General features: G+C 34.6%; 4 protein-coding genes across 4 annotated transcripts in view; 2 read left to right on the top strand and 2 right to left on the bottom strand.

Annotated features, from left to right (window-relative positions):
- Nucleotides 1–19, top strand: part of LOC109702508 (olfactory receptor 4A16-like) — a 945-nt gene extending 926 nt beyond the window's left edge. The window contains exon 1 of the mRNA XM_020187826.2: nucleotides 1–19. This exon is cut by the window's left edge and continues 926 nt beyond it. Within this exon, the coding sequence (XP_020043415.2) occupies nucleotides 1–19 (19 nt within the window).
- A 17,103-nt stretch (nucleotides 20–17,122) lies between these two features.
- Nucleotides 17,123–22,982, top strand: LOC109702514 (olfactory receptor 4A5-like). Its single transcript, XM_020187834.1, has 2 exons — nucleotides 17,123–17,948; nucleotides 22,957–22,982. The coding sequence occupies exons 1-2, from the start codon at nucleotides 17,123–17,125 to the stop codon at nucleotides 22,980–22,982; spliced, it is 852 nt and encodes a 283-aa protein (XP_020043423.1).
- Nucleotides 22,983–36,473: 13,491 nt separating this feature from the next.
- LOC109702515 (olfactory receptor 4A47-like) lies at nucleotides 36,474–37,430 on the bottom strand. Its single transcript, XM_020187835.2, has one exon. It carries the CDS (start codon nucleotides 37,428–37,430, stop codon nucleotides 36,474–36,476), a length of 957 nt encoding a protein of 318 aa, XP_020043424.1.
- Nucleotides 37,431–52,629: 15,199 nt separating this feature from the next.
- LOC109702507 (olfactory receptor 4A5-like) lies at nucleotides 52,630–53,574 on the bottom strand. Its single transcript, XM_020187823.1, has one exon. The coding sequence runs from the start codon at nucleotides 53,572–53,574 to the stop codon at nucleotides 52,630–52,632; it is 945 nt and encodes a 314-aa protein (XP_020043412.1).
- Between the last annotated feature and the right edge of the window lie 18,515 nt (nucleotides 53,575–72,089).

Raw genomic sequence — 72,089 nt, 5'->3', positions numbered from 1 at the left:
AAGAATGTCTTCATACTGAAAAGGTGAAAAGGTTTCCAACTTTAACACAAAGACCAGAGAGCAAATTTTAGGAAAGGATGATGTAATCTAGTCAATGAATTCTTAAGGAAACATCTCCTTATTCAAAGAATCAAAATAAATGATCTCTTGAGATTAGAATCAATGTCATGCATAACTTCTGGTAGAAGAATAAAAGGCATAAGGTTTTGTCCATCATAAGTAAAAATGGAGCTGAGTTCACCTAGTAACTTTATCTTTCTCAGTTAAGATTGATATGAGTTAGAAATAAAAAGTTGTCTACTCTGTTCAACCAAAGAGAAAAAAATAATTTTGGAAATTTCTGATCCACAATATTTGCAAAAATGGATATGGCTAGTAGGCAATTTTCTGGGATTAGAAGGGAGATTTTAAATTGTAATTCTCAGTACAACAAATTTAGATACCTGCATTATTACATTATTTAAGTTACTTCTATTTCTCTGCATAATATCAAAACATTCAGTATACTTGGATGGCATATGATATTGTGTTTAGCTAACAACACTATCACAGAACAGTTTTATTAGATGTGATGTGGTGAACATTGAAACCAGATTCTATATCTTGATGGCAGGATAGATACTTGTTTCCAGAATGCCATTCTAAGATAGGCTGTAAACATATATTATGCTACTTCTCAGTAGTTAAAATGTGCAGATTTGCATTTTCAAAGATTAAGTATTTCAGCCTCATGATGCTGAAAACATAGCTAAAGTGTTGTTTTACCTAAGCTGCATGTTCCCTAAAAGTTGTATTTAACTTTTTGTTGTTTGATTTTATGTAAAATAGCAAGTTTTCTCAGTCTTCAGCCATCTTGGAACATCCCAGTTCAGGAATAACATAGAACTGCTTTCATTGCTGTATGGAAACAGTACCTATGCTTTGTAGTTGTTTGCTTTGTACTATTTTTCTTTTAAATAAATTTTATCATGAATATTTAAGGTTACATATCACTATGGTGAAACACAAAATTTTTGCCTAGGTAAGCACATAGTTATACATATTTTTTCCTTGTTGTGAGAGCAGCTAAAACATGTTTATCATCAGTTCCCAATACACTGGAATGTTCATGCTTGTAAGTGCTAATGTTGTCTGTTATCCAGAGGATATAAAGTAGCAAATGCTGATGTGTCAGATGAGTAAGTCTAGAGATCTCATATACAATAAGTTTACTTTTCTGATTAAACATATATTTTATATATATATTGTAGCAGCACTGTTCACAACAGCAAAACTGGAATCTGCCTAGGTGTTCATCAACTGATGAAGAAAATGTGGTACATATACAGAATGGGTTATTATTCATCTTTAAAGAAGAATGAAATTATGTGGTTTACAGGAAAATGAATGGAAGTAGAAACCATGTGTTAAAAGAAATAAGCCAGACTGGAAAAGACAAATATTACATGTTTTCTCTCCCATGTGGAATCTAGACCCAAAAATGACATGAGTATAAACCAGGAGAATTCTTCAGGGTGGAAAAAGTATTGAGGGAAGGAGGATGAATGGAGAAGGTGTAGGAGGAGTTAATATGATTGATTTACTTCATACACATGCATTAAAAAACATGAAATTAAAGTTGTTTAAAAAGTAGGGGCGGAAAAATGAGACAGAGCATTAAGATGGAGTGAATTTGATCAAATTGCATACATGTAAAGAAATGTCATAAAAGACCATTTTGTACTATTAATATATACTAATTAAAAAAGAAAGTAAAATACTATTTCAAGGAAGGTTGAAAGGAGGATGGGAGGAAGAAAAGAGCAATAGAGGGTGAATATGATCAAAGCATATTATATGCATGTGTATATGCATGTAATATCACAATGATATTTCCACAATTATTTTTCCACAATTGGATATTGTAGAAATATTCAATATATAATCAATATGTTCTGAAAATATGTGGGGTAAAGGCAAAGATAATACTAAAAGCAGCAAGGGAAAAATGTTTTGCCACATCTAAGGAACACTCACTGGACTAACAGCAGATTTCAGGAGAGAAACATATAGGCCTACATACAATTTTAAAATGTATTTTAAAAAATACTGCCTTTCAGTAATACTACATAAAAAATAAATCTCTTTCAGAAACAAAAGACAAATAGTCATTTTCAAACAAGTGACATTAAGAAAATTCATTAATACTAATAATTGGTGAAGCAATTATTTTATCCAGAAGTAAATGACAACCACTATCATAAAAATGAATGAAAGTATAAACCTCACCAGCAAATGAGATACAAATAGAAAATAGTAAATAATCTTATGTTTTCTGTATAAAAAGCCACCAAAATATAATACTTTAATAAGAGGGAAAAGAAGGAAAGGAGGATATATTAAACAAGTAGAAAATAATCAACAAAATGATAATTAAAAGATATGGACTAGGTGAGTGGAAAAAAAATTTAAATCATATTGTGTATCATCTTTGACCATAACTGATTAATATTACAACTCAAACACAGTGGAAGAGTGAAAATTAAACAAACACATGGAAATTCAGCAAACATGTTCTGGAATAAACAATTGATAAATTCAGAAATTAATTGAGAATTTAACAACTTTCTTACAAATTTAAAACTGAAACACAGCAAACTAAAGATTATAGGATAGAGGGAAAGCTGCACTAAGAACATGTAATCCAAATTATTCAGAAGGCAGATGTAGGAGAATCTCAGACTCTACAGCATGAGACTCAATCTGAAAACAAACTAAAACAGAAAGTCTGGGACATGGCTTAAGTGGTAGTCTGCTTGCCTAGCAAGTTCAAGTCCCTGAGTTTAATTATAATTACAAAATTGTAACAAAATAAAATATTGTTTTTTTCAAAAGGACAACCAAAAGTGATAAATTACAAAGAAAAAAAAGCAAAGAAGACCTAAAAAATAATATTCAAGGTGAAAAAGAATTTACTACAGCTAGCACCACAGGAAAACAAAGAATCATAAAGTATTCTTATGAACAGGTACACGCTAACATGTTGCAAACCTAAAATAAATAGATGAATTCATGCACATATATAGCTTTATAAGATTGAGATGTGTAGAGATACTACCTTAAATAAACAAATGATAAGAAACCTGAATCAGTAAATAAATATTTCCTAAGAAAAAAATCCCAGTTCTGCAATGCTTTAATAGAATTCTAACAAAATTTTAAAGGAGAACTAATGCCCATTTTTCTCTGTTCCAAAAATTAAGAGGTTGGTAATTCTGAACTAATTCCATGAGACCACCTATACCCTGATTCCAAAGCCACACAAAGACATGACTGCTGACAAGTATCCCTTTTGGACACAAATATAAAAGTTCTCAATAAAATACTACAGATCAAACCCAATATCTCAAAAATATATAACATGACTAAATGGAATTTGTTCCATTGATATAAAGATGATTTAATATACACCAATTAGCAAATGAGGTACATCATAGCAACTGAATGAGCCTTTCAAAAAAAATCCCCCATATGATCATATGAAAAGATCCAGTGAAAGTATTCAAAAATTCACTGTTATTACTAAACATCTCAACATGAAAAAGACACATTCCTCAACACAATTAAGGTTATAAGGACAGACTCAAAGCTGACATTACACTGAATGAGGAAATATTGAAAGCCCTTTCTTCTAAAGTTTGTAATATCTTCTTCCAGCCTTTCACACTAAGCCAGTGCTTGTTTCTATTGATGAGGTGGGTCTCCTGTAAGCAACAGATTGTTGGATCTTCTTTAATCCAGTTTGCCAAACAGTGTTTTTTAATGGGTGAATTAAGTCCATTAACCTTAAGTGTTAGTATTGATAGGTATGTGGTGACTCCTGTCATTTAGTTGTTTTGTTGTTTAAGGGTTTAATTGTGTGCAGCTGAATCAATGTTACTCTCTACTTTCTTGCCTTTTCTTCTCCTGTGGTTTGGTACTGCCTGCCCTTTCATGGTTTTGTGTGCTTTCATGTGCTGTGTGCAGAATTACTTGAAGAATCTTTTGTAGTGGTGGCTTGGTGATCATATATTGTTTTAGTTTCTGCTTATCATGGAAAACTTTTATTGCTTCATCTATTTTGAATGATAGCTTTGCTGGGTAGAGGAAACTACAGTTGAAATTATCATTCAGTACCCAGAATACCTCACTCCATACTCTTCTTGCTTTTAATGTTTCCATTGAGAAATTTGCTGTGATTTTGATGGGTTTACCTTTGTATGTTATTTGTTTTTTCTCCCTTACAGACTTCAATATTCTTTCTCTATTCTTTGTGCTTGTTGTTTTAATGATAACATGCCATGGGGTAGTTCTTTTTTGGTCAAGTCTGTTTGGTGTCCTGGAGGCTTCCTGTACCTGAATGGTCATAGTTTTCTCTAGATTTGGGAAATTTTCTGTTATCATTTTGTTGAATATATTACAAATTCCTTTTGCTTGCACTTCTCCTTCTTCAATGCCTATGATTCTCAATTTGGTATTTTGATGGAGTCAGTGAGTTCTTGCATATTCCTTTCACAGGTCTTGAGTTGTTTGACTAATAGATCTTCACTTTTCACTTTTTCCTTTAATTTCCATTTCCTCTTCAAGTTCTGAGATTCTGTCTTCTGCTTGTTCTAGTCTGCTGGAATGGCCTTCCATTGTATTTTGTATTTCTGTTTCATTCTTTTTGCTGAGATTTTCTATATCATGGGTCACTTCCTCCTTAATATTGTCAATTATCGACCTTAATTCATTTATCTCTTTGTTTATGGTGTTCTCTGTTTTACTTTAGTATTTACTTAGGGCTTCTATGAGTTCATTTGTTTGTTTTTGTGTTTTCTCATATTCTTTATTTTTGTTGCCTTGAAATTTCTTAAGTGCCTCCTGTACATTTTCATTGAACATGTCTAATAGCATCTCCATGAAATTCTAAGTGTTTACTTGCAGGGTTTCTTCTTTCAGAATGTTCTTGTGTGTTTGTTGGGTTCCTTAGCATTGTTTATCTTAGTTTTGTTGGAGTCTGGAACTGAGTAGCCATTTTCTTCATTTCCCTCTGAATCCTGTATTGATTTATTTTTGGGGGGAGAATGGTTTCCATACCTTTTTCATCTGCCCATCATTCCTCTTGGAGCTGTTCCTATCACTGGTCTGTGTGTAATTTAGTATTAGCTAACTTAATAATAGTAAAGCTAACAAAACCAAGTAAGAAAGAAAAAAAAGACAAAAAAAATACAGAACCAAAGAAATCAATAGGGGGATGTGGTGAACAAACAAACAGGGAACAAGACAAACAAACACATGAAGGAAAAAAAATTCTATGTTCAAGAACAACAGAATTTCATTCTTAGTAGTTCTAGTGTTACTCTTTCAGCATCCAGTCTTGGTATTGGTATTGAACCAGAAGCTCTGTCTTAGTCTCACCAGGTGGTTTGGAAGACTGGCCATTTTTTTTCCTGTCTTTCAGTGGCAGCTGCTTAGTCAGCTCCTCCCTCAATAAGGAAAACAGGCAAGAGTAGCAATACTTATCTTAGACAAAGTAGACTTCAAACTTACATGGATCAAATGACACAAAGAAGAACACTCCATACAAATAAAAGGGAAATACACCAAAAGAAAATAACGATCACCAACCAAAAAGCACCCAACATCAATGCAGACAATTTCATCAAACATACTCTGAAGGACCTAAAAACATATACAGACTCCAACACAGTGGTGGTGAAAGACTTTAATACCCACCTATCACCAATAGATAGGACATCCAAACAAAAAATCAATAAATAAATTCTAGGACTAAAACATACCATAAATCAAATGGACCTAGCTGATGTCTACAGAATATTTCGTCCAACTGCTGCACAATATACATTCTTCTCAGCAGCCCATGGGACCTTCTCCAACATGATCATATCTTAGGATACAAAGCAAGCCTCAGCAAATACAAGAAAATAGAAACAATCCCATGCATTCTATCTGATCACAATGCATTAAAACTAGAACTCAATGACAAAAACAACAGTGAAAAACAAGCAAACAATTGGAAGATGAACAACACATTGTTCAATGATCAATGGGCAATTGGTAAAATAAAAGGGGAAATTAAAAGGCTCCTGGAAGTTGATGAAAATGAAAACACTACCAAAACCTATGGGACACACCAAAGGCAGTCCTAAGAGGAAAGTGTATAGTCATGAGTGCATATATTAAAAAGACAGAAAGATCTCAAATCAATGACCTAATGCTACATCTCAAACTCCTAAAAAACAAGAACAAGGAAATCTCCAAACAAGCAGGAGAGAAATAAAAATAAGGTCCAACATCAATGAAATAGAAACAAAAAAACACCATACAAAGAATCAATGAAACAAAAAGTTTTTTCTTTGAAAAAATAAATAAAATTGACTCAAAATGGGTCAAGAACCTTAGTATCAGACCCAAAACTCTGCAGTTAGTACAGAAAAGAGCAGGAAACACTCTGAAAGTAACACATATAGGCAAAGACCTCCTCAATGGAACCTCAGCAGCTCAGCAACTAACAGAAAGGATGGACAAATGGGACTTCATAAAGCTAAAAAGATTCTGCACAACAAAAGAAATGGTCTAGTTTAAACTGAAGAGACCACCCACAGAGTGGGAGAAAATATTTGCCAGCTATACATCAGATAATGGACCGATAACCAGAATATACAGGGAACTTAAAAAAACTAAGATCTCCCAACATCAATGAACCAATAACTTGATCAAACAGAACTTTTCAAAAGAAGAAATTCAAATGGCCAAAAACCAAATGAAAAAATGCTCACCATCTCTAGCCATAAAGGAAACGCAAATCAAAACCACATTAAGATTCCTCCTAACCCAAGTTAGAATAGCCATCATCAAAAACACCACCAACAACAGGTATTGGTGAGGATGTGAGGAAAAAGGAACCCTTGTACACTGGTGAGAATACAAGCTAGTGCAACCACTCTAGAAAAATATTTGGAGGCTTCTTAAAAATCTAAACATAGATCTGCCATATGATCCAGAAATCCCACTCCTGGGGCTATATCCAAAGGAATGTGACGCAGGTTACTCCAAAGGCACCTGCACACCCATGTTTATTGTAACGCTATTCACAATAGCCAAGTTTTGAAAACAGCCAAGATGCCCCACTACTGATGAATGGATTAAGAAAATGTGGCATTTATACACAATGGAATTTTACTCAGCAGTGAAGAAAAATTAAATCTAATCATTTGCAAGTAAGTAGATGGAACTAGAGAACATCATTCTGAGTGAGGTTAGCCAGGCTCAGAAGACCAAAAATCATATATTCTCCCTCACATGTGGACTTTAGATCTAGGGCAAATACAGCAATGTTGTTGGACTTGGGTGACATGCTAATGGGAGAGCACATATGGAAGGAATGGGGATAGGTAGGAAACCCAAAACATGAAAGTGTTTGATGTCCCCACTGTAGAGGAGCTAACACAGAAACCTTAAAGTGACATAGGTCAATATGAGAAGGGGATCTGGAAAAGATCAGTTACAGATGAATCAACTTGGGTTGTAACACATTTGTACATGGAAGCAATGCTAGGAATCTCTCTGTATAGCTTTCCTTATCTCAACTAGCAAAAACAATTTGTCTTTCTTATTATTCTGCCTGGAAGAGAGGGGGTTGGAGGGAGAGGCAGGGGCAGGGGGCATGTGGGACAAATGGCCCAAACAATGTATTCACATGTGAACAAATGAATAAAAATTAAAAAAAATAAAGTTTGTAATAGGCAAGGATGCTTACTTTCATTACTCTTATTCAACACAGCTCTGAAAGTTCTACAAAAAGTAATTAAGCAAGAAGGAGAAATAAAGGACATCCGAATTAAAAAGCAGGAAGTCATGACCTCCTTAGACATAAGATCTTTTTACAGAAAAATCTCAAGTTATCACCAAAACCTTTTAGAAGTGATAAGTGAATTAAATAAAATTGAAAGATACAAATCAATACACAAAATCAGTAGTATTTCTCTACAACTTTATCAAAATAAAATAAGGAAGGAACTAATCCCATTTACAATAGATACAGCAACAACAACCACCAAAACAATATTGGTACCAACCACCAGCAATTACCAAATGTTAAACTTAACCAAGCAGATGAAAGAACTCTACAGTGGAAAACATGAAACACTAATGACATGTTTTGAAAATGACATATAAAAAGGTAAAAATTCCCTATGTTTATAGATTGAAAGAATGAATATTGTTAAAATATCCATATGACCCAACATAGTTCATAGATTCAATGCAGTCTCTGTCAAGATATCACTGGCATTTTTTACATCAATGGTAGGAAACAATCTTAAAATATATATGGAAACCACAAAAAATTCAAATGGTCAAAGTATTACTGGAGAAAATAGAAGTCTGCACAATACCTGACTTCAGAACATACTGAAAAACTATAGTAAACAAAATAGCATGACACTGGAATGGAAACATAAATTTAGGGTAATGGACAGAATACAAAACCCCAAAATAAATCACCATATTTACAAACAATTGATTTTCAATGAATGCAACAAGAATTTACAGTGTGGAAAGGAAACTATATTCAACAAATGGTGATGGGAAAGGTCCTAGCCACATATGGAAGGATGACACTAGATCCCACATATCTCATCATATTCATACAAAAAAAGTATGTGACACTGTGAAGATAATAGAAGAAAATGGACTGGGAAGGCTTCAAGATACTGGAATAGGCAAATATTTTTGAGTGAATTTTTTAAAAAGGAACAATAGGAAATTTTATCAAACTAAAAAGCATCCGTACACCAGATGAAATAATCAATGAAGTGAACAGGCAACAAATAGAATGGGAGAAAACATTTGGAGACTATTTATCTCACAAGAAGTTAATACACAGACTATGTAAGCAACTAAAACAAAAGTATACCAAAAAAAAAAAAACCTAAGTAATTCATTAAAATGGGTGAATGACCAAAAAGGCATTTCTCAAAAGGGGATCATGTGGATGACCAAAAAGTATATAAAAATACTTGCATGTCACTTCATCACAATCATCATGGAAATTCAAGTGAAAACCACAAATGCAATATGATTCTTATTTAAAAAGTCATTTTTAAACAAATGCTGGTGAGAATATAGAGAAGGGAACTCCCACACCCTGTAGATGAGAACATAAATTACTACACAACCTATGGAAAACATATGGGGGTTCTTCAAAAAAGTAGAAATGCACCTACCATATGATCTGTGAACCTCCTGTTGAGTACACATCCAAAAGAGTATTTAATGAGTATCGTACAAAGAGACTTCTGCATGCACATGCTTAATGCAGCCCTTTTCACAAAAGCTAAGATACCTAAGAATCATCACAAGATACTGGACAGAGAATATATGGCATGTATATAAAATATGCTTCATTCATGAAAAAAAGAACAAATTTTGTTCTTTGTAGCAACATAAATGGAATTGGTAGACATTATTAAAAAATAAATCAGAGAATATATTATTGCATGAATTCCCTTGTATGTGGAACCTAAAATACCAGTCTCAGAAGAGAGTAAAGAGTACTTATCAGTGCCTGAGCAGGGAGTAAGGAGAGGAGGAATGGAGAGATGATAGTTAATGTGAAGAGCAGTGCTGTTAGGCGGGAATGATCACTTCAAATGATGGAAAGCACAGCCATGTAACTACAGTTGACAGCATCTTGTAAATTTCAAAATAACTACTAAATTATATTTTGAATATTCCCAACCCAAAGACATGATAAATGTATGATGTGATGGAATACCAATAACACTGTTTGATCATTACACACTGTATGTATGCTTTTTAAATGACATGTCATGCACCGTAAGTACGTACAATGCATTTCAATGAAAATTTTAAAAACTTTATAGAATTTCAATGCTTTTTATTGTCATTTACTTTATAAGATCCACTCCCACATGCATTTTTTTGAATATATCCCTTCTCAGGTTTAAGGTCAATGTCCATGTGAAGTGAGAAAATATCCTTAAGGTCCTTGGAAATATTTTTTGCTTGGTTGTATGGGCTTGCATGACACACTTTAATCTTTCAGAAAGTCTGACAAATTGTGTTGCATCAACAGATTGAGGTAATATTTACTTGTATGCCATTTTTTACTTTGATATTCTTTTGTTGGAGAGGTTAGATAAGAGAACAAATTTTATATCTGAAGCTAGCAAATGTTGGCTCCCATATTTTCTCCTGTATTCTTGAAAACTACAGCATATCTTTTCAATTATCTTTCTTTCTTTTTGTGGTACTGGGGACTGATGTAATTAATTATAACAGCACTTTGAAATTGTTTCACATATTTTACTGCTACATTTATATCCCCCGAATAAATTGCTATTAATTTCTCTTTAAACAATTTTAAAAGATTTTAAGGTATGCAAGAAAATGGCATCTTTAATCAAATGATACAATTTCCACTTTATTCACACCTTTTTTTAAGAATTCCAATTTCCCTATGTTATTGTTTTCCATTACTTATGATACATATATGTTGGCTATGACTTTTCCACTCCTCAAATGCATAATTGACACCTAAATTTCATAAAGGAACATTGAAACTCTGCTCTGCGCTTCCAAAAAGAGAAAATAAGAACAATCTGTGAGAGGTCTGTTAAGACTTTGAAGTTCCCTTTCTGCCAGAACAGAGTGATTTGCAGTTGCATCAGTTTTTAATTTTAACTTTTTTATTGTCTTAGCAATATCTACATCCCAGGATTAAGATGTATCACATAGGATTATTCTTCATTGCTTTAGTAATTCAATGTTTCCTTTACCTATTTCTCCTTTATAATATGTAACTATTTACAGTTACAATTTTTCATATTTCATTGGGTCATTGAATCACGGGTTTCCTACAAATCAAGTATTGTCCTGACGAGTAATACAAAACTTTCAGTTGTAGAACTATATTAGTAGGTTTTAAATACATATGGACAGAATATAGAGAATATATCTATATATTTGTGTATGCTTAGCATTTGAGTGATTGTGTAAACCACAGAGTATTGATAACATTAGATAGTTCTTCTGAAATAAAACTGTGTTTGTTCTATTTTAGCACTTACCAATAAAAGAGACCAATGATTATACCTGGTCTTTATCTTACATATAACATTTAAGGTAGCTGGATTTAAAATATTTGTTAGGTAAGTTGAAAACTGCCAACTGGAGACCATCACCTAATAAAGATCTTCAGGTGATTCAGAGAGGTATGAATGTAATCCTGTATCCAGTCCTTGTGTCATACAAGATCCAATAGGCAACAAAACCTAACTTGATACATGCTGTGGGCAGCCAATGGCCAGCTCACTTAAGAGAGAAACAGTGAAAGCTCTTGAACATTGTTAACTGCTTGGAAAACAATTCTTTCTTGAGTTGAAATTAAGGAATTAAATTAAGTAAATGAAGAACATTACAGTTCTATCTCACACAGATTCAGGCCTTGATCCAAATCCTCCACTCCCACTTAAAGTGCAGAACTTTTCACCTTGTACAAGTATGAACTCAAAGTGGATTAAGAACCTTGATATAAGACCTGAAACTTTGAAGCTAATGCAGGAAAGAACAGGGAATATGTTATAAGTAATATGCATAGGCAATGACTTCCTCATAGACTTCAAATGGCTCAGCAACTAAGAGAAAGGATGGATAAATGGGACTACAAGAAATCAAAAAGCTTCTATATAACAAAAGAAATGGTCTCTAAATTGAAGACGCTTCCTGTAGAAAATTTTTGGAGGCTATACATCTGATAAGGGATTAATTACTAGGATATACATGTAGCTCAAACAACTAAACTCCCCAAAATTCAACTCCTGTTAGAATAGCTACCATCAAGAAGACAAACAGTAAGAAATGTTGGCAAGGATGTGGGGAAAAAGGAACCCCCTTACACTACTGGTGGGACTATCAATTACTACAACCACTATGGAAAAACTAAAAAGAGAACTGCCATATGATCCAGCAATTTAATTTCTAGGAATATACCTGAAGGAATGTAAGTAAGGTTACAACATAGGTACCTGCACACCCATGTTTATTGCAGCACTATTCACAATAGCTATACTATGGAAACAGCCAAGTTGCCCCACTAGCTATGAATGAATTAGGAAAATGTGGTATTTACATACAACGGAATTTTACTCAACCACAAAGAATGAAATCTTGTTGTTTGCAGGTAAATGGATGGAACTGGTGAACATTGTCTTATGTGAAGTTAGCCAAATTCAGAAGATCAAAAGCTGCATGTTTTCTATCATGTGTAAAATATAGAACTGTTACAAATACAGCAATATTATGAAAAACAGATCATGTCAAGAAAGGTCACATACAAGGGGGAGGGTAAAAGAAGGAAGTAAAGAAGGTAAATATGACTGATGCACTGTCTATAGAAGAATGAATGTAGTATTTTTAAACCTGTTGAAATGACCATAAGAAAGGGACTAAGGTAGAAAGAAGAAAAATAAAGGAGGTGAGCCAATTTGGATTACAATACATACATACATGGAAATGTCACAAGGAAACTCCCCTTATAGTTGTCTTAAACAAACAAAAATGTCATTTTGTTTTTCTTCTACAAAAATTGCAGAACAGGAGAGTATAATAGGTCCTGCCTGGGAGGTTGACACCAGTAGGTGGGGGGAGAGGTGGAAAAAGGGCTTGGGAGGGTGAATGTAGTGCAAATACTATATACACATATTGCATATTGCATATGTGTATATGCAATGGGCAAATTATATCTGTTGAAACTATTTTAGGAATGCAGGTCGGGTGGGCTAAAGGAGAATGGTGGTGAGGATGAGTTGAAGTATGGTATATTTGACATGTGTATGAACTTTTATAAAATGCCATAATCTACAATAAAAATAAATAAACAAAAAGTGCACAACTGGAATTACCTGTCTATTCAAGTATTAGAACATCAACTACAATAGTCACTACAGGTCCAGACTGTCTGCCTCAGAGCTCCTTGGGCATTGCCTCTTTCATACAGTGGCTGTCATTTCCTGTGTGTTTAGGAAAGGTGACTGGGGCTGCTCCCTCCAGCAGGTTCATTAAGATATTAGATGCATTACTTACATACTTTGTAATTTGTGAATCATCGTCTGTTACTCATTACATTTTAGAATTTTTCTTTTCACCTTGTAGGTTTTTCATATCACTTGGCACTTAGCTTTTCATTCTTGGCAAGATTCAAGTCTGCAATCTCTAGAGATTATTTAAGGCAAGAAAATCATTAAAGAAAGCCTGCTTCATTTGAATTTGTTTCAAATATTCTAAAAAAAGTGATTAATTAAAGCATAATGTGATGCAAAATGTCATTGAATGTTTCTTCACAAACAAATGTAGAAGCTGTATTCTTGATACATGACCCATAAGATTTCTGAAAACTCAAATTCTGCCCAAGCTGAATGTCTTAAGCTGGCATTTATTTCTTGGTGTGTCGTATTTTCTCTGTGTATTCATCATTGCTTGTAAAAGTTTGCAGAAGGTCTTAGTGTCAGGGAATACGATTGTGTAGATTTAGGGACATGTTTTTAATTAGAAAGGAATAAGTCATACTTAGGAAAATTTTATGTGAGTGGCTGAAAGACTGAAGATTTCTGCTTCTACTTGTGAAAAACTTCCATCTTCATCTTTTAAAAAAATTAAATCCCAGCTTCTGCTTGGAAAGGTGCATGGCTTAATGTCTAGACACAAGAATGTATTAGGAATACTTAAAGCAAAGCCCTTTTTGTTGCTTTACTTCAAATGACTGAAAATAGAAAAAAGTCACATAACCATTTTAGTATAAATATTTTGTTTTATTTGTCATTTACTGAAAATAGAAAAAACTCACATAACCCATTTTAGTATTAAAATTTTATTTTACTTATGCCACTAAATGGTGGGGTTGGCCAGGTTAATTTCCACTAATGAGGTCAACTTTTACATAGTCATGTAAACACAGCATCTTTTTCTATGAATACATTATCCTAGAAGAATATACAAGCACCTTGTGCAGTGGATATTGACATCATATTTAAATGTCTTTATAGTTCAAGTATTCACTTGGATAGTCTTATGCTTTCAGAAAAACTGAGATAACAGGAAGCCAGTGTGGAATATGCTTGTTTTAGCCACTTGTTACAACTTCTGGGTCTGTTGACCCAGCCTTATGTTACCGTGTGCCCTGGGATGACTCAAAGGTATATGAGCTACGCAGTCATCCTCAGGAACAGATCCTTTGATTTTTCTGTCACAAGGACATTATTCAAGAAGTGAGTTTAAAAGAAGTGAAAGGGTATACTAGTTGAAAATGAATGCAATATACAGAAGTACAGTTCATCATATATTCTCCTATTTGATATCTGCACTGGGAAAATTTGTTGGCAAAACCCAAAATTTAATTAGAATATGCAAATGATATTTGTTTAGAACTGCAGCTTGATGGTGGTTTTTCCAGTTTTCCAAGTAACAAGTGATACATATAAGTAACAAATAAGCCAATGCATTTATTACATTATTTTATATATTATATTTGACATGATATGTTATCAAAGAAATATAATTATTTTTACATATATTATAATTGGAGAATTTATAAGGGCATATTATCTCAAGTTCATTAGAGTGTAGGGGTACACTGATAGTTTGATATGGGATTTGTGTGTGTACCTTTAAAATTATCCTCGAAAACATGTTACTATATATGCATAGGGAAATCTTTGATCAGGGAAATAAATTTTCTAGTCCGTCTTAGATTTATCATTTTGTTATTGTAAAGTATTAATGGGGTAATTTTGAAATAATAGGTCTAACTTTTTCAAAATCTAGGTTCTTAAAACCTGCATTAACTTCCTTTTGGAAGAAGTTTGCTTAATGGTTTAAGTGGAATGCAGGCACAGCCTTCAGATTTTACACGATCAAATCTTTGATAACTAACCGCAGAGTTTACATAAATGTGGAATAGTTCAAAAACTCTATTTTTACTCTATCATTTAAATAAATAAAGTGGCAAATTTAAGCTATGTCTTGCTGAAAACTAACATTGACAATTAATGAGAACAAAAACAGTACACATGCAAAAATAACTCAAGAAAGATACAGAATTGGACTTAAACTACTTTATACCCTTATGTTATACAAAAGATGTTCCTGAATCAGTCTATAGCTTCAAGAATAAAAACTACAGATCTTCTGAGACAGATCAAGTGGATATTGCAAATGAAACATACAGGACTTACTACAACCAGCTTCCCAGGAAAGCTCAGAATCTCTGCACATGTCCTTCCCCACCCTCAAGTCCACGTGAATGGTGTTTTCTTACTTACTTCACAGGTAAGTATTAATAGCCCTTATATCAAAAAAATAAAACCAATAATTCCTAAGACATATAATTTTATTCTATGCCTAAAACAGTGTTCATGATTTATAGATATGCTATTTTTGTATTCTGTAAGATGTTTGCAATTATTATTGAATTGCCAGAGAGCCCCAGAATTTAGTCTGTCAATGCTCAGGTGAGGCACTCAAGAAGATTAATAACAGCTATTATTAATATAGATTTCATAAAGTCACAGCAGTGCTTTATAAGCTTTGTGTGCCACAACAACAAAATAGTCCTAGGAGGTTGCAGTAGCTATCACATCCTTTTTACCACTGGCTAGCATTTTTCAAGAAGCAATAATAAGCTGAGAAAGTGTTTGATTATGCAAATATGAAAAAAAGAAAAAATGTCAGCAATATAGAAAGAGATTGGTCTGCATTTAGAGTGTTGCAGAGAGTTGGACTGGAAAGGATGATGAAGTAATCTGGTTTACCGCTATAATTTACAATGTGCGCACTGAGACTTATTTGTAATTATACTTAGAAAATGACTAAACTTGTGCTTTCTAATGACAAGTGGGTCTTTGCCCTTGAATATGATGCTTTTTTGGAATCTGTACATTGAAGTTCAATGTGGACCACTCCCTGTACCAAGTAATCATTATATATAAAATGATATCCCACTGTTCTCTTCTTTTCTCTTCCTATTTTCTCTAACTACATAGCTACTTCACGAGTCTCAAAAGGGATACTAGTTATTGATGCACTAGTTGGTGAGAGTCATGGATTAGTTCAGGTCATTTAAAAATTTTTGCCAAAAATTATGATAATGAATTTAAATGTGTTACAAATTGGTATAGGCTAGGATGAAATGGACAGAATTATAGCTTCTGACAAAGCTGATAGTCAAATTCAGATGAAGTACTTGGTATGGTCAGAAATGTGTTAAATACTACTGGAGTTATTTGAGACAGTTTAAAACACAGGCCTTCTGAGATTTCATAAAAGACATAAAAAGAGTGTAACTCCATTGAGACATGAAAGACCTCTAATAATGTAATATCATATTATATCATTAAAATCAATGCTCTGATACAGGTGCTATTTTGCTGACTACATCATGATGCTATAAAGTTATACTCCATAAATACACCAACATGAAACATTACCCTATGGTAGTTCAAATATTTAGCATGTACTAGCAAAAATACCTAATAGATTTCATAAAAGGAAAAATTATTTCCTTATGTGCTTACTGACATCTGTGCCATTAACGTATGTTGAGTAAGTAGTTCTAAATGTATAAAAGACTGAGATGCTTTTGTTACTATTCTCCATAAAGATCCAATAAGGCCTTGTGAAAGAACCTAAAAATTTAGCCTAAAAGGACCATTCAGTTAAAATTGTAAAAAAAAAAAAAAATGGGGATAAGGAGAATAAGAAAGGGTAATAGAAGATATAAATTTGATCGAACCACATTCTATGCATATATGGAAATATCATGATGAAATTCTTTTGTGAAATTATTACATGCTAATAGAAAGATTATCCCATAGGATAAAGAATTATCCACAAATTAGCTTATGGCACATTGCAAGAAGAACTCGGTAGATGTTGAATAAATGTTTACTGTGGGTGCCCAATACAGAAAATATAATGAAGACATGCAACATGACATAAAGTACCATAATCCTGTTCACAGCTTCATGGCAGAACCTATTCTTATGAGCTCATCTGTGAGGAAATCATTATAGAAGACCAAATGATGACACAGTGTAATAATGTCACAGAGTTTGTCCTCCTTGGCCTCACTCAGGATCCTGATGGGCAAAAAGCATTATTCATCTTATTTTTACTCAGCTACATGATGACAATTGTGGGAAACCTTGCCATTCTGGTGACTGTTACTGCCAACCCTTCCTTGGTCTCCCCAATGTACTTCTTCCTTGCCTATCTGTCACTCATAGATACTGCTTATTCTACTACTATCTCACCCAAGATGATTATAGACTTGCTCCATGAAAAAAAGACTATTTATTTCCCTGAGTGCATGAGTCAGCTTTTTGTAGCACACTTTTTTGGTGGTGCTGAGGTGTTCCTTCTGGTGGCAATGGCCTATGATCGCTATGTGGCCATCTGTAAGCCACTGCACTATTCGACCATCATGAATAGACGAGTTTGCATCCTTCTGTTATTGGTGCCCTGGGCTGGAGGTTTTGCACACTCTTTTGTTCAAATTGTCTTTGCATACAGCCTTCCTTACTGTGGTCCCAATATCATAGACCACTTTGTCTGTGACATTTACCCATTGTTGGAACTTGCGTGCACTGAAACCTACTTCATAGGCCTCATTGTAGTTGCCAATGGTGGAGCAATCTGTATGGTGGCCTTTATCTTTCTCCTAATCTCCTATGGAATTATCCTAAACTCTATTAAGACTCACAGTCAGGAGGGAAGATGCAAGGCTCTGTCAACCTGCAGCGCACACATCACTATTGTTGTCCTCTTTTTTGTTCCCTGTATTTTCATGTATGTTAGACCTGTTTCCAACTTTCCCATTGATAAATTTGTGACTGTTTTTTATACAGTTGGTACTTCCATGTTAAATCCTTTAATATCTTGAGAAATACAGAGATGAAAAATTATATAAAAAAACTCTGTTGCAAAGTATTTACTACAAGTGGAATACCACGCTGAACAGAATACTAATTCTAAACAAACAAACCAGCTACAAATTCTAACAAGGGATGAAATACACTCCTTGATGGATTTAGAAAGGATGCTTCTCTTTATTCAACAAAAACAAGTCATCCATTGAGAATATTATCAATCTAAAAGCTAACTTCAGAGAAATGAATAAAGGCATAGGGTTTTGTCCTACTACAATAAAGATGGAACTGAGCTCACATTGTAAAGTTTTTTTGTTTAAGTTTGAGATGTAATTTCAAAGTAAATCATTTATTCTTTTCAACCAAAGGAAAATAAAATAATTTTGGCAATTTACAATCACCACATTCATGAGAAAGGGATGTGGGTAATAGATTTATGGGAGAAAAGAAGGGGTTTAAAAGTGGAATTTTATTATTCTTTCAGTAGAACAAACTCATATACCTGCCTTATGTGTACTGTTTTCTGATTACTTCCATTCTTGACATGAATATCTATACATTTCTCATTTATGCTATTTTGATGGCAGATGATGTTGTTTTTAGCTAACAAGGCTACCAGTGAAGTTTTGTGAGATGAGATGTGTTTATGATGATTTTAGTTTTTAGTGACAACATTCATACTTGCTTAGGGAAAATCATACTAAGCCATGTTGTACACAAATTTTTGCAATATTCTCCATTATTTAACTTGTGCACTTTTACATTAAAAACATGTTTTATTTGTACTTCATGGTGCTGAAGAAATCAATAAAGAAATGTGTTGTTTTGCATAAGTATAGTGTTCCCAAATATTTTACTTGACATAAAAAGAATTCACATTGGGGTCAATATTTTTCTCTCTCTCCAGAGAAAATCAACTCTCAGTCTATTGAAAGTATATTCCATTCCTAATAAACTTTACCAAAACAAAAAAAAGGATGTACTTTGATAAAATAAAAATTTTGTTTTTCAGTTGTATCAATAGTGCTGATGTTGTTCATTAAATGACTCATATTGACATTTATGAAAATGTTACAGAATATAGTTTTAAATTTTAGTTTTATTCACAATATTAATTTTGCACAAATTGATTTGTTGATGCATGTTATTTTAACATCATTATTTTCCTTTCTGTGTACAATTCCCTGTGTGACTATACCACATATTATGTATTCATTCAGTCCTTGACAACCTGCCTTGTTCTTGTTTTTATATATCATCTTGTCATGGACTTCATGAAATAATTATTTTGTTTACAATCATTTATACATTCACTTGTACAGACAATTGCATTTCCTCCAACGCTATTTTATATGTTGTACTTCCACCAGCAGTGAATAATTGATCCATTGCTCTACATCCTTCTTAGTACTTCATAGTCTAAAAAAATGCTTCATATTCTGAGAAGCTGACATTTTTATGAATGTAATTGATATAAGACTGTTGTGATTCTGACATTTCTTACTGATACTGAATTTGAACATATTTTCAAATATTTATTAGACTTCCAGTTTTTATATTGTCTATTTACTAATGAATTAAAGAATTAAATATCTATTTATTTCTTTTCCAAATTTTTCTTTTTGATATCTTCCCATTGACTTGTTAGGTTTCATTTTCTATCAGGTGTGATGAATTTTTTTGTATGTATCACAAAGTCTTCTCTATTTCTGTTGCTTCTGTTTTATACCATTATTATTTTTTGATGAATAGAAATTTCTAATTTAATTTAATTCTATTTTAAAATACTTTTTCCATAACTTGGCTATTGTGAATAGTGCTGCAATAAACATGGGTGTGTAGGTGCCTCTGGAGTAACCTGTGTCACAGGCTTTTGGGTATATCCCCAACAGTGGTATTTCTGGATCAAATGGTAGATCAATCTTTAGTGTTTTAAGTAGCCTCCAAATTTTTTTCCGGAGTGGTTGTACTAGTTTACATTCCCACCAACAGTGTATGAGGGTTCCTTTTTCCCTGCATCCTCGCCAACACCTGTTGGTGGTGGTGTTGCTAATGATGGCTATTCTAACAGGGGTGAAGTGGAATCTTAGTGTGGTTTTAATTTGCATTTCCTTTATTGCTAGAGATGGTGAGCATTTTTTCATGTGTTTTTTGGCCATTTGAATTTCTTCTTTAGAGAAAGTTCTGTTTAGTTCACTTGCCCATTTCTTTATTGGTTCATTAGTTTTGGGAGAATTTAGTTTTTTAAGTTCTGTATATATTCTTGTTATCAGTCCTTTGTCTGATGTGTAGCTGGCAAATATTTTCTCCCACTCTGTGGGTGTTCTCTTCAGTTTAGAGACCATTTCTTTTGATGAACAGAAGCTTTTTAGTTTTATGAGGTCCCATTTATCTATGCTATCTCTTAGTTTGCTGTGCTGCTGGGGTTTCGTTGAGAAAGTTGTTGCCTATACCTACTAACTCCAGAGTATTTCCTACTCTTTCCTGTATCAACTTTAGAGTTTGTGGTCTGATATTAAGATCCTTGATCCATTTTAAGCCAAGTTATGGAAACAGCCAATATGCCCCACCACTGAAGAATGGATTAGGAAAATGTGGTATCTATACACAATGGAATTTTATGCAGCCATGAAGAAGAACGAAATGTTATCATTCGCTGGTAAATGGATGAAATTGGAGAACATCATTCTGAGTGAGGTTAGCCTGGCCCAAAAGACCAAAAACAGTATGTTCTCCCTCATATGCGGACATTAGATCAAGGGCAAACACAACAAGGGGATTGGACGTTGAGCACATGATAAAAGCGAGAGCCTACAAGGGAGGGGTGAGGATAGGTAAGACACCTAAAAAATTGGCTAGCATTTGTTGCCCTTAATGCAGAGAAACTAAAGCAGATACCTTAAAAGCAACTGATGCCAATAGGAAAAGGGGACCAGGATCTAGAGAAAAGGTTAGATCAAAAAGAATTAACCTAGAAGGCAACACACATGTACAGGAAATTAATGTGAGTCAACTCCCTGTATAGCTATCCTTATCTCAACCAGGAACACTTGTTCCTTCCTGTTATTGCCTATACTCTCTCTTCAACAAAATTAGAGATAAGGGCAAAATAGTTTATGCTGGGTATTGAGGGGGTGGGGGGGAGAGGGTGGGGGCAGAGTGGGTGGTAAGGGAGTGGGTGGGGGTAGGGGGGAGATATGACCTCAGCCTTGTATGCACATTTGAATAATAAAACAATAAAAAATAAATAAATAAATAAATAAAATACTTTTTCTTTTACATCTTATGAATTGATCAAGAAAATTGTACATATTTATGATGCACAAGTGTCATTTTGAAATGTATATACATAATAAAGAGATTAATTGAGCTAACTTATATATACATTACCCCCTTAGCATTGTTTTGTGTTGAGAACAATTAACAATCTAATCTTTTAACTAGTTTTAGAGGAATATTTGCTTTTTGGAATGAAGAACATCATCTTAAGCAAAGTTACTCAGCTCAGAAGGCCAAAAATTGCATGTTATCCTTTAATGCCGATTATAGATCTAAAATAAATGCAGCAATATTATTGGACTGGATCACACAGTAAGGGGAGAATGCACATGGGAGGAATAGGGAAAGGAAAGGAAACCTAATACTTGAATGTGGTTGATATGCTCACTGTATAGGAGTGAAAAAAGTAATCTGAAACTTACAGAGGCCACTATGGGAAGGAGTCTAGAAAGTAGTGAAGAGTTATGGTAGAAATGAACCAATATGGATTGTAATATACATATGTGTAGTAACAACACTAGGAATATCTCTGTATTGCTATTTTTATCTCAAACTAGCAAAAACAAGATGTTTTTTCTTAATATCTTATGTTTTCTCTTCAACAAAATTGGAGAACAAGAGAGTGGAACAGGTTCTGCCTGGAAGTTGGGGGGACAAATAATATATACACATGTAAGTAAATGTAAAAATGATAAAATAAAATTAAAATTAAAATTGGTACTAACAAAAAAAGTGAAAACAGGAACTGAATATGTATCCATCAAGTGTTGTTCTGGAATGCAGTGCAAAGAACCCTGATAAGCTGTAATTCCTGTTCTTGTAGATGATTAAAAGTTCATATAAGGCACATAAAAAACAAATATGAAGTACCACATGGAGAAAAATGAAAGAAAATTTGTAATACTATGTTAACTTGCTTAATTCATTATTCCCTATTATTTTAGGTCAAGAAAGTGGATTTTCACATGTAATAAAAGATTCCCCAATTCAATACTCTTATTAAAATCATATTTTTCAATTTTGGAATCATTTCAAGAAGTTAGACAAATCTAGTAGAGTCTTTCAATGACAATGACTTAAAAGTTTTATTAATTTGGATAAGAACTGGCTTTTTAACCATATTGAATCATTCCATTAAGGAACGTGAAATATCTCTATTTGTTTAGGTCTTTACATTCCTTCAATAGTTTCTGCATGTGTATAGTTTTCATCAGGTAGATCATTCACATTTTTGGTTTTAGTTTATGTTTTGTTATTTGGATTAACTTCTTTTATGCTTTCTATGTTATTTTTTTCAAATGATTGTAATTAGCATTTATGGTGTTTGACCTGAAACTTAACTCCCTTATTAAGTATGAGAGATTTTCAGTAAACTCTTTTGAATTTGCTGAATAAATAATATCATCTCTAAAATCAGGGGGGTTGTTTGAAATAATTTCTAATATTTTATAAAATATATCTACTTGTCGTATTGTGATATTAGATAAAATTAGAAAACAATGATTAATAGGTAGACACAGGAACACTGATTTATTCTTAGCTTCTGTGGTGATGATTGTAGTTTATCTTTATAAAAATGTATTCCTCAAAAATGACCATCTCAGTCTACATGTCACTATAATGACAGGAACCCAGCACCTTCAAAGGAGCTATCAAAAGCCATTTACATTTTTCCACTGACAAATCGTTATCAGTGAGTGTGTTTATGCAGTCAAAGCTCCTATGTTGAACCCCTAAATGTGTTCTATGAGAAACTCAGAGATTGCAAATGCCAAGAAGGCGCTCTATTAAAGAAAAGTCCTGTCAACAGAATATAAGTGAGTCACCCACCATGAGGAGAGTCATTTTGCTGTTGAGCACAGTCATTTGCACTGAGAAGTCTTCTCAAATCAGATAATAGCCTCCTTCAATCCAACACTTTATGATAAGTATGAATAAAACACTAACTATATGTTTTGCACTCTCAGTCACACATTCTAATAACTTGAGCTCTACAACACATTGTTTATTGGTACACCTGAAAAGTTACAGTTCATGGATGGTAGGGGGTTAATAAATAGTATGTAATCAGCTATTGAATGAAATTTTTTATAATTAGATTTATTTTAAAATATTTTACTTTTCAAATTGTTTTAAAGTTAGATTTAAGCTTAATTTTAATTAAAAATTTAAGTTAAATTATTTAAATTAATGCATTTATTTGTATCACTTACTTTGTCTTTTTATTAGATTCTTCTAAAATTTTCATTCTTTTTATTATACTAGTTAAATATGTATTGCTTTGCACACTATTCTTCTTACTTGCCTGTATTTGAATTACTTATGAATTTTTATTGTAGTACTCTTACTTTTTAAAATATGGAATAGAAAGTATGTTAGTAAAAACAAAGCCCATACAACATGAAATAAATTATAAATAAAATCTCATCCCTCACCATAGCCAGTGGTATCCCAGATACAGTGTCATACTATATTTCTAAGATTCATGAAGTATTTATTCTGGACCAATACAAGCATACTTATATATGAGTCTGAGTAGCTATATTTCTGTATCTAAAATTGATAAGTACTCTTCAACAACCTGAAGATCTTTACATAGCAGTTCACATAAATAAACCTCATTTTCAGTTTTCCCTTTATCATATCCCTTTATTATGTTGTGATTAATTTGAAACATTTTTTATTCATCTACTGGTTGCCAATTATTTGCATAAATAATTCTACACAAAACTCTTTGAATATGTGGGTGTGAGTTTTTGGAAGCTGTAGTGTGAGTCAACAGGTACACAAATTTAGAAAGGTGATAGTTGTACTTATTTCCTAAATACCATCCACGAATTTGTTGAAAGATGCAATACTACTCCTGGTCTACTAGAATATTCACTTGTCCACATTCTCAACAGACTGCTCTTAATAATGACATTTGATATAGGACAATTTGATACTTTAATTGAAATTCACTAAATTTCACATAATTTGAGCATTAATTCACATGATTTAAAATGATTTGCATTTTATTTGACCATTTTTCTCTGGTTGCTGACCTTTTCCAAACTGATTTTTTATGATAATATTGCATAGGAGTAAAATTATCTTTTATCATTATACATGAAATTATATTTTTCCAGCTGTGATTTGCTTTTGATGTGTTATGCTATGAAGCAATTTTTGACTGATAGCAATATTTCTGTATTTCCATGGTAAAATTTGCCAATATTTGGTCAGAGATGAGAAGCATTTCTTCATGTGCTTTTGGGCCATTTGGACTTCTTCCTTTGAAAAAACTCTGATCAGTTCATTTGTCCATTTTTTCATTGGGCAATTGAATTTTTTGGAATTTAGTTTTTTGAGCTCCTTGTATATTATGGTTATTACATACCAATAATGTCAAATGTATACCCGCCAGAGAATTCCTCCCATTCTTCAATCTGATGAATGTTTCTTTTGTTTTGCAGAAGTTTCATGGACTCCCATTTTTCAATACCTTCTCTTAGTTGCTGAACCATTGGAGCTCTATTTAGGAAATTATTGCCTGTGCCTATAAATTCCAGTGTATTCCTACTCTTTCCTGTACAGTTTCAAATTTACAGCTACTATATGAAGATCTTTAATCCACTTTGAACTGATACTTATACAGGGTGAAAGACACGGATCTAGTTTCAATTTCCTGCATGAAGACATCCAGTTTTCCTAGCAACATTTGTTGAAGAGACTGAAGGGTGGACTGAGGGAGGTCCATGTGTTCTCCAATGATGGAGATTAGCCAGGGAAGGAAACACCCTGTCTCCTTCCGAAGAGACACTTGTTCATGCCAAAATTTTGCACCAAAATATACTCCTCCCACTAGCAACAAAAAAACTATAAGACCAGATGTCCAACCCAACTCAGAGGACTACTGGATTCTGGGTCCCACTGCACACCTCTCCATGCAGCTTTTCTATCACTTCTCTGCTAATTAAATTTCTTTGATCTTTGCTTGAGTTCCTGCCTTTGATTTCTATCTAAGCCATGGAACATGGACTCTCACTACCTGAGAATTCCAGTGTATCATGTTGGCAACCATGAAGGGACCCATCTTCTTCATGGGAGGACAGTACAGGTTGTGACAAACTGGAGGGGATACCTAGGAAGTGGCCATGATTATTGGCTTAGAAAGTATGCTAGAAAGTGAAAATTTAGAAAGTATGGTGGAGCTCTCAGACCAACTTTTCTCTCTCTCTCTCTCTCTCTCTTTCTCTCTCTCTCTCTCTCTCTTTCATTAAGGATGGCTTCTCCCTCAGGAATCTGGGGAGAAAGCCCTGAGCCCACTACACCTGAGAGATTGGGGACCAGCCAGGGCGGGTATACTGGACTGCCAATGCTATGTGGGTGGAGCTGAAATCTCAGTGCACTGAGGCTTTTCTCTCAACTTTCGGTTTTATCCCTTTTAATTTCCTAAGTAGATCAAAATGAGTAGCAGTCCCTTCTGCCTTAGGCAACAGTGGGCAGATAGTTTTCTGTCAGATTTGAGTCAAAACCACCCTGAGGGAAGAGTTTATCAACAATATTTCCTAGGCAGACATTATCTGGGAGCAGCCCAGCCTGCATTCTCCTCCTCTTGATGCAAGCCCTCCTGGGGCTTAAACAAACCTTTTTTAAATCTTAAAAACCTGGCACCTGACAGCCAGTTGCATGTAAATAACATGAGCTGCCAGTTTAAAGGTGCTGGAGTGTGTCAGCTCACTCACTAAGGATCCCTCACAACCCTCTTGCTTCTTGTTCTTCTATTTACATGTCATTGCAAAGGGAGGGAAATTTTAAAAAGGATTAGGCATTTTTCAGTTTTACTTCCTGATGAAAGGGGCTCATTTACAGGCCCTAAAAAGAATAAAAAAGCCATCCATTTGTTATAGGTTAAATATCATATTCCAGGAAAAAATAATAAAAACATTTCTGACTGACCTGCAGCATGACTTTTCAGGCAGACACAGCTGTTTTAGGACCCTCCCCACTAAGGACAAATGGGAGCAGGATTTCTCTCCCTTAGAGTTGAAATTCTAGTCTTCTGAGGAGGAAGGAGAAATCCTCAAGAAAGCCTGATAAAAAATGCAAAAGTCATAGTAACACAGTGAGCACTATACACAGCACCTGGCAGAACATGTTCCTGTGGTCGCCCCTTAGGGAAGGAATTCTTCCCCTATCTATGCTAGCCCTTCCAGTCATCCTGGAACCTTTTCAATAGAATATTGTGGAACTAGAGGCTCTTAATAATTGAAAAATATCTAGATATACAAGGTTATAAAATAAATAAGTGAAGATTTGGTCAAGGTCACACCTGCAATGGTGGTCACAACCCTGGCAGACCCAAATGTCTTCCCCACTACCCTGGCCATGGATGTCAGTGGTGGAAGGAGAGAGGAAAAAGCGACACATTCTTCCCAAAGGAGTGTGGTTCCCAGTGGTGGAACCAGGTCTGTGGCCCTGGGGATGCCTGGGCTCATGAAACCCTCCTTAGAATGCCAGTTTGCCTTATCCCTCTTCTGGAGGGCAGTTCAATATTCCCAAATTCTCTAGGGATCTGTCCTACATTTGCTTATTAAGGCACTGGAAAAATCTTAACCCTGAGAACCTAAGGAAAAAGGTCCTCATTTTCTACTGCACCCAGGCTTGGCCTAAATATCCTTTGGGAGACCAAGAGTGTTGGCCAGAAGGGGAAAACATAGACTATAACACCATCCTACAACTAGACTTATTCTACAGAAAGGAGGGAAAACTTAAACTTTGTAGAAAATGTTACAAAGATGCAGTGTAATTAGCTGTGTTGCAGGCTTTAGCTCCAGAAGAAAAAAAAAAAACTTAAAAAAATCAGAAAGAGGAAAATTCCAGTGATAATGTAACAAAAAACCCAGTGTGTTTATGTTGGAGATCTCTATGGTAAACTGCTTAAGGTCTTTTTTTTTTTTTTTGCATATAAATATATAAACATCTTGAGATGGTTCTTATTGTAGAGTTAATGTAAAAATTGTTACTTTTACTGCTACTTTTAACAAAGCCAGTTTTCAAACTCATTTCAGTCAGGTTTCACTAAGATGCAGACACTCAGGGATTAACACTAGCACAGAGCAAAAGAAAAAAAAAGTGGCATTTTAAAACCCTGGCCACAAGCTTGAAGCAAAAATTGGAATTTTGGTAGCTAAAGAAATGAGCTTAGCCTATTTCATTCTGTTGTAAATAAAATCTGGCTTTAATCCTCTCTGATAATACATGGGTCTAGCAACAACTGGAATTTCTATAACTTGTTTTTATACAAAAAAATAATTTTAAGGTTGCTTTCTTTCTGTTTTTTTCCCAGACTAATAGAAAGTTTTAAGTTAAAAGAATGTAAGTTATAAATAACCAAGAAATATAGAAGTTATTAATGATGTGGCTGTTTTTAAATAAAAGGACTTTAGAAAGAAAAAAAAAGGATTTTGTATAAAAAAGCTTGGTACTTAAAATTGTCTCAAAATGGGGGAAAAAAGATAAGGACAAGCTTCCAAAGGGGGTCCAGTGTATGTTGCCATAAAGGTACAGATTAAGTTGCCATAAAAAGATGGAACTTTGAAATGCTTCTATAAGTGACTAAGTTGAGTTAGTCAACTTAGTTGATTAACTAAGTTGATAAGGTCAAAATTTAATGTATTAATGTTAAACTAAAATTTAATTCTGTAAGCTCATAACAATAAGGCTGCTTAAAATACTGTTCTGTTCTTGATGACATTTACAAAAAAACTATGTTAAAGAAGAAATTTTTGTTCTATCAAGATAACTGTCAGGGATATTTGGTGCTCCAAGAATTTGCCAAGACAATCAAGTAGAAAAACAAAAATTTAATAGGACACAGAGAGATGACAGGCAGCTAAACACAGGGAGTGCTGCTACACTAACATGTAGATTGGGGCAAATTTGAGTAAAAACAGAGCCAAAGTACACCCGCCAGATAGGATAAAAAGGACTTACAAAAAGCACTCCACTTCAAGTCTTTATTAGAGTCAACAAAATAGTTTTTCTAAAAAAAAAATGGGTTTGTGAGTCATTAATTCTCAAACACTGGGCTATGTATTATCAACTCCTTCCACATGTCAGGTAGAGGAAATTCTTGGCCTGGGATGGTCAGATTGAAACTGTTATTTTGGGGGGCTCCATTGGTTGCAGGTCATCAGAACCCTGCTGTATGTCACAATCTATCTGTTAATGTCAGCCATCAGGTTCCTAACTCTACACTTAGTCCTCACGGATATTTGCTTATGTTTTGTGCTGATTTTTGTCAGGGTTTTGACTACTGGGATAACTGAATCAAAACTAAATAAAAGTTTATTTAACAGTCGGTTTATATTAAGTCTTCTAGATGACCTCATAATTGTGGTTAAGCAATTATTTTCTTAGGTGATTCTAATGCGGTTAGTACCCTATATTTGCCTGTGATTAGGCTATTTGGGGTCACTGACACTGTCCCCTGAACTAATGGGAATTCTAAGGTTTTATTCCAAGTGTAACAACTAATATGTATGTATAACTTCTAGAGAGCTGTGATGCTATTGCTGGCTCCAATATATTAACTATATTTGTGTTTTATAAGTATATCAGGCCTTAAAATTACAAAATTTAGATAAATACTATAACAAAAAAGTTAACGGTACTGACATACTATTCTGCTAGTTGGTAAATTGTCCATCACAATTCTAAACATGGCTTTTTTAAGTTTTTGTCATTATAGTTTGGATCCTTCTGGGACATTCATAATCAAGTCCATGAAAAATGACTCTAACAAGTACCTGTTTGTCAACCAAGTTAGCTTTTTAAATATGTACTTTGTTAGATTTTGTTTTGTATTGTCATTATCTAGAAGACCACTGCCTAAGAGCAGTGGTCTAAACATCTTTGTTGCTTAAATTTGGCCAAAAGGGTCTTGTTGGCCCTGACTCCCACTTGACCTGCTTGTTGCTTCCCCCCTAACATGGGACACTTAAAGAGAAAGCTAATTCTCACAAGGAAGGATCAAAATGACCAATTAGAAAAATGTTCAGATGAGACTGCTCAGAGACAGTTTGGACACAAGGGGGTAATGTCGCCAAAGTTCAAACGGCATCACTCATGCCAGACCTCTCAAAAATTAAATCAAGGCCAAGAAGTAGTTTTTATGCATGTGTGGCTATTTGGCATTAAAGCTCTTCTAAGGCAAAAACTCATATTTTTGGCCAGGGCCTTTTACTTTAATAGAGACAAGGTGACTATTTCTACTGGCTCTAGACATGTTTTATGGTACTTAGAGGTGGTGTTCTTAGTTTTGGACTTAAACAGTGGGTTTTTCTTAGACTCATAGACCACCTCCTACCCTTAGATTTTCTTTTGGCTTAACAGGGAGGAACATATACAATTGGCAATACTTCCTGCTACAGATGTAAATATTTCAGGCACTGAAGAGAAACATACAAACTACATTCTCCAACAGACTAAGTACCTCCAGGAACAGTTCTTCAAAAGTCAAGTATCCACACAGGTATGGGATCAAATAAAATCCTGTCTCTCCTCTATGACATGGCTTCTACCCTTCCTGGGATCTATAGTTGCCATTATTGTCTTACTTGTGTTTGGACCTTGCATTCTAAACCTACTTGTCAAGTTTGTTTCCTCTTGCCTAGAATCCATCAAACTACAGATGCTAATGGAAGTGAAGATGACTTATTATCATGGTCCCCTTGATAATCCCTCCTGTGGTTAGCCCTGATACCTCAGGCCCCTTCTTCACCCCCATTTAGCAGGAAGTAGTCATTGAATAGACCTCGCTATCCTTTTTCCAAATGGCAGTTAAGGTGATCATTGAAGAGGGGGACTTGAAGGGCAGACTGTGGAAAGTCCACATACTCCCCCAAGATGGCAGTTACCCAGGGAAGGAAACACCCTGACTCTTCCCCATGAGACACCTGTTTGTGCCAAAATCTTTGTGCCAAAACATACTCCTCCCATTAGCAACAAAACAAAACTATAAAACCTGGCATCCAACCTGACTCAGGGGACTACTGTATTCCAGGTCCCACCGCACACCTCTCTGTGTGGCCTTTCCTATCACTTCTCTGCAAATTCCTTTGATCTTTGCCTTTGAGTTCCTGCCTTTGATTTCTGTCTAAGTGTGGAAAAAGGACCCTCATTGAGTGAGAATTCCAGCATATCAAGACTATCATTTCTCCATGATATATTTTTGGCACATTTGTCAAAAATCAGATGAACATAACTGCATGGATTCATATCTGGGTCTTCTATTCTGTTCCACTGGTCTTCACATCTGTTTTTGTGCCAGTACCATGCTGTTGGTGTTGCTATGGCAGGTATTGTGATACCTCCAGCATTACTCTTTTTGCTCAATATTATCTTAGCTATTCATGTCTTTTGAGCTTCCATTTGAACTTTAGAATTGATTTTTCTGTGGTCATCATTGGGGCTTTCTCTTGGTCCCTCCCTCTCCTTAGGATAGATATGGTAGGCTGGATGGCAGTTGGTGGTATCCTTCTCTACCAAACAGGTTTGGGAGTTTCCACTCAAGATGCTTAAGCACAGTTTCATCTTAGGTGTTCGTTGGGGAGGGGAACAGTCAAATTCTAATTGTTGGGTAGGTGGATTCTCTGAGATGGTCCCGTGAGGAACTGATGTGTGAGCAGTGGCCAGCCAGGCAAGCCTGAGAGATGGAGTTGAGCTATTTGGTTCAAAGCTCTTCTCTGGGAAGGCAGTTAGTTTCAGCTTGCTACTAACCCTTCTCTGAAGGGTGTGAATGCATTGTTACATCCTGAATCTGTAATGGCTAAGCTGCCCTCCCATACACAGACTCCATTAGCCACAGCACTTTGTGTAGTTGACCCTCCCCTGCCAGCCAGAGTGTGAGATTTTGCTCCCTTTATTAGGCCAACAGGTTTGTCTAGGATATGTGCAATCAATGCCCACAAGCTGAGCCAGACTATGAGGTATCCTCTAAGACAGAAGATGCTCCATGTTCACCTAACTTGGTTGTTGTCTCTCAGTGGTTCTGGGTCCCAAGAAGCAATCACAGGTTACACATCCACCATTCTGGGTGGCACAACTCAGGTGCTTTTAGAACTTGTTCTGCAGTCCTCTGTGTTGGTGCTTTTTCCTCTTCAGAGAAAGAGAGAAGAATAAAACTGAAACCCATCTCTAGCACCCTGTGGTGTACCAGCCAATAGCAACTCTGCCCAGGCCTCTAGGACTGATTTGTGCTATAAAATTCTAATGTAAATGTTGGTAGATGTACATTTAGTCTGCATGCATATTGGCAATATATTGCTTAGTGGAGTAGCTCAGTACTCTGGGGTCTATCAACAATCTGCCATCTTATTCCCTCCTCTTTATTTTTGAGTCAAAGTATAAATCTTAAACTCAAACCAGTGTCATGCTTAATAATGTAGCATGTAAACCTATCTTTTTTATTTCAGTGCCATTTTAAAAGCATAATTTTTTTCTTCTGCAAGAGTCTTTATGGTACAACAGGACTACATGAGACACAATTAGATTTCTAATACTCAAGGATGCCTCCCACCAATCCTAATATTTGTCAGTGAAGGAAATGCCCTGTGTAAGGTGAGGAAGTGGAATGACTTCATGAATGTCTTCAAGTCTCTAGTCTCTTCCAAACTGGCTAGAATTTTTGTCTGCATATTCCAGAAAATACAGCATCCTTAATACAGACACAATGCATGTCATGTTATTTCCTGTTATAGAGATTTGGAATTTGGTGCCTAAACACCTGTAGAAAATACAGGGAAAGATAAAACTTGGGCTGTCAAATATGAATAGTGTTGGATCCCTTAAAAATGTATTATTCAGATGTTTGAAATAAATTCACTATTCTTTCTACCTTCTCTGGGAAACCATCAAAAAGTAAAAAGAGATTCTTTGATGAAAATAGTGTAGCAAATACAAAATATCTTGAAATAGCTGCCTAGAGCAGTTGACTTCTCATAGAAAGCCCAAAAGTCAGAGAAATAAAATGTGATGGCAAATTGCAATGGTACTAAATCTCAAAAAAATACCACCCCAAAAATGTTATTGGTAGGACAAAAACTGAGTATTACAACAAAAAGTACAGGGAGACACTGTGACCAAATGGTTAAACTCAACATTATGAGTCATGGGTTAATCAACAGCCTGTGCCTCCTGATTTGATCCCTCATAACTCAGCCTTACCTGTGAGATACTCTTGTCAAAGGCAAAAACTGAACGTAAACACAGAGAAGCAGAAGACAAACCTCATCAGGAATACATGTCCATTCTACAAAACAGCTTATTTACACTTTATGAAAGTGTCAATACCAGAAAATACAAAGAAAGACTTAAGAATACTTTCACATTTTAGAATTGCATGCTATACATAAGATCACAAAATCTTGGAGAATCTTGAATTCTTCTTTGCTGTAAACAAGATACAATTGGGACTTTATGTGAAATGGCAATAAACTGTGTAGATTATATCAATGTTAAATTCTTTATTTTGATCATTTTAACATGGTCATGAAAGAAAATTTCTTGTTAACTGGAAATACTTAGAAATTTTAGAAATAATGTGTTATCATGACTGCTCAAACTTTTCAGAGCAAAACATAAATAAGCCTATACATATGTAAAAGAGAGAAATGACAAGAGTAAGACAATGACATTTTCATATATCTATAGTGATGTGTATATACAATATATATCTATATGTATGTACAAATACACAAAAAGAAAGAGAAGAAGGCAAAAAGTAAATGTGGAAAAATGCAAATATAAACAGAATCTGGGAAAAGTATTCAATTTTTTTGCAAATTTTAGCTGTTTATGAAATTAGGTCAAACATAAAATTTTTTTAAACAAAATAGCTCTTTGTAAAAAAAAATAAGCATAAAATCAGAGCCAGTGATTATTATTTGCGCAATTTATACAAATAGGTAAGAAAACCTTGTCATCATCAAAAGGTAATGAGAACTACCACATATGAACACAGGTCACAGTACTGTAATTTGGTTTGTAGCATAAATTTCTCAGGGTAATGACCTGGTTCAGAGTTCTTAACCTTCAGATTTTAATGAGCCCAATAAAATCTCCCATCTTGTGGAATCAATGTGAGGAAAAAATGAGCAAACATACATGCTTAAAACAGTTCCCCCAAAATGATAAAGCATTTTATAAAAGCTGAGTATGTCTGCACCAACTTAAAGAAAATGTCACCAAGCTAATTGTACTATGTCAGAAATTATATTAATTTCAAAATCTGTAATTGATCCAGATGCAGTGGCAAACAACATAAGTCCAGCACTCAGGAAGCAAAGACAGGACTATAGTAAATTCAAGTTCAGCCCAGACTATATAGCATCATCTTGTCTCAAAATTATTAAAACAAAAACAAACTAAAATATATAATTAATTCCTTCTGTAATGTGTTCACTCCATTCTTTACTTCATCTAGCATTGTAATACATGCTGAGGAATTACATGTGAGTTTATTTTCTGAAGAGAAACCAAATAATAAAAAACCTTTTTAGTAAAACATATAGCATGTTAGTTTAAGCTGCTAACAATTATTGGAACAACTTATTTATATCTGCACTATAAGATATTGAATATTAGGAGAATGGTGATAGAGAAAGAGTAAGTATAAGTAATGAGGGGGTTAATTTGATTAAAGTATGAAATTATACAGGACTAAAGTACTAAGACAAAACACCCCTTGGACTATCAAAATACATTTTTAAAAATTGAAGGACCGGAGTACAAAATATGTCATTTCCAGAGGTGGGTACCAGTGGAAGGGAGGGGGAATAAGGAAAGAGTGAATGGGGATATTGTGGTTTTGTATTCATGTATGAAAATGGAATTAAACCTGTTGAAATAGTTATAAAAAGAGGATAGGGGAATGAGGAGGAATGATGGAGGGGGTAAATCATCTAACTAATATGTATTTTAAGAACATATGTAAATATCACAATGTATCCCCCTGCAGAATTATCATATGATAAAATAAAATTTAAAAATTGAAGAGTTAACATTACATGTATCAGAGATAAGGAATGTAGAGTGTGAGTTTTTTAAAGGAGATCAGTTAAGGATAAATATATAAAGCTCAACAAAATGCTATCCAAACAAAAATATAAACTTTTAACTTCTAAAATTCAATGAGAAATCCTTGCAATAGAACCAACAGAAATGGGCAATTTAAAAGCAATAAAACATTTCCCTAGCAACAGCTCACTCTAAACATGCAGAGATGTATCCAATGCATAAAACCCTATAATATAATGGGTAAATTATGTCATAGAATAAATACATGTCAGAATAAAATAGTGTGATGGCATAGACAACCAATTACAAGTCATGTCAAATATTATACCATTATAAACTTTTAAATTTTCCAATAAAATTAAAACTGAAGTAAATTTTAGCTATTACTACAATTATTTCATATTATACTGAATGTATCTACCAATCTACTAATTTAACAAGGGAAATAAATTAGTAGAGTTAAAATTTGAAGAGAAAGAAATGCAGATACAGTAAAAGTTACACAAGTATACTCTTGGATGAGGTGGGGGAGGGGAGGAGAGGGTGATGGTCAGAGTAGAGAAATGACCCCAAACAATGTATGCACATTTGAAAAAATGAATAGAAAAAAAGCAATTCCTAAACTTAAAAACAAAGCATAAGCATAATATTCATAAAGTTGGTAAAAGAAATGCAAAGAGAATTGGTGAGGCAACAAACTAGGTAAATCTGTAAGAAAATAATTTAACTGTAAATCTTGCTGTGATATACCTCACAGGCAGAAAGAACTGCAAAGGAATTCCAATTGCATCCTGTTGTTATCATATTTTATTTAGATTTGGGTTTTGTTTTTCAATCAATTCAGTTCTGTTGTTAACATATTTTATTTAGATTTGGGTTTTGTTTGTTTTTCAATCAATTCAGTTCTATTGATGTTTCATAGACAAATAGGTTTCATACATGCTTTGGGTATACAATATGACATATATACACACATACATGTACATACATGTGTGTGTATAAATGATAATAGATAGATGGATGTATATAGTGCCATGATCACCATTACTAGCTTAATAAATGTGTCCATCAATTGCAAAGTTCTTTTTTTTTTGGTGTAAGCATACTTAGGATCTATCTTCTTACAAATTCAAGTATTCAATGCACTATCCTTCACTATAGCTATCATACTGTGTATTAGACTACAGAAATCATTTATCTTGCAGAATGAAACTTTATACTCTATGCACAATGTATCATTGTCTTCAAAACTACAGCCCACGAAAACCACAATTCTCTCTACTCCTATGAGTGTGACTTTTAAATTCACATATAAAGGGCATCATGCAGGGTTTGTCGCTTTGTATCTGGATTATATCATTAGAATCATTTCTTCAAGTTCAACTTTGTTGTCATGTATGACATGAGTACTTACTTGAAAAAGTTTAAAAGTTGAATTCAGTGTCTGTTTTTGAAACTAGCACTGGGGGACCAGTGAGGAATGGCTAGGAGATTAATTCTATTGTTTTGTCATTCTGAAGGGTTCTAATTTTAGTGTTATTATCTACTACACTTTCCATTTTTATTTTAAAAAGTAAATTAACTCACTAATATTTCATATGTGGTTAAAATGAAATTACATAAATATAATGGTGTAGGTAGCATTTAAATGTTTACTATAATAAAAAGAATCAAGAAAAGAAAATCATAAAACAAGGATGATAATAAAAATTTAAAAAATAGATTAAATCAGTATAAAGCAATAAAAATTTCATTCATTAATTTATTGCATATATTCAAGGACTCCCTACAATATGTGTAATGCACTATTCTAAGAGGTAATAAACAAGACATTAGAGAGAATGCATTATAAACAGGAAATATTAATGGAACAAATGAAGAAGCCATTCATTAATTGAAATACTTTGATGGAAGGGAAGTTAGCATTAGATTATTAAAAATATGAATATGATCAAAGTAACTTATATGCATGTATACAATCCATCAGAATAATGAAACACATTAAAATTTGTAAAATGCGGGAAAGAGGATAAGAAAGAGTAATAGAAGGGACAAATTTTTTAAATCACATTATATACATATATGGACATATCACAAACTCTTTAGTATAATCGATGTATACAAATAGAAAAAAGACATTTGAATCCTCAGTAGACAGCATTAATGTCAAATGACTCTTATCATAGTGGATGGCTCATTTACTCCTGACATAAATTTTTTTCTACAGAGCTTCTTCATAGCATTTGTCATCTCTGAGTTTCTAAGAGTGTAGATTAATGGGTTCAACATAGGTGTTATGACTGTATAAAACACACTCAATGATTTGTCAGTTGGAAAAGTCTTGGCAGGTCTGGCATACATGAAAATGCAGGGACCAAAAAAGCAGACAACCACTGCAATATGGGAGCCACAGGTTGAGAGAGCTTTCCTCCTCCCTTCCTGACTAAGGTTCTTTAGAGAGTACAAGATGACACCATAAGAGATGAGTAAGAGCAGAAACACAATCACACACATCAGTCCACCATTGACCACCACTAAAATGCCAATGACATAGGTGTCAACACAGACAAGTTCCAATAAAGGGTACATGTCACACATAAAATGATCAATGACATTTGGGCCACAGAATGGGAGCCCATAAATAGTGACAAGTTGAATAACAGAGTGCAAAAACCCTCCAACCCAAGACACTATGAGTAACACAACACACATCCTTTGCTTCATGATAACCAGATAATGCAAAGGCTTACAGATGGCCACATAGCGGTCATAGGCCATCACCAATAGAAGACAGATCTCTGATCCACCAAAGAGGTGTTCTGTAAACAGCTGAATCATACAAGACTTGAAAGATATGGTACTATTCTCAAAACACAAGTCTGACAACAATTGTGGAGAAATGGTTGATGAGTAAATAATATCCAAAAAAGATAAACTAGCAAGAAAGAAGTACATCGGTGAGGCCAGGTTTTGACTGAGAGTTATAGTCATGATAGTGAGCAGATTTCCCACGAAACTCAAAATGTAGAACAGCAAGAATATAACAAAAAGTATTTTCTGTTCCTTTGGATTCTGAGTGAGGCCCATGAGAACAAAATAAGTGACATTGTTCCTTGGTTCCATGTGTTTTTTACTGGGGCTGATTTCAGCAGTTTACCTACAAAACAATGAAAATATTTATAGAAACATTATAATCTTAATCTTTGTATATCCACTAAAACATATATGAAGCATATATTTCTATCAAACAACTTGCCATAGATATCTGAATTACCAAGTTGACTAATACAAATTCTGGTCACTAATATTGATACATAATGATGGGGAAGACAATTAAGATGAAGTCCTAAGTGTCAGTAGAAATATCATGCTATGCTATGGGTTTGAAGAATTTATATATCAACTGGAATCTGGCAAGGTTGCTCTGAAAAACCAACACTTTAGATGACTTTAAAGGAGAAGTAAGATGAAAAGAAGAAAGAAAGAATACACCATGTATAAAGTCATAAAGTGTAATAATGAAAACTCACTTACAGTAATTTACATACATATTGGTAATGGGTAGAACAAATTATGAATGTAAAAACATGGACCAGATGTCACAGAATTTCTAGCACTGCTACTTTAAAGCAATGATTACAGGGGTGGGGGCATGACTCAAGTAGTATAGCAACTGCCTGGCATACAGAAGGCCCTGAGTTCAAACCCCAGTACCACCAAAATTAAACAAATAAATAATTAAATTAATTAACTAAAATGATTGTCTTTCATCCTCTTTCCAATAACATGTTCCTCATTTCCATTTGAGACCTCAACCACAAGTATATCAGCATCCAAATTTCTAAGAACACTCTGTTCATGATGATATATGTATTCTCTCGGACAACAGATGACTTCTCTGTAGTTCTCTTTATTTTCTGAGCCCTTACAAAAACCACCTTTCAATGACCATACTTCTACCAACAATCTATTTCTTCAAGGCAATCTGGGTCTTTTTACCATTAGGCCCTACAGGTTTCTGGGTCTACCAATTACATTCTCCCAGAGTTACCAGCACATATTAAGACACTTGTTTCAGCAGCACTCCCACTTCCCAGTACCAAAAGCTAAGATCTTTTGTTAGAGCTGTTGTAACAAAGTAGCAGCACCCAGGTGGTTAAACAACAACACTGTGTTCTCTCAGAAATTTTTATGCTAAAAGTTCAATATCAATCATAGACACTATTGCTTCATTCACAAGACTAAGCAAGAAGAAGCTGTTCTATTCCTCTCTCCTTGGATTATAGATAACTAATTTATATTCATGTGGCATTCTCCCTGAATGCAAATTTCCACTTCTAATAAGGAACCAGTCACACAGGATTATGGTCCATCTTAATGAATTTTAACTTGATGATCACTGTTAAAAACCCCGTCCCTAAATAAAGTCACATTCTGAAGTCCTGGAAGTTAGGGCTCTAACTTGGGACTCTTGGTGAGGCAGGCCAGAACCAGGACTCTTAAAACATATACGAACTTTCTCTTTCTCTCTCTCTCTCTCTCTCTCTTGTAAATATGTACAGATTATTCACACCTCAGCCTCAGCCAGAGGACAGCTGGAACCACCACTACAGACCAGGGACCAGCCAAACTCCTCCTCACTTAGCAATTATTGGTGATCAAACTTAGCAATTATTGGTGATCAAGAATTGCTCAAGCTTTCCCTTCCCATAGGTTAGTGTAGGCTCAAAAATCACCTGGGTACAAGAAGAGCTCACTCTCCTTCCAACTCATCCCTGGCCCATTATGGCTATTTCTAACATTTTCCATAACAGATAATAAATTTTGCTATCAACATTACTACATCCACATATCCTGCCTGGATGCATTCACATGGGATATAAGGATCTGAATTTTCTGTTTTAGATAATAAAACCATAACAACTTTTTGTGACCATGTTGTATGAATGGTAACTCTCACAGTTGCAGACATACAAAACAGTCATTCAAATCTCTTTTTATTGTCTTTACTTTGATCTTACTAACATATAAATGCATAAAATATAAAAGAAGTGGTTATAAAACACTTACATTTTGTCATGTTGACTGAATAATGCAGTATTCCATGCATCATAGAATAACCACTATCTCATATACAGACAGAGTCTACACTAGTAGTCATGTCATCTGAGGACAGAAATCTAACAAAACACCTTTCACAATGAATGTTCTACTTCTCCAGATAGAAGATAACTCCTAATCATATAACATGGCTGATAACTAAATTTTCTTTAATATTTAAGATATATTCATGGCATGCATTATGTACAACCTGACCAGCACATTTACATGCAGAAGTATTTTTTTTAATATTTTGGTTCTTATTAACTCAGGTTACCTCATTTCCTATGTAATGAAAAATTCACCCAATTACAAAACATGGTTTCCTCCACCAGCTGTTATAGATGTACCTTTTAGGAGTTTGTTTATAATTTGAAGGCAGACTTTTTACCTCACTCTCAAAGAGCTGGATGGAAATCCTTCTTCCACCCAGTATGTACGGAGAAGCCACAAAAACTGTATTATTCCTTGTGGATAAATCCTTTTAAATATTTCAGAAAATCATTGCTTTCATTGCAGTTCTATTTCAAAGGAACTGTGTCCTACAAACAGAAAAATTAATATTTTCCATATTAGGAAAATATATCAAGACTGCAAACAAACCCTATGCCCACATAAGAAGATAAAAACTATTCTTTTTAGTCGGCAAGGTTTTGTCTCACAAGTTCATCTCTAATAACTTCAATAAAGAATAAGTACCATCCAGCTGATAAGCCCTTTTCCTGTCTTATGTTGGTATAACCAAATACTTGAGAACTTGACAGATCATTTGCATGCATTTTCAGATCATGCTTTAAGCCTAAAATACCTTCTGAAATAATTATGTCAGTTACAATGGTGACAGTATCTTCTATCTGACAGGGGGAAAAGTAGTCAGTGAAGATGTTATTCCTCATAACAGCATTAATCATAGACTCCTGCAATTGGCATGTGTCCAAGATGGATTCTTCCTTAATTAAATTCACTGGGAATTCTCTTCAATTTGAAAAGTATATATATATGTAAAGATACAGTTAAATAAATCACATGACTTAGAATCCAGAATATGAAAAAGTAAAAAATTGTTTCAGAAATATTTTGAAACAATTAGTAATGAAGAATAAAACATCAGCCCAGTTTATTTGTTCAAGGAAATGAATTTGTTATTTGCCTGGACAAATTATTTTTACTTTTACCTAATACTTGATTTGTTATTTCTAAAAGATGTACATAGTTATAGAAACCATTCATTTTTGCTAAAAAAATTACAAAGATTTATTTTGTTTCAGGTTCTATGTTATCAATTTGATACAATAGATGATAAGACAAAAAAATCAGGATGTAGTCCTCCCTACATTGGCTTTATATCTTGTAACAGATACAAAAAATAAAAATGGGAACAACTTGAAAAAGTAATTATAATCCCTGATCAGTATAAATTAGATAACCATTAAGGGATTATGACAGAAAATAATGCTGAGATAACCTGTAACTTATCTAATCAAAGAATGCCTATTTTAAGGGCAATAGTTAAGCTGAAATCCAAATATGAGAAGTCAAGCATATAGGAAATACTGTTATGCAGAAAGATCCAACACCGAGATGAGTGAGACAAGTTCTATACTAGGAAAGATAGTTTAATGTGAAGGGAAAGGATAGGAAATAAGAAAGGGGAAGTATAAAATAAAGGATTAAAGCAAAGAAATTTGGATTACATTTAAAGTTCTTCTGATTTGAGAGTACAGAGGACTTCCAGTTAGTGGTCCAGAAAGAATTCCAGACACACTAATTAGCAACTCAAATTCAGTAATGGAGAAAAATAATTATACATTGGTACCTACTGAGTTTTATTTCAGGTATGCATGGCTGGCTTAGCATACAAAGATCAATCAATGTGATCCATTAGACCAAAAGATCAAGAAGAAAAATCATATTTACATCAATAGACGTAGTAAAGTAGCTAATTAAATTTAACACCCTTCCTCACAAAAACACTTAGTAAGACAAGAATATAAGAAAATTTTCTAAATTTATAAAGGTATTTATTTACCTTTATAGTATAAACAACTGAACTCAATATTTGGAAGCAAACAGTATGGGTGCATAAATTTTCAGTGGGTAATGGATACATAAACTATGGTACATCCAAACAATGAAATGGTGTTTGTTACCAAAAAAACAGGTAACAAGCAAAAAAAGACCAAGAAAATTTAAATATATGTTATCAAGTGAATAAAACTGAACTTAAAAGAATGTATACTACATAGTTTCACCTACATGACTTTCAGGAAAAGGAAAAAGTATGGAGACATTTAAAAGATCAGTAGTTGTAACCAGGTGTGGGGAAAGACAAACAGGTGGAACACACAATTTTTATATTTTAGTGAAATTATTTCATGTGATGCTACAATAGTGGATGCATGTCATACATTTTTCCAAGCCCATAAAAATACAAATCCAAATGCCAACCCTGATGCAAACTTTTGAAGATAATGCTGTTATATTAGGTTAACCAACAGAACCACTAGGTTATAGAACATTGACAGTGGGTGTATGGTTTGACTGTGTCCAGTAAGTCTCATGTATGAGAAGCAGTGCAACAGAATTTAGAGATGACACATTTTTTTTTTGCTGTACTGGTGATTGAACTCAGGGCCTCCCATTTGCTAGTCAAGTGCTTGAGCGACTCTGCCAGCTCCAGAGGTGAGACTTTTTAAAAGATGATGAGTTCATGAGGGTTCCGTTTTCATAAATGAATCAATGCTGTTATTATATAAATGGGTCATCAAGAGAGTGAGTTCCTGATAAAAGCAAGTTTGATTCTCTCACTCTTGCCCTCTCTTGCCCTACTGCCTTCTACCATCATGGTATGACATAGCACGAAAGCTCTCTCCAAATTTTAATGCCATGTTCTCTGACATTCCAGCCTTCTGAATAAGGATACAAATATATCTCTGTTTTTTATAAAGTTATCAGTCTCAAGCTTTGGTTGTAGCAACAGAAAATGGATGAAGTGGAGGAGCTATGCATGTGGGGACAGAGGTTGTAAAGAAACCCTCCCTCTGTACATTCTGTTAAAATTTAGGTGGTCTAAAACTGCTCTGAAAAATAAATTATATTATTATAAAATAAAAGCTTGAGAAGCATTCAGAGTAAAGAAGCACAACATTGAAGATGAGCTTTTTAGAATGGCTATCATCAAGGAGAATGATGGAGGGGATGAATTTAACTATGATAATTTTGTAAGCACTTTTATAAATGTCACAATGTGCCTTTAGTACAACAATAATATGACAACTAAATTGTAAAATAAATAAATAAAATCTCCACCCAAAAAAGAAACTTAAAAGACATGAAAAAAAAAAAGCAAAGGCTGATGAAGGATGAAGTTATGGTGGAAGAAGGAAAAGGAGCACTTAACATCTGTCGGTGGGGTTGTAAATTAGTACAGGCACTATGAAAATCAGTTTGGAAATTAAAAAAAGTTAAAAATACACTTACCATATTATCCAGCAATATCACTTCTGAGTGTATATCTGAAAGTATCAAAGTCAATTTACTATAGAAATACCTGAATACCCATGCCTATTCCAGAACTATGCTTGATATCCAAGTTATAGAGTTAGCATATGTGCCTATCCACAGATGAAAGGATAAAAAAAGTAAGTGCTGGCAGACTGGCTGAAGAGGTAGAGCAACTGCCTGCAAGTGTGAGGCCCTGAGTTCAAACCCCAGTGCTATGAAAAGGACAAAGTGAGTTTTATATATATATATGTATGTTTTATTCAACCATAAAGAAAAAGAAAATCTTGTCATTTGGAGGAAAATGCAAAAAAAAATCTGAATAGAACTACAGATCACCATGTTATACAAAATAAGCCAGGCTCAAAACACCAATGATTCATGTTTTCTCTCATATGTGGAACTGAATGTGGAAGGGTCATGAAAATTAAAGGGGACTATGAGGAATACTGATGGGGGAAGAAGTGGAAGAAGGAGGGGACATAAGAGTTAGTAGAGGGGTTAATAGGATCAAAGTAAATGACATGCATATGTAAAAATATCACAGTCAATTCTATTACTTTGGGAAATTAATACATTCTAATAAAATTAGTTTGGGAAAAAATCAGCAATCACAGATGACAGGTAAAAGGCATTAATGATCAAATCATGGAAAATGCATATAAAGAATTTTATATCCGTGAAATAATCAAATTTGATTGAACAATGTGAATTAAAGAAGACAAATGAACCATAATTCTTTAAACAAATTATCAAAAATCATAGTATTAAAAAGGGCAGTTTTGTGAGAATGTGGGAAAAAAAGGGATTCTCATTGATTGTGAGCACTAGTGCATCATTCAACAAGATCACAGATAGCATTTTGGCAATAACTATGAAAGCCAACATTTAAATACATACACTAATTGACTCATCAACACAGCTTCTAGGAACACTCATTTAAACTTATTCATGAGTTTGCTATAGAATTACTTGCTATAAAACAAAACTGGGAGCAACTAGAATGTATACATCAATTTTAGTACACCTTTATCAGGAATATTACATAATAAAGGGGAAATTGAAAATGAATTAGATCTATGTAAATTATTATAAAGATCTTCAAGATACTGAGGAGTAAATGCAAGCTTCTGTACAAAGACAGATGACCCCTCATGCATATATGTAAATATACTTGTGTTTGTCAAGAATAAATACTTGAAGAATCTTAGAAACACCATGCCATGCTTGCATTTCACTTGGAGACTCTGGTGGAGGACAAGTAGGGTTTTTTCCCTGAACTTTTATTATTTTATATGGGTTCTATTGTTAATATTTATTATTATCATTATACCCTGCATTCTATATTTTAAAAAGTAAAGCTGTTATACCAATTTCAATGCAATCCAATTGAAATCAAATAAAACATAGTGTTTAATATTACATATTAGACTAATATAATTAAAAAAGAATGAAAAGTAAAGAAAATAATCTAACAACAAAACAAAGAATGGCAAAGTAAGTAACAAAATAAATGAATTACTTACAATGAAATTTAAGGTTTTGTCCCTCTTGAAAACAATGGCAGGGCAGCTACAGAAGGCCAAGGAATATAAACCAGAGAAAGCCAAAAGCCAACTGAAGTAGTTCCTGAATGAGATGTTAATCTTGTTTGCAATTATTTGAAGGGGAGAAACCATCTGGATCAGGAAGTTGCAATTAAAGTATTGGCTAAGGCATAAAGAAACAATAGTCAGATCCAAGACAGTGACCAGCAGGCAGAAGCAGACAGTGTGAGCTCCACGAATCAAAAACCTTTCTGAGATGCTGGAACCACACTTGGAGGAAATACAGCACCAAGGAGAATCAAAACTTCGACACCCTGAACCCCTAGCCCACAGAAAGCTTCTCCATGCCACGTTACGCTGAGAAAACAGGAGGGCTGCCAAAGTCGCCAGACACCAGCTCTAAACCTGCTTGAGAGACATTCAGCAGACCAAACAGGTCAGTGCCAAGCATCATGCAGTATCCCCCAGCCACCCCTGGGATAAACCAGCATAGCCCACTGGGCAGACTGACCACACACACACACACACACACACACACACACACACACGAAAAAAAAAACCTGAATAAACAACAAACTGAAAACTAGCACACAGCAGAGGGGGCAGGAAGCTGAAAGTGCACCAGAGAAGGGGGGAGGAGCAAGGAGATGATCTCAGCACAAACCTTCAGTAAACAAAAGCTGGAAGGGCAGGAGAGTAAACAGTGGGTGGGTAATAAGCCAATGCCTGAAAAAGGGTCCACAAAGCTCATTTCCTGAGCCAGTGAACAACATCCAAAGTCAAACAGCCCTGCAAAATTAAAAAACAAACAGCAAACCACCACAACATGCTGACAGTAGGGGTCCTGCTGACAGATCACTGACCTTGCCCCAGAGAAAGGGGCAAGGCAAAGAAACAAGTCCCCAGTAATCAAGCACAGTGAAAAGCCAACTCCAAAGCAGGACAACATACAAACTCAAACTGCCACACCTCACTGAGGGAGGAGCTGACCAAACAGCTGCCACTGAAATACAGAAGCAGAAAAGAAAACACTACCCAACCACAAGGGGAGACTATGACAGAATTTTGGCTTAAATACCAACACCAAGACTGGATGATGGAGGATTAACACCACAACTTAAAGGAAGACAAAAATTCTATTGTTCCTGAACCTGGAATTTGTTTGTTTGTTTGTTTGTTTTGCTTCTTATTTGTTTGTGTTTGTTTCTTCATCTCTTCCCATTGATTTCTTTGGGGGTTTGGGTTTTTTTTTTTCTTTTGGGGTTTTTTTTGTTAGTTTTACTATTGTGAATTAGTTAACACTACATTACACACAGACAGGGACATAAATAGCACACACCCTTAGCTAAAAACCCAATGCAGCCAAAAAACAAAATTAAACCAAGGGAAAGAAAGCAGGTGACTGAAATCACCAAGTAGCCTATCAAAAACATAGTGGCACAGTACCAAGTGGAGCAATGGGAAGACAAAAAAGGGATGGAAATCATTCTCCCCCCAAAAATAATTTAATACAAGATTCAGAGATAAATGAAGAAAACAGATGCCCAGTCCCAGAGTCCAACAAAACAAAGATAAATGATGCCAAGGAACCCAACACCCACAAAAATTACCTTAAAGAAGAAATTCTGCAAATAATCACTGAGAATATCATGGAGATGTTACCAGACATGGTTAACCAAACGTACAAGAGGCACAAAGCAAGTGTCAGCCACTATAAGAAAACAGAAATAATCCCATGCATTCTATTTGATCACAATGCATTAAAACCAGAAATCAACAACAAAAACAACAGTAAAAAACATGCAAACATTTGGAAGCTGAACAACATATTGCTCAATGATCAGTGGGACATTGTTGATATAAAAAAAGGAAATTAAAATGCTCCTGGAAGTTAATGAAAATGAAAACACGACCTACCAGAACCTGTGGGACACAGCAAAGGCAGTCCTAAGAGGAAAGTATAAAGCCATGAGTGCATATGTTAAAAGGACACAAAGATTTCAAATCAATGACTTAATGCTACATCTCAAACTCCTAGAAAAACAAGAACAAGAAAAACCCAAGACAAGCAGAAGGAGAGAAATAATAAAAATAAGGGCCAAAACTAATGAAATAGAAACAAAAAAAACATACAAAGAATCAATGAAACAATAAGCTGGTTCTCTAAAAAATAAACAATACTGACAGACTCCTGGCAAACCTGACTAAAATGAGGAGAGAAAAAAACCAAATCAGAAAATCAGAAATGAAAAAAGGGAGATAAAACAAAAATCTAAGGAATCATCAGAGACTACTTTAAGAACCTATATTTTATAAATTTGAAAATCTTGGAGAAATGGACAAATTTCTAGATAATTTTGTCCATCCAAAATTGAACCAAGAGGATATTAATCACCTGAACAGATCTATAACACAAAATGAAATTAAAGCAACAATGCAGCAATAAAGAGTTTCCCAAGAAGAAAAGTCCAGGAACTGAGGAATTCTCTGATGAATTCTAACAGACTTTAAAGAAAAACTAATACCACTGTCCTTAAACTTTTCCAAAAAATAAAAAGGGAAGGAACACTGTCTAACTCATTCTATGAAGCCAGTATTACACTCATCCCAAAACCAGACAAGGGTACCTCCAAAAAGGAGAACTATAGGCCAATCTCCTTAATGAACATTGATGCAAAAAACTCAATAAAATAATGCCAACCTGAATCCAAGAACACATCAGAAAGATCATTCACCATGACCAAGTTGGCTTCATCCCAGGGATGCAGGGGTATTTCAACATATACAAATCTATAAATGTAATACAGCACATCAATAGAAGCAAAGACAGAACCACTTGATCATCTCAATAGATGCAGAAAAAGCCTGTGATATGATCTAACACCACCTCATGATAAAATCTCTAAGAAAATCAGGAATAGAAGGAATGTACCTCAACACTGTACAGAGTATATATGACAAACCTATAGCCAATATCATACTTAATGGAGAAAATCTGAAGCCATTTCCCCTAAAATCAGGAACAAGACAAAGGTGCCCACTATCCCCACTCCTATTCAACATAGTCCTGGAATTCCTAGCCAGAGCAATTAGTCAAGAAGAACAAATAACAACTATACAAATAGGTAAAGAAACTGTCAAAATATCCCTATTTGCAGATGACATGATCCTATATCTTAAAGACCCAAAAAAATTCTACCCCAAAACTCCTAGATACCATAAACAGTAGAGCAAGGTGGCAGGATACAAAATCAACTCACAAAAATCATTAGCTTTCTATACACCTACAACAGAGAATTTCAGAAAACATATATGGAAAAAAATCCATTTTCAAAGGCCTCAAAAAAAATCAAATACCTAGGAAAACTTAACAAAGGATGTGAATGATCTCTACAAGGAGAAATACAAACCCCTGAAGAAAGAGATCAATGAAGATGACAGAATGTGGAAAGATCTACCATGCTCATGGGTTGGTAGAATCAACATAGCAAAAGTGGCTACACTACCAAAAGCAATCTACATTTTTAATGCAATTCCCATCAAAATTCCAATGGCATTCATCACAGAGATTGAAAAATCTACCGTAAGATTCATTTGGAAACACAAGAGACCTCAAATGGCCAAGGCAATATTCAGCAAAAAGAGCAGTGTTGGAGGGATCACAATACCTGACTTCAAACTATATTACAAAGCAATAGCAATAAAAACAGCACAGTATTGTCAAAAAGAAAAAACAGACATGAAGGCCAGTGGAACGGAATAGAGGACCCAGATATGAATACACAGCTATGCCCACCTTATTTTTGACAAAGGTGCCAAAACATATGACAGAGAAAATACAGCATCTTCAACAAGTGTTCCTGGAAAAAGTGGTTATCTGCCTGCAAAAAACTGAAACTAAATCTATGTTTATCACCCTATACTACTATCAACTCAAAATGGATCATGGACCTTAATATCATATTCAAAACTCTGAAGCTAGTACAGAAAGGAGCAGGGAATACTCTGAAAGCAATAGGTGTAGGCAAGGACTTCCTCAGCAGAATGCCAGCAGCTGAGCAACTAAGAGAAAGGATGGACAAATGGGACTTCATAAAACTAATTAGCCTCTGTACAACAAAAGAAATGGTCTCTAAACTGAAGAGACCACCCACAGAGTGGAAGAAAATATTTTCCAGATATACATCAGACAAAGGACTGATAACCAAAATATATAGGGAACTCAAAAAACTAAACTCTCCCCAAATCAGTGAACCAATAAGGAAATAGGCAACTGAACTAAACAAAACTTTTTCAAAAGAAGAAATTCAAATGGCCAAAAAACACATGAAAGAATGCTCACCATCTCTGGCCATAAAAGAAATGGAAATCAAAACCACACTAAGATTCCACCTCACCCCTGTTAGAATAGCTATCACCAAAAGCACCACCAACCAACAGGTGTTGGCGAAGATGTGGGAACAAAAGGAACCCTCATACACTGCTGGTGGGAATGAAAGTTAGTGCAACCACTCTGGAAAACAATATGGAGGGTTCTTAAAAAACTAACATAGATCTGCCATACAATCCAGCAATCCCACTCCTAGGGATATACCCAAAGGAATGTGACTCAGGTTATTCCAGAGGCACCTGCACACCCTGTTTATTGCAGCACTATTCACAATAGCCAAGTTATGGAAATAGCCGAGATGCCCCACTACTGATGAATGGATTAAGAAAAAGTGGTATCTATACACAATGGAGTTTTACTCAGCCATGAAAAATGAAATCTTATCATTCACAAGTAAACAGATGGAACTGGAAAACATCATCCTGAGCGAGGTTAGCCAGGCTCAGAAAACCAAAAATCATATGTTTTCCCTCATATGTGGACTTTAGATTAGGGAAAAGGCAGTAATGTTGTTGGACTTGTGTCACAGGCTAAGGGAACAGCACATGTGGAAGGAATGGGGATAGGTAGAAAACCCAAAACATGAAAGTGTTTAATGTCCCCACCGCAGAGAGCTAATACAGTAACCTTCAAGTGACAGAGGTCAATATGGGAAGGTGGACAGGAAGTAGTGAAGAGGTCAGGTAGAGATGAATCAGTTCGGGTTGTAATACACTTGTGCATGGAAGCAATGCTAGGAATCTCTCTATATAGTTATCCTTTTCTCAACTATCAAAAATGCTATGTCTTTCTTATTATTGCATATGTCCTTTCTTCAACAAAATTGGAGAAAAGGGCTGAACATTTTCTGCCTGAAAGCAAGGGGTTTTGTGGGGGAGAGGATAGGGGGTGAAAAATGATACAAACAATGTATGAATAAATGAATAGAGAAAAAAATGAAATTTATTAAAACTTAATTTAAGAGAAAAATATTTTAAATCAGTGTAGTTCAATTTTTCATTCAATAATTCATACACATATTATTTCTGACATTCTACCACACATTCATTACACTGTTCCAAATACACTGATAGCTTATATTATAGAACTTATTTCTACTGTGATTGGTATTACAAACACAAGGGTCATACTTTATACTTTTCATAAATGCTTTAAGAATAAGGGAATTAGCATCTGATTTGAGAAAATTTCTTGGTTTAAGGAACATATGCCCAACAGTTAAATGTCTATTCTAATGGTAGGTGACTCATTTATTTACTACCTGAAGTGACTTTTCTTTGCGAGAGTTTTTTCATGGCAGTTGTTATATCTGAGTTTTTAGGGTTTGTCATGGATGTTATGACATTCATATTATATAAATGTACAAATAGTATGTATTATTTGAATAAGGTATAATGCATATGGTACATCAGACTGGGGAAAAGCCTGGAATTTAAAAAAATGTGTTGAACTGGGTGCAATAGCTCAAGTGGTAGAGTACTTGCCTACCATGTGTGAAGCCCTGAGTTCAGTCCTTAGTACTGAAAATTAAGTATTGAAAATGTTTTGAGAACAACAGAAAACAACTTCTATGATTGTGAGAAAGCAATTTTCCCAACGAAAATGGCTAAAAGTTATACTGTGTTTTCTCCACAACAGAATGCTAAGTGAGGTAATGCATGTATAAATCGGCTAAATTGAACTACTCTATTATGAGTACATGCATCAAAATAGCATGTGAATGTAATAAATATGAACAGTTTTGTTGAACAATTATGTATATTTAAAATAACTAAAAATAAAGTTAAATCATACAGATGTTCTTATTCATTATGATAAGTGAAAACAGTGTATAAAAAACATGACACAAATAAAGAAGACATTGTGACCCATATAAAAATATGAATTACTGCACATGCTCCTAAAGAACTCCAACAATTCAATGGTAATTGGAAAACAACACATAAAAGTTTGGCAAAAGAGATAGATATTTCATATAAAATTGTAAGAACTAGATGCCTAATCATCATGTCAATATGCTCAACTTTCAGTAGCAATAAGGAAAATCAAACTCAGAGCATCTAACAGTCTTGTGCTCACCATTCCAATCACAAATATATCAACATCCTCACCAAGTGTTGGTGAGGATGTAGAGCCATGGAACTGTAATTCACTGCTGGTGGAAGAGCATCTTAAAATACAGCATTAGGAGAATGCAATCATCTGTATCAGGGAATATATAAACATCCTAATTAACATAAAATCTAAGTTATATATTTTATGACTACTTATACTTGTAGTTAAACTTTTTAAACTATGACTTTAAGAAGTTTAGCATTAGGATTACCTTAGGGCAAAGATATGGGAATGCATCACAAATGTACATACAAATAGTTTCAATGATTTTGATAATATTCTAGGTTATAGGAGACAAAATTTTAAACAAATTGCACATAGTATTGGATGTAACTAAAAATTTAGTTTAACATTTCAAAATAACAGAAGTTTTAAAATATATTTTTAGTCATAAAAGTAAACTTCTTTTATATCAGATCTCTAGACTTACTCATCTGACACATCTGCATCTGCTACTTTGTATCCTCTGGATAACAGGCAACTGTAAGAACATTGTGTGTATTGGGAGCTGATGACAAATAAATAGACTTTAGCTGCTCTTCCAACAAAGACAAAAATATGGGTATCTACGTGATGAGTAAATTTGTTCACTTTAGTAAAAATTTTATTATTTACAGATTTCACATACCATAGTGATGTACACCTTAAATGTGAATGGTAAAATTTACTTCAAAATTTGTACAAAGAAAACCACTATGAAACATAGGTGCTGGTTCCATATTGCAATGAAAGGAACTTTATCTTCTTGGAACATCCCAGATGTTCCAAGATGGCAACATATTTACAAAACTTCCTTTTTAGATAAGATCAAACAACATCTTGATTATACCAAAATGCATTCTTTTAAGTCTATAAAATATTCAAATTGAATACAACGTCCTAAGGAACATGATGCTTACCTAAAATAACACTTCCTTTACCTATTTCTTCTACATCAGGAAATCCAAAATAGAAATACCTACTCTTTGAAACTGGCAAATTTGCACATGCTGAGTACCGAGAAGTTATATAAAATATGCATATAAGTCAGCTTAGTATGACCTTCTAAAAACAAGTATCTATCCCATCACCAAGATCTAGAAACTGGTTTCATCGTCAAAACACTTTGCACCTAACAAACCTGTTCAATGACAGTGTCATTACTTGGAAACAATATCATACAGCATCCAAGTACCCTTAATGTAGACATTGCCAGAGAAGTGGTAGTAATCCTAAAACAAAGTTCAAAATGCAGGTACATAGATTTGTTTTATTAAGGGAATAATGGCCAATCTCAATTCAAAACCTCTTTTATAAAACTAAGAAATTTATCATGTAGCTGGATTCAATTCTCATAAATGTGGTTGATCAGAAATTTCCAAAATAATCTTTTATCTAATTGGTTGCAAGCAATAAGTCATTTTTTTCTAAGTTTCAATCCAATCTTAACTGAGAAAGATAAAGTTACAAGATTTGCTCCATTTTTTACTTATAATAAAACAAACCTTTTGCCTTTTCTTCTTCGACCAGAAATTTTGTATAACATTGATTCTAACCACAAAGGATAATTTATTCTGATTCTTTGATAGCTTTGAATATAGATAATCCATTAGTCAGAATACATTGAGTAGACTACATCATCCTTTGCTAAAATTTGCTGACTATATTTGCTTTAGAGTTGGTATTCTATTCAGTGTGGAGGCATTCTTATTCTATCTATACTTAACATTTTACACCAGAGTTTTGCCATACAATTTTTCATCTCTGAATTTCTCAAGGTGTATATTAAAGGATTTAACATAGGAGTAATAATTGTATAAAAAATGGTCACAAATTTATCAATTGGAAAGTTGGAAACAGGTCTAACATACATAAAAATACAGGGAACAAAAAAGAAGACAACAACAGTGATGTGTGAGCTGCAGGTTGACAGGGCTTTGCGCCTCCTTTCCTGACTGTGAGTCTTAAGAGAGTTTAAGATAATTCCATAGGAGATTAGGAGAAGGATAAAGACCAACATACAGATTGCCCCACCATTAGCAACCACCGTGAGGCCAATGAAATAGGTGTCAGTGCATGCAAGTTTTAGTAATGGGTACATGTCACAGATGAAGTGGTCAATGACATTGGGACCACAGAAAGGGAGACTATACACAAAAACAAGCTGAATCACAGAGTGTACAAAACCTCCAGCCCAGGCCAACAACAACAGGAGGATACAAACCTTTCTATTCATGATAGTCAAATAATGCAATGGCTTACAGATGGCCACATAGCGATCGTAGGCCATCATCACCAGAAGGAAGATCTCAGCACCACCAAAGAAATGGCCTATAAAGAGTTGGCCCATACAAGCTGAAAAGGAAATGTTCTTGTTCTCAGAGAGCAAGTCTATAATCATCCTGGGTGAAACAGAAGTGGAAAAAACAGCATCCATGAGTGACAGATAGGCAAGGAAGAAGTACATTGGGGAGCCCAAAGAGGGGCTGGCAATGACAGTCACCACAATGAGCAGGTTCCCCACCATTGTCACAATGTAGCTAAATAAAAACAGGACAAATAATGCTTTCTGTCCATCAGGATTCTGAGTGAGTCCCAGGAAGACAAATTCTGTGACATTGTTTCTCTGTCCCATTTACTCTTCTCTCATGATTGCTTCAGAGATGAGAGCTTAGGAGAGCAGAACCTGCAATGAAACTGTGAACAAGAGTAGGGTATCTTAAGTTAAGGATCACATCATCATTGCATCTTCTACATAGTGAACCCACACCAAATATTTCATTAACATCTTCTGAGTTCCTCTTCCAGTGAGCTAAATAGAAGTGTTTTGAATAATTATATTTCCCATGGATTTTCTGTTTAGCTTACAGGTACAAGGTTCTATGTCTAGCTCTCAGTGAATCTCATAGAGAAGAATAGTCAAAGGTATTTCACTGATTCATACATTTAAAACAGTTTACTCAAAATGTGTTACAGATGTCAGCAAATACAGGGACTATATTTCTCCTTTTAGGAAATCTATTATATAATTTTGACAATAAACCCTAAATATATCAACTAACACAGATTCAGTCCTTCAACTTCTTGTATTTGTGGAGAGTCAGTTTATGTCTATAATACCAAAAATAGTACCTGTCCTGTAGTGTCTTTTTCAATCCTATGCCCTGAACTGTTACATGTATGTTCTACATGTTTCTAAGGATTTTCAGTCTTCATATGCCTCTTATTAAATCTCAAATCTGGATTTTAAACTGTATCAGATAACTCCAATATTAGCACATTGTTGCTGGTAACAATTAGTTCATCTGACTCTAACTCTCACCTTCTTTAGGAGCTATAATTCTCTCCATTTTATCTGAGCCTACATCAATTTATAACACACTTACATTCACTATTATGATTTTTAGCAAATATTTTAAGCTTATCTGAACTCTCCTTGACTGTCATCAACTGCTAAATCAGCAACTAGTAAACTTTTTATTGAAGAATATAGAAAGTGACAAAAGAAATAGAAAACAGTGGACCTTGGTTTTACACATGAGGCATTCTAGATATAAAGAGTGTTCAAAATAGAACTACCATGTCTAGATTCCAAAAAGTAGCATATTCAAGTGAAAAGGCATAGATTTGGGTCATTTTCTAAAAATGTAATTACAAATGTCAGCTTCCACTTTGTAAATAAATGCAAACTGGATATCAATCCTTTCCAGCCCACCTATCTGCCACACTATTCATTAAGACTTACCTTTTTATACTGTGGACATTTTTTCTTTTTTCACATTTTTGACATTCAAACAACAATTTCCAAGCTTATTACTGTTTCTTTAAAATGCTATCCACTGGGGTTAGGGGTGTGGCTCAAGTGGTAGAACACCTGCCTAGCAAACTTGAGGCCCTGAGTTCAAATCCCAGTGCTGCTAAAAAAGTGCTATCCTTTGATAAAGGGTAACTACTGTGAGCAAATAATGGCTCTTTAGTTTTTAATCCAGAGTTTACAGAGATAAGATTCAAGACATTCTTGGATAGATTGTAGTACAGTGGTGAATAATGTCACACTAGACGTATAAGACTTGTGTTGTAATCCCAGATTCATTTACTTACTATCTGTGTGGACTTGGGCAACTTAATAAACTTCCCTGTGTTTCAATATCATCAGTTTTTACATGACTACATTATTTTACATAACATCTGCCTTCTAGGGTTATTTATTTATTTTTTGGTTGTTAAATGAAAAATACTCTAACTTCTCAACACATGATAAAATATAAATAAATAATATCTGTTATCAAAATTATCAAGTGTTTCAGCCCAAGAACATTATAATTGTGAGCATTGGATCAGAATAAATCATGATCTCTGTCAATATAGAATTATAGGATATAAAGAATAGTATTTTTTAACTCATGAGCCCCTTTTTGAACATAGGACAAAATTGCATGTCTTAAAAGGGAAGAGAAATAACCCAAACATTGTATGCACATATGAATAAAAGAAAATTTTTTAAAAGTCATCTATTTTATTATATATAAATACTAGCAATACTTATGTAAAAAAGAATATGTTTTGGTTATAAAAAAGCAAGAAAATCCCATTTGCATTGACTTCTTTGTGGAGAAGGATAAAGAGTTTGCGTTTTCTTCTGGAGCCAACTGTGATGAACCTTCCACATGTCTCATTCACAGTATTGATTCCATCTGACTATGGAGTTGTCATTCTTAAAACCATAAACTGATTAGTGCACAACTTTTATAGTACATAAGAGTATAAAGTAGTTTGTGTCCAATTCTGTCTCTTTCACATCTTACTTTCTGCATGTCTTAGTATATTTATTCTCATTAATTGTCAATCCAGAGTTGCACCAGAACAAATCTTCCATAGAATATTTTAATTATTATATTACAGAGTAAAAATACCCTGCTTCGACTGCTCCATACTTAAACCTATGAGAGCTACATGATAGGACATAAAAGCATTGATAAAATAGAAACTGAAGAATAGTACAACTGCTTTCAACTAATCCATTAATTTTGCACTTTTCTATAAAAATAATTTAATAGAGTTTTAAAGAACACAACTTTTAGAAAAGATAGTCCTGTAACTTCAAAAATATACTATGTATTACTTTATAAAAAGAAATTAATAAATCAAACTGACAATGAGGTACTTTTCAGATCAAGTGTTTCTTGATGTATACATACTAACCTATTATCTGGGATGATTTTAAGATTCCCTTATGAAAATTTCAGAACATAATAGACATGTGTTCCCTTATCCTCTAAACACTTGAGATGATATGTGGTTTTAAATTCTCTAGTTCAAAATATATCTAAAATATTTATATTTCTTCATTAACATAACAGCTAAATAATAATACAAAGTAATAAACACTGGATTATTTGTTATTCATATCACATGTATCACTTGTTATTTGGCAAAATGGATAAATACTGTTCCAGCTATAACACTTAAACAAAACATGATTTGTATGGTCTTATTAAATTCTGTGTGTTTTTCACAAAGAAATTTAGTCTTCCTATTTCAGATACTTTTTTGGAAATATGTGACCTTTGATATGTAGCAGTATTTCAGTATTTCACAGCAATATTCAAATAATACCACTTGTCAATTATTTCGTGAACTTACAATTTGAGTGAGAAAATCAAAGGTTTTATTACTGAGGGTGATTGCACATACTCTATGTACCTATTTGTCTTCCTGGAGCACACGTTAAGGTATGGCTAATAAGGTAAAACTTAGAAAGAGCACCAATTGGCCACAGAAAGCATATTTACACACAGGCTTTCCACCATCTCATACCTTCACAGAAGCATAAGTGCATCCAAGTAAATACATAAAATATAAAGGCATTTACATATAATGACAATACATACTATACAATGTAGTTGAATATTCTTACCTGCTAAGATGGCTTCATAGAAAAACAAAGACACTATTGGACACAACTATGTTAAAAATTGACCTATGTATTACAAACTAATTTGGACAAACTCTTTTTTATTCCTGGTGAAAGGAATAAAAAATTAACAGTACTAAAAGTAGTTATGTAAGCTTTTCCTCTTTTCATTCAATCAAGGTGAAACAACCAAGAATGGCTTTGCTTTAAGTATTCACAATAACATTCATTTGTCTAGATAACAAGTCATGGACCTATCCAGACAAAGCTGGGATTTCATTTCTTGGAAAAGCTGGTTGTAGAGCTCTCTCACAAGTAGAAGCAGAACTCTTCAGAGTGTCCAGTCATTCAAACAACATCTTCCTAATTAAAAGCATGTCCTTATACTTTCTACATCTCCTGTGATGAAATTGAGACCTTCTAAAAACTCTAATAGGCAATGATTAATACAGCAAGAAAACTTGACTCCTTGAGTTAAAAAATACCAGCTAAAGAGCTATTCTAGCTTGAGTAGAATTTGAGTTTTCAGAAATATCTTGGGTCATTCTACCCAAAAAATAATTCTTCCATTTATATATACAGATATAGTCTGTGATGTTTTTGCATCATCTCTGTCTCATACATTATTTTGTTAGGATATTTGGAATAAATTCAAATCAAGTAAACTTCCTAAACAAGTTTCTCCCTTTAAACAGTCTCTAGAGGCAAAAGACTAAGATCTTGCCAAAAATGGGCAGCTGAGTGCCAAGTGATATGAAAATTCTATAATGTGAAAAGAAAATTTTCGACCTATAATGATCAATAAAGTATAAATTTCAAATTATGAAATCTGTAGGTAAGGAAAGTAATTTTAAATCACCATGGAGGAAGAAGCAGTCCCAGACCCCATAACTAAACAAAGGACAGCCTGACTCTGACTGTGAGAGGGAGTTGGTCCAAGAAGCTCTGAGGCTCAGAGGGAGAGAACTTGGACTGGAGAATCATTGTAGTTGACACAAATGACAGGAAATCATAGTTGTTCACTTTAGTAGAAGTGGAGACTGAATCAAGGCCTTAATCTGTGTGAGACAGAACCATACAGATCCTCATTCTGTTAATTCAACCCCTTAATTTTTTGTCCAATATTAATTCGATAACTGGTTCTACAAGAAATTAATAGTTATTTTTTAAAAGAAGCAAATAGTGCTAAGGGCTTCAACTGTTACTCTCTTAGCTTGGATTGTCTTTGGCTGTACTGAACATTGGACCTTCTCTGTCACAAATGCTTTAGATACCGGGTCACATATACACCTGGCAGAATCACCTAAAAATCTTTACTAGGCACTGAGTTTCCCTGTAAGTTGTAAGTTTTCTACTTACATAACTAATTAAATCCAGTAACGTCGAATGTAATATTTATTACTTCAAAGATAAAGGACATATCTCAGCACTGTGTCTGTCGTATTGGTAAGTGGTAAAAGACACACATATGTATCTTTAAATTTGAAGAGCCATCTGATAAGATCAAATATCTGTGGGTTACAGCATTGTTTACACAGCGAATTTATATATGCTATGGAACCTGTCTGTGTCCTTTCAATCTGAGTTCAGAGATATACTAATGCTTCTGATATCTGAATGAGATAAACGAACTTATTTTGTCAGACAATGCCTTACAAAGCCCAAAATCTGAATATTTTTTGCTCTTGTGAAGAAACTGCATTGAAAATATCAACATGTTAATGTTGCACAAATATTACTATAGGCTTGATTATTAGCAATAGATTTCTCAACAGCCCATTGAGAACATAAAGCAGAATAGAAGCTAGGAAATATATTGAGCTTAATGATGATGAACCTACAGCCTGTGATAGCTTGTGAGTCAGCCAAAAATCTTAGGATGTATATTAGAAAATTGTAAATATCAAAAAGCCAATGCAATAAATATCCATTATGGAAGTTATTTCTCTCACAGCCAGGTGCCAGTGCCTGATGTCTGAAATCCTAGCTATTTAGGAGTCTGACATCAAGAACATTTTAAGGCCAGCCCAGGAAAAAATTCACAAGAACCCATCCCAACCTTTAACTGTGCATGATGGCACAGCCTGTCATCCCAGTAATGGCTGGAAGCATAAAATATGAGGTTCAAGGTCCAGGCCAACCTGGGCAAAAAGAGAGACCCTAACTCCTAAATAATCATAGCAAAAAGGGCTAGATTTCTAGCTTAGGCAGTATAATATCTGCAAGTTGAAGACTTGAGTCAAAACCCCAGTAGTGCCAAAAAAAAATGCATGTCATACAGGTTTACATGTTGTCACAAATGATCCAAAAACATAACTTGCAACCTATTAATGCATTCAATTATTATTTGTCAATTAAAAACAAAATAGTTTAAAGTACTCCATGTTCACCCAATTGTCATAATTGGCAATTCACAAGTCTCCTTCAGATTTAAGTATCAATAATATCCATTACATAGCATATATATGGGAATATATATATATATATAATGCTTAAAGGGTAGAAGTTTCAATTATGTAGATCAATAAATTTTAGAAATCAAAGTACAGAATAGTAACTATAGTTAGAAATACAGAACTCTGTATGTGTGTATATATATATATATGTAAACACAGCAAACACATATATATATATTCATATGTATGTGAATGTGTATTCACATTATTTTGAATGTATTTACTTCTTGCAAAGGAGAATAATTATTTCCCCAAAATAAGTGCCCAGTTCCTAAAGAAATGTTTTGAAATTGCCCCCTCTAAATTGTAAATACTTGGTTAAAGGAGGCAAAATTAAATCCAGAATAATCTCTTGTTTTGCATCCTCAGAGCAATGTCAGAATATTTACAGGCTCATGTGTTGTAACATGTTGCTTGTCTACTCAAGCAGACAAGTCTGTGATAAATGGATGATCAACCAATATAGTTACAAAGAAGATATTATTAAAGGCTTTTTTGTTTAGTAAGTGGAAAATAAGCTTATCACTAGGATCCCACAAAGAGGACATATTTTTAACTAAATTTTACTGGATATATGTAAGGAATAACAGCATGGTTTTATGACATGTATGTATTGTTAGCATAGTAGAACAAATTAACATCTCTGTCATCTCAGTTACCCCATTTGGCAAAGCATATCATCTATTTAACTTAGAAAATTTTCTGAATATAATATTTATCATTTACTATACTTCTTATGTTCTACATTAGTACATTCAAATTATTTACTCTGCATATTTGCTACCTTTTTATCCTTTTATCTATATTTTCCAATAAGTGGGATCATGCAATAATTATCTTTATGTGCCTATCTTATATCACTTAGTGTAACATCCTCTAGGTCTATCCATGTTGTGACAAATGTCAGGAGATTATATATATAGAGAGAGATTATATAGAGAGAGATTAATATATATATAAAGAGATTCTTCATCATACATTCATCAATTGATGAATACCTAGATTGTTTCCATATTTGGCTATTGTGAATAATGTTACAATGAGCAGAGAAGTGCACATATCCTTACAACATGGGTTTTTATTTCTGCTTGGAATATACCAGACAGAAATGTCTTTGGCTTAGCCTCTGGAATTGGCCATTTGGATATATCCAATTCATTTCATGTAATGTTAGGAAGAATAAGTACACATGTATGTAAATAGGAAAATGATATCTGTTGAAACTATTCCAGGAATGGAGAGAGAGGAAGTGGTGGAGAAGAATGGTGGAGGGGGGTGAATTCAAGTATAATATGTTTGATATATTGTAAGAACATTTGTAAATGCCTCAATGTATCCCTGCCCAGCACAATAAAAAATGAGTAAATGACATATCACATTAACCCAACCAAAACCACCAATGGGATGGAAACAGTTTTGTCACAATAATAGCAGAAAAGCTGCTTTAAGTAGTTTTGAGAAGTATTTGCTGGGGTCATGGAGTACCACAGAGTTTATAGGGATATTGCAAAAGACAAAAAATCAATCATAGCTACATATGATTTCAATTAAATTCAATCTAATATAATGTTTTTATTCTACTTGGAGCTATACTTAGCCTTTGTTCCAAGACCAGAATGAAAACACTATGCAGCTATTGAAACAATACATGGAATATCAATCTGCTCCCCCACATTTCATCTCATTGAGCTAAGGCATGAGCTTCCCCACAGCTGCTGGGCATAAATGGGCTAGAAAGTAAATAACATAGACATTATTCCTCCTCAGTTCTACATAATAGTAATTTAATCAATAGCTAAAATGGAGTACAAATGAGTATTGAATGCATAAATGGGGAAATCATGACACAGGGGATGGGAGCATAAGGATGGATTACAACCCTTACGAAGAACAGCATTGTTCTCTTATCATGAAATTATCTTGACTTTTGACAATCAAACCCTTAACTATTTCACTCACACTTGACAGGAAGTCAATTAACGTAAGAACAAACCACTGGGTCCTTTTCATTTTTACAGAAGAATGTGACTGAATTTTGCAACTGTTCTAGGTAATTACAGTGTTTGTAGTAGAGACATGATGCAATAGCTTTGTTGACCTAACTGATAAGTAACAAATTAGAGCTATAATAAGGCAGAATTGATAAAGGATAGATACAAAGAAGTTGAATAAGTAAAGGAATTTTGAAAAATCCTACATTGTATTCCTTAGATGTTGTTGCTAACACTTGAATTTTCTTGATGTTCAATAGAAAACTAAACATTTTAATAATCCTTTCTAGACTAGCAAACTAGAACTTTGAAGTTTTTGCACATCTCTTCACGGAAAAGCTGATGACATTTCTATTCAACATCTTGCCATTATTTTGTTTTATTTACTTTCTATTACTTTTGTGAGTGAAAATGTAACCTCAGCCTGCAATTCTGCAATTTAGTAGCCAACTAAATATATGAAGCATGGAAGTTATCACAGTCAGCATATCTATATCATAAGGAATGCAAAAAAATAATAATAATAATTCAGGCTGAAGAAAACAGCATCATGTGGAAATCAGGATACATAGAAAAAAATGAAGAAAGTGGAAATGATACCTATGGATTAAATTGATTATTTCCTTAAACATTTGTTGAAAATTGTTGAAAGCAAAATTAATAACAACATATTTGGGGTGTTATATGTAGTACTAACATATGTAAAACATTTTTGCTAGGCATATAATTATAATTATATTTTAAAATATTTTAAATGCATGTCAATTAAGTGAATCCTGACAATGAATATTTCAGAAGTGAATCTGTCTCTGCACAAGCCTTATGAAACTGTAGCCCCAACCAACACCTTGATTATAGCTTTGAGAGAGATCTGAGAACAGAGGAACATAGCAATCTGAACAAGCTAGGTTCAGATTGCTGACCAATAGAAACTGGAAAGTAATTAGTGCATATGATATGAAGTAATGAGGTTTTAGAGGAATTCCTCATTCATAAATGCAAAACAAATATCTGCAAAATTCATTAAATGTTGACAAATGTAACAAATATTTAAAGACATCATGAATCAGAGAAGAAATCATAACAGAAATAAGTTAATATTTATAACCATTTTCAACTATTACAATGCCTTTTGTTTCCATTTTATTAACATACATTATATTGGGGGATTTATTGTGAAATTTCTGAATAGTCTTACATTGAACATTGGTTTATGTTGTCCCCATTATCTCTCCCCCTCAACTCTCTCCCCACCACACCTAAAACAATTACAAAAAGTTTTTTGTTCTATATCATACATGTATACATAAAACATTAATCATATTCATCCTCCTTCATTTCAACCTGCATTTACTCTTCCCCTTCCCACTAGTATCCACTCCCCTCACAAGACCTATTTTACAGACCTGTCCTTCATTTTTAATTCCAAAGTCTACATTCAAAGGCATTTCTGGTTGTATTTCCACAGTGAATATACTGTACTTTGGTCAGTTCAACCCCCTCTATTACTCTCTCTTATCCTTTCCCTTCTACCTGCTATTATTCAATAGCTTTCATTATGTATCATTATGTCACCTATCTGCACAGATGCAAAGTATTTCAATATGGTTGACTATCTCTCATTCTCCTTTCCTTCCTCCTGCCCTGAGTTCCACAGAGTAGTTCCATTATTACAAACGTGTTCTATATATAAATGTATATGTGATCATGTTTGTTTTTATGTATATGTTTATCTTTTGGATCTATCTTCCACATATGAGAGAAAACATTCAGTCTTTGTCTTTCTGAACCTGCCTTACTTCAGTTAACCTGATGTCCTCCACTTTCATCAATTTGCCTGCAAACAACATAATTTCATTCTTCTTTATAGTGGGGAAGTACTCCATGTGTATATATACCACATTTTCTTAATCCATTCATCAGTTGTAGGTCATATGGGCTGTTTCCATGGCTTGGCTTTTGTGAACAGTGCTGCAATAAGCATAAGTGTGCAAGTGTCTTTATTGTATCTTGACTTACATTCCTTTGGGTATGTGCCCAGGAGTGATATCACTGGTTCACATGGTAGTTTTAGTTTTAGTTTTTTTTAAGGGATCTCCATATTTATTTCAATAATGGTTGTACTAATTTACATACCCACCAACAGTGTAGATGGGTTCCTGTTTCTCTGCATCCTCATCAACATTTGTTGTTGTTTGTGTTCTTAAAGATAGCCTTTCTAACTGGGACAGGAGGAAATTGTAGTGTGGTTTTGATTCACATTTCTTTTAGGGCCAAGGAAGTTGAACACTCCTTCAAGTATTTATTGTTCACTTGTACAGCTTCCTTTGAAAATTGCTTTTTCAATTCATGTGCCCATTTCCTCATTGGGTTGTTGATTCATTGGGAGTTCAGTATTTGAGCATCCAGTAGATGCTGGTTATTAGTTCCATATCTGAAGAATAGCTGGAAAAGATTTTCTCCCATTTCATATGCTGTCTCTTAAGTGTAGTGACTGTTTCCTTTACTATACAGAAACTTTTAGTTTGATGCAGTCCCATTTGTCCATCCTTTCTCTTAATTGCTGAGCTGCTGAAGTTTTATTTAGGAAATTATTGCCTATGCTTATGTGTTCCAATATATTCCCTGCTCTTTCCTGCAGTTGTTTCAATGTTTCAGGTCTTTTTGTTGTTAATGAATCTATTTTTTATTACCTAATGTATCCATTTGTACAACAGAAATACTCTGAATTCACTCCCTCAGATCTTTAGCCAGTAATTTATAGACTCTGTCTTTTGTTTTTCTCTCATGCTTGCATTACCAGAAATTTCCATTTTTTACATTATTGTTGTGCTGGGTCTGGGCACATTGGAGAATTTATAAAGGCTCTTACAATAGATTAAATATATCATTCTTGAATTCACCTCCTATGCTGCTCTCTTTTATCCCCCCTTTCCAAATTCCTTGAACAGGTTCAGCAGGTATCATTTTTGCATTTACAAACATGTGTATGCAATGTTTGCACCACATTCATCCTTCTACGCCTTTCCCTGTCACCTCTCCCCTCCCACCACCCCCCCACCAGTGCCAATGCCCGCCCCGCTGGACAGAACATGTTCTACCCTCCTGTTGTGCAATTTTGTAGAAGATAAATATACAGGGAGATTACTAATGTTATTTATATATATATATAAATAACATTAGTATATATATATATATATAAAACAACCCATATTGGTTCATCTCTTACCAGACCTCTTCACTATTTCCTAGTCCCCTTCCTATAGAGGGTCTCAGTCAGTTAAAGATTACTATAGTCATTCCTATACAGTGAGCACATCAACCAAATTCAAGTTTTTGGCTTCCTTCCCTTGCCCTATCCCACCTGTGTACGGTCTCCCCTTAGTGTGAACTTTGTCCAATAATATTGTTGCATTTGCTTTAGGTCTAAAATCTGCATATGAGGGAGAACATGTGATTTTTGGCCTTCTGAGTCTGACTAACTTCACTTAAGATAATGTTCTCCAGTTCCATCCATTTACCAGCAAATGACAAAATGTCATTCTTATTTGTGGCTGAGTAAAATCCCATTGTGTATAAATATCACATTTTTAATCTGTTCATGAGTAGTGAGGCATCTTGGCTATTTCCATAGCTTGGTTATTGTGAATAGTGCTGCAAATAACACGGGTGTGCAGGTGCCTTTGTGGTAACCTGACTCACATTCCTTCAGATATATCCCTGGGAGTAATATTGCTGGATGGTATGGCAGATCTATTTTTAATTTTTAAAGTAGTCTCCATATTGTTTTCCATAGTGGTTACAGTAGCTTACATTCCTACCAACAGTGTGTGAAGGTTCCCTTTTCTCCCTATCCTCGCCAACATTTGCTGTCAGTAGTGTTCTTGACAGTAGCTATTCTAACAGGAGTGTGGTGGAATCTTAGTGTGGTTTTCATTTGCATTTCCTTTGTGGCCAGGATGGTGAGCATTTTTTCATGTGTTTTTTTAGCCATTTGGACTTCTTCCTTTGAAAAAGTTCTCTTCAGTTCAGTTTCCCATTTCTTTATTCATTTCTTTATTGGGTCATTCATTTGGGGGGAAGTTTAGTTTTTTAATCTCCTTCTATATTCTGGGTGTTAGTCCCTTGTTTAATGTATAGCTAACAAAGATTTTTCTCCCATTCTGTAGGTGGCCTCTTCAATTTACAGACCACTTCTTTTGTTATGCAGAAGTTTTTAATTTAATATAGTCACATTTGTCAATACTTTCTCTTAGTTGGTAAGCCACTTGAGTTCTACTGAGGAAGTCCTTGCCTATGCTTATTGTTTCCAGTGTATTCCCGGCTCTTTCCTTTACTAGACTCAAGGGTTCAGGTCTGATATTAATGTCCTTATGCTCTTTGATATGATACTTGTACAGGGTGACAGACTTGAATCTAGTTTCAGAATTTTGCATGCAGATATCCACTTTTTCCAGCAACATTTATTGAAGAGGCTGTCTTTTCTCCATCGTATGTTCTTGGTACTTTTGTCAAAAATTAGGTGGGCATAGCTGTGTGTATTTTTTTTGTGGACATCACTGAACTCATTTTTTATGTTATTCATTGCTCCATTGGGGAAAACAACTGGATATTCATTTTCTTCATTTCCCACTAAATCCTCTATTGAATTGTTCTTTTGAGGAGTGGAGCTTGCTTGCTTTCTTCTTCTCCCCATGCTTCTAAATGGTGCTCTGCTTCTATGTTCTTGATTGGCTAGTTGGCGGTTTTAATGGCCTGTTTTCTTTCTCTTTGTTTAATTATTGGGCTGTGACTGGTTTAGTTGTTAGCTTGGTTAATATACTATTTCTGTCCCTGGCCTGCAAGTGTATATTAGCAAAAACAAATTCACAGGTTCAATGACAGACCAGTTGTTTATATATTACATAGAGAACCCCTTGATTATAATATATATAAACAGTGTAAAATGGTGAGGGTGCAACAGTTGTTTGGCTAGATACAAACTTAGGTAATTTGAAAAGGTTACACTAAAAGGGGGGCAAAAGAAGGGTACGTGGAGGTGGAAAGGTGGGGGCTGCAGGGTTTTGGAAACTTTGGATGTGTTTGTGTGTAGTTCCACTGTTGAAGTGCAGGGTTGCAGGGTGCTGAGGGTGTGCACAGTTTATACTGTATGCTATCAGTGGGTAGTAAATGTGGAAGAGGACGGGGTAATGTGGTGACAGGTAGGGGAAGCTGAGGAGAGGTATGTGAAGTCAGTGGGAGACAGTGGATGAAAATGGGCAGAAATAGTTGGGGGGAAGAATAATGGATTGTAGCACAAGAAAAGGAGAGAAAATGGAGGAGGTAAGAATAGAGATAAGAAAAAATTAATAGTAAAATTAAAAATACTAAGTAAAAAAGGGGAGGAAAAACTAAGGGAAAAAAAATCAATTACAACAGCAACCAGGAAAAGTACAGTCAGTTTAGCAAAAGTTCTGTACTTACTCCTTTGGCATCCCATCCTGGTATTTGTTCTTATGACTGAGGGCATTTGGTGCCCCTGTCTCTTGTCAAGGTGGGTATTCTGGGCTACTTGGGGAAGAGTGTTATCCCTCTTGTCAGACAGCTTGGGAGGGAGGGCTTGACTGGAGGTTTTGGGTTTTTTTCCTGCTTTCCTTGGTCTTATGGGCTATCTGTTAGAAGTGGGAGCTCTGAAGTGGTCTGACCAGGTGACTGGCTTGTGAACAGTATTTTGTTCCTTCTGTCCACAGGGCAGTTTGCAGTTGGGACCTGTGGTAGATCACAACCAGTTTCTGCACAGTGGTCTGATCTGTAGTTGTTTTCACCAGGCAGCAGTTGCATTGCCCTACAGCTACAACTCTGGCTGGTCAGCTCCTCCCAGCTGAATTGAAGATAGGGTAATTCAATTTTATATGCATTTACTCCCAGGAGACTAGCTCAGTGACCTGCCACACCCCCACTCTGGGAGTTTGGCTTGTTGCCCCACCCCCACTCTTTTTGTTCCTTACCACACCTTCACTCCCCGAGAGTTTGGCTCTTTTACCCTACCCCCATTCTCCCAGGTTGATTCAGCATTCTACCTCACCCCCACGGTCAGTGGTAGATTACAATTCACTGTCTATGTTTCTCAGTTTTGTTTAGGAGGGATTTCAATCTGCCCACTAGTTGTGCTAGATTATGTTTGGGGGTGGGTGTTGTCATGTGTGGTGTGTGGTGCTCACCTGTTAGGTCTGTAGATGTTCACAGGCAGTTTTGAAACCAGACAGTGGGGAGAAATGGTGGGGAGCTTTTCTCAAGGCAGACTCTTACTGGGACTGTGTTCAGCCTGGTGGGACATAGGTAGGCTTTCCATGTGTTAGGGGTCCACAATGTCACAGGGTTAAGTTTTGTTTGATGCTCTATCTTCTGCTTTTTGAAAAAGAAAAACAAAAGGGAGAAATGGCTTAGGGACTTTTTCCCAAGAAAGACACACCCTAGTGGCTGTGCCACACTGTGATTTTCCTGGTTGCTAGATGCAATGAAAAACTGTTTTAAGGGTCAGTCCTTGGATTTTATTTGCACCCTATATGTTGGCGGATATTAAGTTGGCTAGAATGAGTCAGAATTACCCAACTGTAGCTTCCACATCTTGATGTAGTTTCTGATACCATGGAGCTCAGGAGTTCTGATTCCCTGTTGTAGCCACCACTTGGATCTCTTCAAGTTTCAGGTCTTACAGTAAGGTCTTTGATACACTTTGAGTTGACATTGGTGAAGTGTGAAAAACAGATATCTAGTTTCAGTCTTCTTATGTGGATAATCAGTTTTCCCAGCACTATTTATTGAAGAAGTTGTCTTTTCTCCACAATATACTTAGGGCTCCTTTGTCAAAAATCAGCTGACTGTACCTGTGTAGATTTAAATTTGTGTCTTCTACTCTGTTCCATCTTCATGTCTGTTTTTGTGCCAATACCATGCTGTTTTTACTGCTATCACTCTGAATTATAATTTGAAGTTACATATTGGGGTACCTCCAGCATTGGACCTTTTTCTCAGATTTGCTTTCTCTATTTAAGGTCTTTTGTGCTTCCATATGAACTTTAGGACTGATTTTCCACAAGCATGGGAGATCTTTCCGTTTTCTAATGCCTGTGATTCTTTCTTCAGTGATTTATACTTTCCATTGAAAAGGTCTTTTTTTCTTTCACTATAATAATTCCTAGGTATTTATTTTTTGAATGAACATTCAAAATCTTCTCTACCAGCTCTTTTGAAATTTTCACCCACTTTTTAACAAATTATAGTTATGCTGCTATACTTCATAATATTTTCATTTCTGTGTTTTTCCTTTATTTTGCTGGGTGGAGATACACTGTGGCATTTTTAATGGTTTTTACAATATATGAAGTATATTATACTTCCTGTCTAGTGATCCTTCTATTCCCATTAAGTATAACTCTCTTCATTCTCCTCTCCTCCACATCCTTCCCAGGTAATGGTAACTTCTATTTTATGTCTACTTCTTGTGATTGATTATATGAGTTCTTTATACAAAGAAGACTATGCATTACTGGACTTTATGTACCCAAATTATTTTGCTTAATATAATGTCCACCAATTCCATTTATATTGCTGCAAATGGAGAATTCATTCTTTTTTGTGGATGAATAGCAATCCTTTGTGTATAACACATATTTTCTCTGATATCTGCCTAGGTATAACTAGGTTCATTTCATATCTTGCCTATTGTGGAAAGTGTTGCAATAAACATGTGAGCACAGATGTCCATTTGACATTCTGATTTCATTTTTTTGGATGTATATCCAGAATGGATACCCAGATTATATGGTGGATCTATTTCTACTTTTTTGAGAAATGTCCTATGTTTATCACAATGGCTGTACTAAAGTACATTCCCACAGGAGGGTGTGGGAGTTCCCCTATCTCTGCATAATCAACAACATTTGTTCATTGTCTTTTTGATAATATGTATTTTAAAATGTTTGTGATGTCACTAAGATTCCACCTCACCCCTGTTAAAATAGCCATCATTAGCAACACCAACAACAACAGGTGTTGGCGAGGATGTGGGGAAAAAGGAACCTTCTTACACTGTTGGTGGGAATATAAACTAGTACAATCACTCTGGAAAAAAATTTGGAGGCTACTTAAAAAGCTAGACATTGATCTACCATTTGATCCAGCAATACCACTCTTGGGGATATACCCAAAAGACTGTGACAGTGGTTACTCCAGAGACACCTGCACACCCATGTTTATTGCAGCACTATTCACAATAGCCAAGGTATGGAAACAGCCTGGATGCCCCACTACTGACGAATGGATTAAGAAAATGTGGTATCTATACACAATGGAATTTTATGCAGCCATGAAGAAGAATGAAATGTTATCATTCACTGGTAAATGGATGGAATTGGAGAACATCATTCTGAGTGAGGTTAGCCTGGCCCAAAAGACCAAAAACCGTATGTTCTCCCTCATATGTGGACATTAGATCAGGGGCAAACACAACAATGGGCTTGGACTTTGATCACATGATAAAAGCGAGCACACAAGGGAGGGGTGAGGATAGGTAAGACACCTAAAAAGTTAGCTAGCATTTGTTGCCCTTAACATAGAGAAACTAAAGCAGATACCTTAAAAGCAACTGAGGCCAATAGGGAAAGGGGACCAGGAACTAGAGAAAAGGTTAGATCAAAAAGAATTAACCTAGAAGGTAACACACACACACAGGAAATTAATGTGAGTCAACTCCCTGTATAGCTATCCTTATCTCAACTAGCAAAAACCTTTGTTCCTTCCTATTATTGCTTATACTCTCTCTACAACAAAATTAGAAATAAGGGTAAAATAGTTTCTGCTGGGTATTGAGGGGGTGGGGGGAAGGGAGGGGGCGGAGTGGGTGGTAAGGGAGAGGGTGGGGGCAGGGGGGAGAAATGACCCAAGCCTTGTATGCACATATGAATAATAAAATAATAAAATAAATAAAATGTTTGTGATGATATTCCATTTTTTATTTTGATTTGAATTTCCCTGAAGATACTGATGTATATCTACTTGATATACATATATGTGTATATGTCTTATGTACATATATGTAGATATTTTTAATTTTTGTTTTTATGTCATCTTTTGAAAAATGTCTGCAGTGGTCAATTATGCATCTCTAGATTGTTTCCAATGATAGGTTTTTTTTGCTATTGAGTTCTTATAGTTCCTCATATAGTCTGCATTTTAATCCTTTTTCAGATAATTACTTCACAAATATTTCCCCCAATTCTATAGGAAGACTATGCACTTCACAAATTGTTTCATCTGCTCCATGGAAGCTTTTTAATTTGATAAAATTCCATGTCAATTTTTTCTTTTGTTGCCTATTCTTTAGGGTTTATCCAAAAAATACTTGCCATTACAAATATCTTGAAATATTTCCCTCATATTCCCTTTTATTATTTTCAGTTTCCAGTGTTACACTTAAATTTTTGATCCCCTTTTAATTAGTTTATAGCTATATATGATAAGGTACAAAATGTTACAGTATAATTTTATTCTTCCTTTTATGGACATCAAATTTTCCTAGCACAATTTGTTTAATAGACTGCTCTTTACTGATGCAATTTCTTGTTGCCATCATTGAAAATCAGTTTGTTGTAGATATGAGAATTTATTTCTGGTTTCTGCATTCTGTCCATTAGTCTATGCTTAAATTTCTATTCCAGTACTTTGTTTAGTATAGCTTCATGGTATGTCCCAAAACCAAGTCTCTCCTTTTTGCTTGAGATTTCTTTCCCTACTGGGGATTTTTACTTTCCTTATGAATTATAGGATTGTTTCTTCCATTGCTAAGAAAAATTTCACTGATTTTGATATGGACTGCCCTGAATGTGTAAATTGATTTAGAGGGTCTGGAAACTGTAACATGAATTCTTATAATCCAACATTATGGGAATTTTTTTCTTTATGTGTGTCCTCTTCAAAATATTTCATCAGTGTTCTATGGTTTTTACTGTACAATTCTTTTAACTCTGTGTTTATGTTCATCCTTTGTTATTTCACTATCATTATTTTTTATATCAAAAGGGATTGCTTCCTTAATTTTCTTCTTAGCTATTTTGATGTTGGTGTATAGAATGATTACTGATTACTGTATGCTAATCTTTAAGTTTTTCTATACATAAGATCATATGGGTGATTTAAAAAGAAAAACAGAGCAAGATGGCAGAGGAACAGATGCTTCCAGCATCAAGCCACCTGAATAAGTAGTTGGATAACAAAGAAGAGCCTACATACAGAAGGGACAAAGAGAGGAAAGCATGGGGAAAAGAGTATATGGAAATCTGAAAAATACACCAAATCAAAAAGACAATGCAATTTGCAGTGTCTACCCTTCCATGCTCCCCCTGTGAAGAAAGGAAGACTCCCAAAGATAAGCCAAGCAATAGCTGTGGCAGAATAGCAAAACTAGCTCTGGAACAATATTTACACCACTCACAAATCCTAACCTCAGAGCAGGGATATCAGGAGATGGCAATTTCCCCCTGCAAAACAGGGCAGCCTTCATTTCTCATACCTCAGAAACTTGTGGAAAAATACCATCAAGGAAAAGGTAGCAACTTCTCAAGATACCTAACTTGAACTTGCAGGGAACTGAGAAGCTAAAAGATGCTGGAGTAGGGAACTGGTAACTTCACCTAACTGCCTGAAGGAACTCATCAAAGCAAAACAGGCAAGTCTTCCATGGCAGAAAGCTCAGATATCTGAAGCTCCTTTCAGGCTGGCCAGTTGGGAGACTGAGCACTGGAGTGATATG

Source organism: Castor canadensis, chromosome 1, assembly GCF_047511655.1.
Source record: "Castor canadensis chromosome 1, mCasCan1.hap1v2, whole genome shotgun sequence".
Lineage (NCBI taxonomy): Eukaryota > Metazoa > Chordata > Mammalia > Rodentia > Castoridae > Castor > Castor canadensis.
The sequence above is the reverse complement of the archived record's forward strand: the minus strand, read 5'-3'. Positions and strand labels throughout refer to the sequence as shown.

Coding starts and splice junctions, on each gene's coding strand:
- LOC109702514 (XM_020187834.1), top strand. CDS start 17,123: ATGACACAGTGTAATAATGTCACAGAGTTTGTCCTCCTTGGCCTCACT. Junction 17,949..22,956: donor GACTGTTTTTTATACAGTTG/GTACTTCCATGT, acceptor GTGTTTATGCAG/TCAAAGCTCCTATGTTGAAC.
- LOC109702507 (XM_020187823.1), bottom strand. CDS start 53,574: ATGGGACAGAGAAACAATGTCACAGAATTTGTCTTCCTGGGACTCACT.
- LOC109702515 (XM_020187835.2), bottom strand. CDS start 37,430: ATGGAACCAAGGAACAATGTCACTTATTTTGTTCTCATGGGCCTCACT.